The sequence below is a fragment of the Glycine soja genome, chromosome 2 (genome assembly GCF_004193775.1).
Source record: "Glycine soja cultivar W05 chromosome 2, ASM419377v2, whole genome shotgun sequence".
NCBI lineage: Eukaryota > Viridiplantae > Streptophyta > Magnoliopsida > Fabales > Fabaceae > Glycine > Glycine soja.
The window spans coordinates 24,007,735-24,079,823 of NC_041003.1; positions in this window are offsets into that span (position 1 = coordinate 24,007,735).

Consider the following 72,089-nt stretch of genomic DNA (forward strand, 5'->3'; position numbering starts at 1 on the left):
GATAATTGCAGTGAATATGCAAACTACACAACTACAACTTGGGGCCTATTTCCTCGATTCCACCTTTTGAATTCAATGCCTGGATTAAGAATGGTGGATAATGTTCAATGAAATGCAGCTCACAGAATGCAAGCTAAATCAGCTGCTTCTCATATCGGATCTTCAAAAGAGGTACTAATTTGTGTCTATCTTCTTTTCTTTCTTTTTTAGTCATAATTTCACTTCAGGTGTTGCTATCTTTATTTCACCTTTCTTATTCTACAACAAGGTAGAACCCCTTACGGGAAAAAATTTAAGGGATTCCCAGTCTGGCTTTATAGAAGAAAAAGAGATTTTGGATATTCTTGTAAAATCTAACCATGGCATTGACCCATATCAAAGAGGTTGCACTTAACATGATTCTAGTTATGAAAGCCATGTACATGAGAAAACTCTATATGTTGATTATGTACACAAGGTTAAGTCTCAAATAGAAAGACAATTTGATTTGAAATTAGGGAACATTGTTTAGAGAACATAACTATGAAGTACGAAATATGAACCTACAAGGTTTGCAGAACATGAGGATATACTAATATAGTAGCTAAGAAGTTATAAAATATAGCAAATATACCACTAGCTTTTCATGAAGATACCTCTAACTTCTAGCTGCAATTAAAGTGCCTGTCAAATTTGCAAGCCACTGCCAATGAAGAACAAGAAATTCAGTTGATTAGAGGAACATCCAATGCCAATATGAAAATAACCATGAATGGAAGGAAGTACTTGACATAATTTCTGACTTATGTAAATAAAAAATGCAGAGGCTTTAATACTTTGTGAATTTAAAGTTGCTTAAATTCAGCTAGGGTTCACCTAGTATAGAGCAGAATATTATGATTACTCCTACACAATCAGAAACTGCACAATAGAGTATGATATATTTCTACAAAATAGTGGTAACCTTCTGTTATTTAGAACTAATCTAATTAAATGTGTTGTCTATACTTAGAACTATAAACTGTTGGAATCTACAACATCTGAATTAAAAGCCAAGTTAGAGTATATAAGTGAGGGGCAATCCTCACCCCTTGGGCTAGATTTTGGGGTTGAGTTAGGCCTAAACTCACATTCTAAGATTCTAAGCCTAAAAGATAAGAAATTAAGAATGGTGTATAGACTTATATGTTGAAGAGTCATTTCTAGAGCTAGAGTTTAATAAATACACAAGGTTATTCACCAAATTAATAAAAAGGGTTAAAGAGAAAGCCTTTCATTTCTCTCTCAAAAAAAGAGAAAGCCTTTTATTTAAATAATAACATACAATAAGAATTCTTACAATGAGATCAGAGATGATATTATTTTTTTATATAGAAAAACATCATTTGCTTGCTCAAATAAATAACAAAATAACGACTTCATGCATCCTTAACTTTTGCCAAATTAGAGCTAATTCAGCATAAGAGTCGTCACTTTTGAAATCGCATCAGATTACTCTAGCAAGATTGAAGTGGTGATATGATGAATGTGTTGAGTGGTGCAACCCTCTTTTGTAAAATCACTCATGCACCCAACATCTTCATGATTCGTGTACATAGAGACTCATTAGGTAGGTTTGTTCTTATTTTTGGTTTCAATACAAACCTAGGTGCTCATATGGTACACCTTAGGTTTGTCGTACTTTTTTTATAGGAATAATGAACATGAAAATACATAAAGAGTTATGTTTTATTGCATTACTTTCCTTAATATTTTAAATAGTGATCAAGGGGTTCCCACGGACCCTAAGAGAATAAAGGTCATTCCTAAGTGGCCCACCCCACCAAGTATAAGGAAAATTTGGGGCTTCCATGACTTAACAAACTTTCACAAAAGGTTTGTCCCATATTTTTCTATACTCATAGCACCACTTATTGAGTTGGTGAGCAACCATGTTCCCTTGTAGGAAGATGCCCAAGAAAAGGGTTTTCAGACCTTACCCTACTCCAATATGCCAAACACCACTAATATATATGCTTTTATTCTTTTTACAGGTGTTAAGGGAAGAAGCCCAGAGTTTCAAGAATCTTTGGATTTGAGGTCAAATCCTATTCAAGGGGGATGGAATGATTCAATCCTACCCCCCAAGGGCATTTGATAGAAGACTCCAAGAAGATTGGGCCAGAGATGCTAAAGAAGGCCCTAGGGTTCTCATGAACCTCAAGGTAGATTTCTAAGCCCATGGGCTCAGTATGAGCTCACTTATCTTTAAACATATTAGATTAAGGTCTCATTATTTTTAGGCCTTGTATTTAGGGCTCCATAGTGTAGGGAGGGTACCCTTGTAATGTAGGATTTTTCAGCACTTGTATTTTAGGGCACCTAAGCACACTTAGTGTGAATCTTTGATTTGATCTTGGATTGGTGGGCTGAAACATAACTAAAATTCACTAATCATAATGAGTGAAATTTTGGCTCCACCAATTCAAATTTAAATTCAAGTGAAATTTGAATAGAAATTCAAATTTGCCTCCAATTTTGTATGACACTTAGACTATAAATAGAGGCCTTGTGTGTGCAATTTTTTCAACTTTGATCATTTGAGAATTACACTTCAAAGTTTAGACCTCATTTGAGGTACAAAATTTCGTGCTCCTTCTCTCCCTCTCCCTCCACTCATCTTCTCCTACCTTTAAGCTCTTATCCATGGCTTCATATGGTGGTGAGCTTCTTCTTGACTCATCTTCTCCTTGAAGTGGTGTCTCCAATCATCTTTCTTCCTTCTCCATTCCACTTCCATTGAACTTCAAGAAGCAAAGGACTCCATTGATGAAGAAGATCCAAGGCCTACAAGCTCTTCATGGAGCTACATCAAGGAAGAAGAAGAAGAAAAGGAAAAATGGAGCCGAGGCGCTGCAGAGTTGTGATCATGGATCAGATCCTTCGTCATTTCTCTTGTTAGTCTTGTGCTCTACATAATGATCAATTAATTATTATTAAGGATTGGATCTAATATTTGTATCCTTATGTATTCCTTTCGATATTATATACGTATGTCTTTTCTACTCATTATTGGTGATTCCATTCTGCTCATAATGCATGATTCTATTTGATCACTAGTGTCATGAAATTGGATTTTAAGTGACACTGGAAAGTAATCTTAGAATTTGAACTTAATGACTTTACTCTTTATGTTACGTTGCTAGGAATAGAGAATAATGTTTTGATTTTAAAAAACATGAGAATATAATTATAATGTCAGAGCATTTACTTCATATGCGAGAGATCGACATTCGGTAAATATTCTTAGGTCTCAAGTGCGAGGAATCGACTTGGGATAACCGTGTGTGTATCAGCAATGTTAAAAAATGATTTATATGTTAATCTTTCTAGGATACTAAGGATATGAACGATGAAATCCAATCATATGCTTTCTTGAATTAATTAAATTCGTTATTATTGTTTCAGTAATTTTACATATTTCTAACGTACTAAATTATGTTGTTTCCATAATTTTGTTATTTTCGTAAATCCGTTATTTTCACTATTATTTTACTTTAAGTTATCTTTAGTTGCTCAAACCAAAACCAATGACATTCGATTAAATTTGTACATAACTATTGAACCGATAACCTTTATCTAAATGAATTAAGTAACTCCAATCCTTGTGGAGACAAACTCTTTTTATAAATGTGTAACCTGCAACAACAATTGGTACGCTTGACAAAAGTCTAACACTATATCATTGCTGAGATAAACTGCAAGATCTGATGACTAGCTAGGAAACCTATGTATTTACTAATGCCTCGTGATTATTGTTTGTCTTATATTGCTAGTTCTTTGTCTATAGGTGCGGATGAATTATTGAAGGAGTTTGGGGATGTCTTTAAATAGAAATTCATCATGCCTAAAGAATCCATTGTGAGCATTTTTCTGACACAATTTATACAACCTAGTGAAGTCATCATCACAAGCATACAACTCCTTTATGTTATCAAACCCAATCATTTTGGTTTCAAGCATAGAGAATAAAGAGTATCTCCTAGAAAGAGAATCAACAACCACATTAGCCTTGCCTTGCTTATGATTGATCACATATGGAAATTGTTCCAAAAATTACACCCATTTGGAAAGTCTCTTGTTGAGTTTTTCATGGCCTTTTAAATGCTTAAGGGAATTGTGATCACTATGTATCACAAATTCCTTAGGCAAAAGCTAATGTTTCCAAGTTTTCAAAACTCTCACAAGTGCATACAATTCCTTATCTTATGTGGAATAACTCAAATAAGCACACTTCAACTTTTCACTAAAATAAGTAGTGGGATTCCAGATAAACTGGATTTTGATTGCCTTTTTATGTGTAGTATAAGGCCTACTGTGTGCATTTATGATACAATTTGTTGGCAGAACTCACGATTTATGCTTAGTTTTGTTAGACAAATGAATAGGGAGTATTTGAAGAAAAAGGACTCAAAATCCAGCCAAAATCTAATAAAGTTAGAGTGCAACCATTCATCATGGCCTTGATCAACCATTAGGGTCATGATCAACACTACAAGAAAAATGACCTATACCTACAGACAAAAACTGTCACTATAAATAAAAAATCCATAGGTAAATGTATGATAGACTTTGTCCTACGGACGTTTCTTCCGTCAACTTTGAGGGGCGTATAGTGACGACTAATTGTCTGTCACTATAGGTTTCACCTACTATGTATAGTGTGTAGGTAAAAGTCATTAACTTCTACTTACATCTCCTAACTGTAGGTAAAAGTCTTTAATATGTACCTATCATCTTTAACTGTAGGTAAATATGTTTAACATGAACACCTCTAATAAGATGACAATTCTAGGGTGCCAATTTGAGAGCCTAACTAGAAAGGCTATGACCTGTTTGGTAACTAGGGATGCACCTTGGCATTGCAATCTGCCCTCCTCAACCTTGCCTTGCTATAACATGAGTGTTCAAGTACTATTTTTCCTTAAATTATTACTAGTTGGAAGCTTCTGGTGGTTTGATTTGTGAGTCCAAATAATGTTTTGGTTTAGCCTTGAAAAAACTGGAATCGGCAACAGGCTTTGCATTGTTATGTTGAGTTAATCCAGCCATTGCCTGAATTCATGTGATTATCAATGTTTACTCCTGCTGCACTCACTTCCTGACCTTCTGGTTTGTGATTCTTGACATCAAGAAAAATTAAATGCTTGATTACAATCAGCATCCCTGTAATTTAAGTGTGAAAGAACTACTCCTGTTGCACTCACTTCCTGTCTCCTTGTCTGCCTATCATAACATACAAGAAAAAAGGTAAAATTTTGTTTGGAGTTATGATGGATTTGAAGATGCAATAAGCTCTTGAGGACAAATGCAACAAGTGGTCAAGTCAAGTCAACCAGCACCCAACACTCACATGAAGTGTGACATTTTGAACTTGACACAGCAATTGATATGGAAGATTGGGGTAGTTTGGAATCTGTGATGTTGTTGTTCTTCTAGTAGAAGCTGCCACCTGTTCATATTCAAATAAAAGGAAACAATATGCTTCAGCAAACCAAAACAAACAAAGTCATCACCTCAGAATCTTGGCTAAATATTGAAAAGAAACTAATGAGTTAGAGATTAAAAGAAGCAATGTAAGAAAAATTATTACTTTGGAAAGAGAACAAGAGATTCATTCACGTGCTCACTATGTCCCTGAGGGAAGTAAAACACAAGGCTCCCAACCTGAGGTAATGACACAAGAGGCCCTGCACAAGCATGCCATAACTCTGAATTCAAAGTCTTTCTGACCCCTGAAAATTTTTTAGTAGCATCACACAAGCATATCATTAAAATGCAACCAAAAGGGTAAAAAATGATTGTCCAAAACAAAAAAAGAAAGAATAGGGACAACAAGAAGTAGTGTGCATGCTACCAAGTCCTACCCCTTTGCAACTTTAAGCTATTTATATCATTTAAATAATTAAGACCAAAACAAAGAAACTAGCAGTATACTTGTATTAAATGAAAAAAAATGAAATTAAATAACAGATGTAAAAGTTGAAGAGATAAGCATGCTACCAAGTCCTACCCCTTTGCAACTTTAAGCTATTTATATCATTTAAATAATTAAGACCAAAACAAAGAAACTAGCAGTATACTTGTATTAAATGAAAAAAAATGAAATTAAATAACAGATGTAAAAGTTGAAGAGATAAGAAACCAGATATAAGGGATGACTAAGTACCATCAGAGTATTTTGAAAGAATATTAAGGAATACCAATAAATGAATATGAAAAAAAATGAATATGAAAAATCAAATAGTTATAATAACATGATCAAATTTGGAAGGTAGTTATATAAGGAATACCAATAAATGAATATGAAAAAAATGAAATTAAATAACAGATGTAAAAGTTGAAGAGATAAGAAACCAGATATAAGGGATGACTAAGTACCATCACAGTATTTTGAAAGAATATTAAGGAGAAGAGCACCCTGTCCAGCCTATAGGATGCAAAGAATCAAGGATAAAATTAGGTAAATGACCAGTCAGAGTAGAAACGCGTCAGTTTAACATTAATAAATTATAAGGACACATCCCATAAGACAACCTAAAAGTGTTATGTGTGTGTAAGTATGTATGTATTTATATTAAATAACAAGTTGTGCAAGCTACTAATTACCTCTCACAAGACAACACAAGCTTTGCATCAGGATCAGTTTCAGCATTCTGCATGAGATGGCGGCTTAAAGCCCAACCAACTATCTTCTCTGCATCTGCAATATAGCAAAAATGTTATAGGAGATATTTAAGCAGCAAAACCTTAAGCACATACTGGTAGAACATACTTTCAATACTAAGTGTCTAATCCTTAATGCACAAGGTCTCGAGTCCTTCACACTCCACCCCACAACGGCTCAAAACCTATACATAAAATTAAATGAAAACAGTTAAGAACATCATCACAACAATTATAGTCTACACAACTCAAATTATTTAACACCTTTAATTATTTTTTTTCTTTAGTACACCAAGTCATGAACATGTTTAATTCCAACTTAAATTTTAATATATTTTTTTAAAATTATCAATAACCAAAAATAACATCTTAGCACAATATAAGGTTCTAGTATTTGTCATAAATCTAATATATAATGTATATATTTAAAATATTTATTTATTATAAATTTTAGTTATATAAATAAATATTTTTTCTATGTAATATAGAGGTTAAAATACTGTTATGTATATTATTCGAGATCTGGATTGATGTCCGCAAATCAAAATTGGTGGGTAGACCCATGCCCCCGAGAAAAGGGTAGGATGTGGACATTTGATAGTTGGCACTTTCCAGTTACAGGCTATGTGACTCAACAAACATCCAAAATGTAGTTCTAAACGTGCAACATCACACTCACACATACCAATCTTTAATTAAGAAAAACGAAAAGTTTAACATAAGCATAAGCATAACTAATTATTCATCTTTTTTTGTTGAATTAACTAATTATTCATTTGATGCTTAGAAACAGATTGAAAATGTATCATGGGATTTAATTGAATTGTTAAAAAGAGTTGTTAAAAAGAAAAGAAAAGAAAAGAGTCTTGTTTCTCATATTAGCTTAGTCTATATCACAGTATGAAAGAGTTGTTAGGAAGAAAGAAAAGAAAAGAAAGCAACATGAAAAGGTAAAGCTAAAATATTGATTTTGGACCATAGTTGATAAAAGCAGCACCCAAGATATAAAATCCAAGTGCTTATTACAAAATTCAAATACAAAATAATATAAATGAAGCAAGAAGTATAGAAGAAAAGAGAATAAATTATATATGAATGAAGCAACTGCTGCTAAAAGCCACGTGGCATTTTCTCATTTCAATTCACCTAAATATTATTCCAGCTAAATAATTTTTTTTACATATATGGTACAAATTCTTCAACAATCAACTTGTCCCTTCTTCAGATTTCAGCTCATAAAGTAGAGTAACTGACAACTTACCATATATATTTAGTAAATTAATTGGGTGAGTAATAGAAACTGCAAGGTTCTTTGGTTGATGAAGGGTAAACTAAGTTTTGCTTTCAAAACAAAAACATGAGTTTTTTTGGAAGGACCTGTTTGAGAGCATTTTATTATGAGAAATACAAGTTTAGAGGGGAGGAGGGTGTAGGGGTGAGTTAGAATTGAATTTAAAAATTTTCTATCATCCAATTTTTAACAGAATACAATGGTCTCATTTGATTCATGTAGCTGACTTCACATAGAGGGAACATATTCTAATTGTTGTAGTTGTTGTCATTGACATTGTTGTTGGAGCCGAAATATAGGGGTGGATTAGAATTGAATTTGCACAAATTTGCGTGTACCTGCGTGTGCTTGATCTTGCACAAATTTGCACTTATAGTCTGATCCTTCAACACAAAATTGCAACTCCTACTTGAGCCAATAGTAAAGTTGGGTGTGCAAATTAAAACATTCGGATTCTGCAACAACAACAAAATCAAATTCCAAGTAAACAAAAATTTGGACTCTGGAGTGAACTCCAATTTCACTAAGAAACAAAAACAAACAACAATAAATAAATAAATTACCTGCGCAGACTGAGACAAGAGTAACTGTGTTAAATAAATTACCTGTAACAGAAAACAAGTCCGATGAGGGAGACATTTTAGCAGAAGACCAAAGAAGAGCATCATTTCAGTAACTGTGTTAATTTCTTTTTTCCAATGCTTGGACTTATTGCTACAAATTATAATAAATTTCCCTCTACTATGATACCTATAAGGAAAGATGTAATAAACAACTACCATTTTTAAGGAGATGGGTAAAAATATCCCCCATAGTCAAAGCCAGATCATAATTTTCACAGCTCATAGCAGGTATTTATGCATTAATAGGTTATTCAATCAAAGATGTACAAATTTAGTTATTCAATCAAAGATGTACAAATTTAGTTCCATCCCTTCTTGCCAATTGCCATATAAACCCGCTTCGTCTAAATCACTCCCTTCAATCATAATCTTATCTGTTGTCCTAATTCCTAAAACCCGCTACGGTTTCAATAAGCTTTAACCTAGTTCTAATTCTCGCAAATCCAACATAATAACAATCAAAATTTATAGGAGAGTACACAAGTACAGATCAAGATAAAGAGAACATAATTTATCACACATTTCGTCACCAACGACTATAATCCTTTCAACATAAACTCAAAAACCAGATAGGTCCTATAACCTAATCAGTTGTCTAAGTTGGCGGAGTGAGATGAAGATTTTTAGTATTAGAAATTGAATTTAGGCAAGGTATTTAAAAAAAGTAGTGAAAGAAAAAAATTACTGAAAGATGATAGGAATTGATCTTCTTCTCAATTACAGTAGAGTGAAGTGACGAAAGAATCTGTTGCGATTGGAGACCCTCGCATCTCTTCTTCTGCAAACTCTCTTCCCTACGGTTCTTTTGGATCTCCACCATGGTATCCATGGCGACCTTCATCGGCATCCATGGCGACCTTGTAGCGGTTCCGACGAACCTCGGTCCTGGCGTTGGCAGAAGGTCGATACTACTTCGTGTTGGATTTGGATTCAGGTTTGAGATGACAACGGACTGAAGAGGGTTTGGGGGTTTTATTGTTTGGGAGTTTGAAAAGAGAGTGTTTATTGAATTGGGGGCAGAAGTGTGGTTCTATTGCTCTTTCTTCAGTATATTAATAATTGTTTTAATATGTTAAAATAATTATTTTAATATGAGAAAAATAGTGAAAATATTGTATGTTATTGAGTTTGTGATTAACTTTCTTAAAATAATTATTTTAATATATTTTTTTATTGTATTTTACTTACACTATTATTTATAGGTAGAAACTTTTTAAATTTTATTTACACCAATGGACTGTAGGTACAAGTTTGATAGGATTTTACCAACACTAAGTAATCATAGGTATAAGTTTTTTGAAATTTTACCAACACTAAGAATTTGTAAGTAGAAGTTATTTTGAGTTTTACCTACACCAAATAATAGTAAGTACAAACTTTTGAATTTACCTATGACAAACAATTGTAGGTATAAGTATTTTTTGACTTTTACCTACACTAATTTATATGTGTAGGCAAAAGCCTTCGTAGGCATATGTCATTTTTCTTGTAGTGTTGCTTCAACATCATCAAGGCCTTGATGGATTGTTCATGGCTCAACGTAGATTTGTATATGAAAAACCATCACAACCCTAATCAAATCATCAATGAGTTTATTCAAATGATTCATATAAATACGTGCAACATGTCTATACCAAAGCCATGCACCATCATTCATACTGAACAAACATTTTGATTCACTTATAGAGCCTTTTCTAGATTTAGCATGTAGATATTATCAAGTCTATTTCCTATCAACTTCATCTCATTTAAAGGATTGCAAATGATGAAATAACTTGAAGTGAAGGATATATCAAAGCCTTTATCACACAATTGGCTTATACTAAGCAAATTAAGCTTTAGACCTTTCACTTATAAAACATTTTCCATACAAGTAGTTTGTGAAGTACCTACATTAGCATAACCTATAATCTTCCCTTTGTTGTTGTCACCATAGGTAAAAAAATCCTTCTTGTTTTGCCGTCAGGGGGACAAATTTTGACTTGTCTCCGTTCATATGCCTTAAGTAGTTGCTATCTAAATACCACATTGATTGTTTGGCTTTAAGGCATACCTACAAAACAAATTTAGAAAGAAGATTGAGGTACCCATTTAATGTTTGGTCATTTTTTATTAGTAGTATTTTAATTTACTTTGGGAATCGACTTGTATTTCTCAGTTGGAACACCATATGTTTTGATGAAACATGATGAAGAGTTATGACCATTATACATGCAATAGTGACTTGAAATGAAAGGTGAGGTGGAGGGTGTAGAGAAGTTAAAGAAATTCTTATAAGTTTTTTGTTTTCTCTCTAAACCATACCCAAGCCTAGCATTACCCATGACACGTGAGAACTCAACAAATCATCTAAGTGTGCTTTTCCACTTGTGAAATTTGCAAATGTCTTTTCAAGATAATCAATTTTTCATTGAAGATTCTTGTAATTTCACAATTCGAGTTAGAAGCAATATTTCTAGATTTACATTTACAAATGGAATCCTCAATAGATTTTTCTAAATAAACTTTTTTTTCTCTAATCATGGACTTCCTTTTGTAAATAGTAAATTTCTCGATGCGCCATCTAACTTGGTCTTTTAGAGTTTTGTTCACAATGATAAGTCTTTATGTCTCTTCATGTAACTCTTTGAATGCATCGAGTAAACTATCATAGTTTGTATTAGATTTGGAAGAAGAGTCACTTGGATTGCTTTTTGTCTCATCCTCAACAATGTCAACCATGAGACATAGATTTCCTTCTTCCTCTTCACTTGATTCATTTGAGAAACTTGCTTCATTATCATCCTAAGATATATATGTTTTTCTATTCTTAAATGGCTTCTTTTCCTTCTTATCACCTCCTTGTTCTTTCTTAAGGTAGGTTCGACAATTTGTTTTTATGTGACCTTGCTTCTTACACTCAAAGCATGTGTAGGTTGTGGGAGTGGAGTCACTTTTCTGTGTATTCTTCTTTTGAAAGTTCCGTTTGTCTCTTCATTTCTTCTTCATGAACTTGGAGAATTTATTAACAAGAAAATTCAGATTTTTATTTTCCAAATTTTCCAATGGGTCTTCATCACTAGCTTCATGATGTGAAGTTCTTGTCTTTAAGGCTAATCCTTTCTTCTTGTCAACTTCTTCTTCATCCTTTAGTCTCCCAAGCTCTTACTCATACTCCTTTAGCTTGCTAAAAAGTGTAGCTACTGTCATGGTTGTTAAATCCTTTGATTCTGATGTAGTTGTACTTTTAGGTTGCCAAGTTCTATAGAGACTTTTCAGAACTTTGACATTGAGCTCCTTTATTTCAAAAGTCTTGCCAAGAGCCAAAAAATGGTTCACCACATGTGTAAAACACTTCTGGACATCCGAAATGTTTTCTCTCAGCAACATTCTAAGCATTTGATATCATTGAATGAAAGTGTTCTTTCTTGCCCTCTTGACTTTGGTACCTCCTTCATAAGTTTCATCTAAGATTTCCCAAATTAGTCTACTATATTTGCATATAGTCAACTATATTGATGCAAAATTGAAATTTAGAAATTTTAAATTCTCAAAGGCTAATCATCATGAATCAATGCAATGCTAATCAATTAGTGCATGTTTAATTACATATCCTAGTCTAGGATGAATATATGAATGACTTTACACATAATCAAGCATTAAAGCAATAATAATTATCCTAATCAAGACTTGATGGAAGCTTGCTTGAGAAGCTTATATGGAGGCTAGATCTTTGAGCTTCAATGGTGATTTTCAGCCATGGAGTTGCAATGGAAGACAAAGGATAAGAGGTGAGAGGAGGTGCCATCCACTAGGGAATAAGTCATGGAAGAAGAAGCTTCACCACCAAGAGAGTGTCTTTGACAAGAAGCTTAGAGAGGAAGTTTCAATGGAGGAAGAGAATGAGAGAGAGAGAGAGAAAGAGAAAAAGTGTTGTGGGAATGAAGGGAAGATAGGGAGAGAAGTTGAACTTTGAAGTGTGTCCCACAAGACTCTCATTCATCAAAGTTACCACATGTGTTACACATGCTTCTATTTATAGCCTAGGTAATTTCCTTGAGAAGCTTCCTTGGGGAGCAAGTGTTACACCCCTCCAATAGCTAAGCTCACCACATGCCAAAATACATGAAGGAAGAAAGCTTCATTGAGAAGCTTCCTTCGGGAGCAAGTGTTGCACCCCTCCAATAGCTAAGCCCACCCCCATTCCAAAATACGCGAAGGATGAAAACTTCCTTGGGGAGCAAGTATTACACCCCTCCAATAGCTAAGCTTGCCCACATGGGAACACACACCCCTCCAATAGCTAAGCTCACCCCCCTAAAATACATGAAAATACAAAAAAAGTCCCTACTACAAAGACTACTCAAAATGCCCTGAAATACAAGGCTAAAACCCTATACTACTAGGGTACCCTTAACTTCTAGGGTAGGGTGCCCTTAATTTGTAGGCCAAAATGCAATGCCCAAAAAAAGGAAAACCTATTATAATATTTATAAAGAAAAGCGGACTCACACTTAGCCCACGGGCCCAAAATATACCCTAAGGCTTATGAGAACCTTAGGGCCTTCTCCTACATCTCTGGCCCAATCTTCTTGGAGTCTTCTATCCAATGCCCTTGGGGGTAAGGATTGCATTAAGACTAGTATTTATATATTTTACAACTCATCATCAACAAAAACTAAGAGTTACAAAGTCTTCATAAACTTTTCATGTTTACACATCGGGTTTAACTTCGTCATCCAAGATGAGCATCCTCAAGTTATCTCCTTGAGTATTTCTTACAAGGGTCAATATTGGTTCTGTTCAAGAGTATATGGAAGCTTTCAAATTGCTGAGAGGGTAAAGTTATTGGAGAGTTTGAATCATGTTCACAGGGGCAGTGCCAGACCCTAATTTCATTCGGGGAACATCATTCGATATGATATTTTGATCCTTGCTAGTCAAATTATGTTGTTTGGCGCTGGTTACTGCACGAAACAAAGAATTGCTCACTGTTTTGGTCAAGGAAACAAAAAGCTACTAAGCAAGGGGGCAAAAGGGCCATTTTGTGGATTTTTTAGACCCCAACTCGTCCGTGCTAGCATTTGCCTCGCCTAGGCCACCAAAAGCCTTCAGGCCTAAGCAACCAGCTTGCCTGGGCGAGCTGCCCCTGCCCCAAATGGATTTTTTTCTATAAATTGCCATGCAGGGGAAGGTTTGGGTGGTTCATAATTTTGGGATAGAGGAAATAATGTAGGAAGAGGAAAAAAAGAAAAAAGAAGAAGTTGAGGCGCCCCCGAATCGCGACTGTGGGTCATTCCCTACTTCACTTCTCTTGCTAGCCTTGTACCTTGTGCAACATCCAATTAGTTTCTTCTTCATTTTTCTTTTCTTTTCTTAAGAGTTAAATATAATCTATATACCCTTATGGGTCCTCTCTGTTATTTTGTATGTACTCATCTTCTCTCCTTTACGGTTGGCAATTTCATTTTACTTGTAAGGTTTAGTTCTAGCCGATCATTAGTGTCGTGAAGTCATTTCCTCCTTTTGTGGGACTAGAAACAAATAAACAAATAAAGGAAATCAACTCATAACTAATCTTCTTTTCATCAAATATCACTTGAGATCGTTTCAAGGTCCAACACATTAATGATTCTCTCCTCTTTTCAAAATTTAAAACATCTTTTCAAGGTCCAATGCCTTAAATGACTTTTTTTTTCGCAATCAAAATAAATCTTTCAAAAAACTTAAAATCAATTTAATGCACAAACATTCAAACTTAAAGAACTACATAGGTCTGAATTCCTCATCGCACCTAAGGAATACGTAGGAGCAAGGGAACCCCCCTTGTCGACCCCAAAAGATAAAAAAATATATAAAGGGAAAAATAAATAATTTTGAAGTCATGTTGTGCACACTTGATTAAAGGCCGTCATCTCTTGGGATGGGCACGTGGGGTGCTAATACCATTCCCATGCATAAACAACTCTCGAACCCTTATTTTCAAAATTCGCAGACCTCTTTTTGGTTTTTCTAACGTTTCCTTTAAATAAACGTTGGTGGCAACTCCCATGTGTTTTCATTTTGGAAGACGCCTTTTGCTTTTTGCTTGCACGCCCATCGTAGGGTAGGTTGCGATAGATGGTGACTCCACTGGGGACTTGTTAGAGAGTTAAGCCATTCGATCAGTGTGCACTTTTATCGTAACTTCTTCCTTATTTATGTTCCCTTTTCTCCTTTATCTTTTGTTTTGTTCATATTTGTGTATAAACCTTCACTGTGTTATTGTCTTTTGGTGTGTATCTGTTTATCTATTACGTTCGTAGTTAGGAATATTTTTTGTGCCATTGAATCCTATGGTAGATGACATGGGACATACTTGTTGCATCCGTAGCGACAAAGTGGGTCGTCACTCTCCTACCCTTTTAGAAATTTCATCCCCGAAATTTACCTGAGTCAAACAAGGATTGATAGGAGGCTTGCATCTGACTCTCTAATTCCCACGTGGCATCTTCTCTTGATGTACCTCCCCAAATCACCTTGACCAATGGAATCTCCTTCCCTCTTAGGTGCTTCGTTTATCTATCCCCGATCCTCAAAGGCAATGTTTCATGTATCAAGTTCTTTTTTACTTGTATGTCATCCAATTTGACCACATGAGATGGATCATGGATATACTTACGAGTTGAGACACCTGAAAGACATTGTGAAGATTAGAAAGTGATGGGGGTAATGCAATTTGGTATGCCACAGGACTGACTCTTTTAAGAATTTGGAAAGGACCGATAAAACGAGGTGTGAGTTTTTGGGATTTCAATGCTCGACCAACCCCAGTCCACGGAGTGACTCTCAAGAATACATGATCACCAACCTCGAATTCCAGATCTTTCCTACTCTTATCATGATAACTTTTCTGTCTACTCTGAGCATTCCTCATCCTTTCTTGGATCAACTTCACCTTCTCGGTGGTTTGCTTTACCACTTCAGGTCCTAAGGTGAGGTTTTCTCCAGGCTCTAGCCAACATAGAGGTGTCCTACACCTTCTACCATACAAAGCTTCATAGGGAGCCATGCCAATGGTAGAGTGAAAACTGTTGTTGTAAGTGAACTCTATCAATGGCAGGAAACTCTCCCAACTTCCTTTTTGCTCTAAGGCACACACCCTCAAAAGATCCTCCAGGGACTGAATGGTCTGTTCAGTTTGGCCATCAGTCTGAGGACGGTAGGTTGAACTTAGTCAAAGCTTGGTTCCCAACGCTTTGTTCAGGCTCTCCCAAAATCTGGAGGTAAACCTAGGATCTCTATCAGACACTATGCTAGATGGCACACCATGTAATCTGACAATCTCACTAATATACAGGGAGGTCAACTTCTCCAAGGAAAATCTAATATTAATGGGAATGAAGTGAGCAAACTTGGTCAGCCTGTCAACAATAACCCAGATAGAATCAAAACCTTTGGGGGTTCTAGGTAGTCCTACAACAAAATCCATAGAAATACTGTCACACTTCCACTGGGGTATCTCCAAGGGTTGTAACTTCCCTGAAGGTCTCTAGTATTCTATCTTAGCCTTTTGACAGACTAAACATGCACACACAAACTCACTAACCTCTCTCTTCATGTTGGGCCACCAAAACATCATCTTCAAATCCTGATACATCTTGGTAGCACCAAGATGTATGCTCAAGTTACTCCTATGTCCTTCCTTTAGGATCATATTCCTAAGTTCAGGCACATTGGGAACATAAATCCTATCTTGAAGTCTGAAGACTCCATCCGATCTAACCTTGAAACTATTGTCCCTTCCTGACTCCGTAGCCTCTAACTGAGTCCTTAGAAAATGATCAATCTTCTAGCCCTCCTTGATATCACTTAGTAACTCACTAGTGATCCTCAAAGTTCCTAATCTAACACTATTAGGAGTAATCTCACATGCAAGACTAAGGTCTCTAAACTGTTCTAGGAGATTCATCTCTTTAATCATCAAAGCAGATATATGTAGAGATTTCCTACTCAAGGCATCAACCACTACAATGGCTTTGCCGAGATGGTAGCTAAGCTCAAAATCATAATCTTTAAGAAACTCTAACCATCTCCTTTGACACATGTTCAGCTCTTTCTAACTAAACAAGTACTTAAGGCTCTTATGATCACTAAACACCTCAAACTTGGAGCCAAACAGGTAATGCCTCCACATCTTAAGGGCAAAAACTACAGCAGCTAACTCCAGGTCGTGAGTGGGATAATTCCTCTCATGAGTCTTGAGTTGTCTAGAAGCATAGGCCACTACTTGGTCATTTTTCATCAACACTCCTCCTAAACCCATCTTTGATGAATCACAATACACCTCAAATGGTTTGGAAACTATGCTCACACTGGGTGTCCCACACAAAAGCTTGTGACCCTTATGAGTTAGTTTAGTCAAAGATAAAGCTAACTTGGAAAAACCTTCTATGAATCTCCGGTAGTATCCTGCCAAACCCAGAAAACTCCTAATCTCAAAATAAAAATTTAGGACTCTCCCACTCAAGAATGGCTTCTATCTTAGATGGATCTACAGTTATGCCCCCTTGAGACATCACATGCCCTAGGAAACTAACTTTCTCTAACCAAAACTCACACTTGGACAACTTAGCATAGAGTTGTCGGTCCCTAAGGGTATGCAACACAATCCTCAAATGTTCTTCATGTTCCTCTCTAGTCTTGGAGTATACCAAAATATCATCTATGAATACCACCACAAAACCATCAAGGTAAGGGTGAAAGACTCTATTCATGTAGTCCATAAACACACCTGGAGCATTAGTCACACCAAAGGGCATGACTAGATACTCATAGTGACCATAAAGGGTCCTAAAAGCAGTCTTAGGTATGTCCTCAGACTTCACTCGAATCTGATGGTAACCTGACCTAAGGTCTATCTTACTGAACACACAAGCTCCTACCAGTTGGTCCATAAGGTCATCTATTCTAGGAAAAAGGTACTTATTCTTAACCGTTACCTTATTCAACTAGCGGTAGTCTATGCACAACCTCATGGTCCCATCTTTCTTCTTCACTAACAACACTGGTGCTCCCCATGGAGACACACTGGGTCTCACAAACCGCTTCTCCAACAACTCCTCTAACTGTTTCTTAAGCTCAGCTAACTCTATAGGAGACATCCTATAAGGAGCTATGGATATGGGTCCAGCACCAAGTACTAAGTCTATGGAAAACTCTATCTCTCTCTCAGGTGGCAGACCGGTTATATCCTCAGGAAACTCTCTGACAACAAGGAGGTCACACATGGAAACCTTTGTCTCTGTCACTAGGTTAGACAAGATCATGTACACTTGACCATCTTCTTTTAAAGATGTCACAACTTGGTTGATAGAGATAAACATCATATCCTTACTCACTCCAGAATCATCAAATGCCACAGTTTTATCTAAACAGTTTAACAAGACATGGTTGGAAGATAACTAGTCCATACCAAGAATAACATCAATCTGGCTCAAAGGCAAACAAATCAGATCAATCAAGACTGTTCTACCAGAAATTTCCACAGGACAGTCCAAACAAACATCAGAAGTTAATAAAGAACCACTAGTTGGGGTTTCTACAATCAGATTTCTATTCAAAGAAGACACGGGTAGCTTAAATTTCCTTACACATGAATAGGATATAAAAGAATGGGTTGCACCGGAATCAAACAGCACAAGTAAAGGAATTCCATTTATGAAACATTTACCTTGGATTAGATCTTTGGATTTCGAAGCTTCAACACCGTTGAGGGTAAAGACTCTTCTCGTGGCCCTCGGATGCCCAGTTTGACCATTCGGGCCTCCACCATTTTGCTCTTTCTTGAGTCGTGAACAATCTCTTTGAGTGTGTCCCTTTTGCCCACAATTAAAACAAATTATATCTTTATTTGGACAATTCAAGGAGATGTGTCCTGGCTTTCTACGTCTGTAGCAAGTGATTTTTGTAGATGATGTCTTATTGTTCACCATAGCTAAGCCTTCTAGGGTGAGAGTTGTATTCAATATTATTAATCAGTTTTGTAATGATTCTAGTTTAAAAATTAGTTTGGAGAAGTCCAAAGTCGTCACCTCTAAAGGCGTCACTTTGCGCATGAGGAATAAGGTAGTCAATATTTCCCATATTAATTTCAGTAATAATATAGTAAAATACTTGGGTTTTAATATGGTTAATAGAAGAATTACCAATGAGTTGTTCGTGAATTTGTTGGAGAAAATTCAAATTCGTCTTCCAGCATGGAAAGGGAGGCTTTTGAATAGAGTTGGGAGAGTCACATTAGTTAATTCAAATGGGAAGATTCGAGAAATTCTATCCATATGGGAAAGTATAGATGATAGAAGGAGAAGAGAGATATCACGCAAAATTGTTAAGTTTATTGCAAGTAACAAAATTTACAATGAAAAGGTTCAAAGAACTCTGAAGCTCTCTAAACCTAGAATACAAAGCTCCATATAAAGGAGACTATAGATAGTTGTCTAACCGAAAACAATTACAACAGGAAAACAAAAAATAGTTATATTTACAACACAACTTATGTAAATGAACCACTAGGCTGGACGCTCCCTTCTTCGTGATTGGACACTCCCCCAAATTTCAAAAGATTGGATGACCTATATAGAAGATAAAAGTACCGAACCAGATGATCAACATTGTTGTCCACCTTATCTCTATCGTCCAACAATCAATAATCTACACCTTGGTTTAATAACATTTATGAATTACAAGTAACTCAGTTCATTTCCAACTATCTACGTTAAGTAGATTCAGACAATGCATGAACTTTCTCATTGGAACAAGCTTTGTGAACATATTAGTTGGATTCTCCCTCATATAAAATTTTTGGATTCAACCCTCTCCTCCACCTCCCAAAGAAGCCAGAAAACAAATTAACGGCTTCCAACTAAAGAGCCTCACCATTTGTACACCAGTCACTCGAGGGGAGAAATAAACCATGAATTTTATTTCTCATCCTTCAAACAACTATCTGAGTGTGAAAAAAGGTAGTATTCTTACTTCCCAGGTTAATCCATTGATCACGTGACTTTTGAAACCAAAGGGTTCCTCTTTAAAAAGAGCAAGCTCATATTCCTTGGACAAGTCTTGATCACTAAATCATAAAGGGCCCTATTCAACCTTTTATGCATCTCTTAAGAACCTGAACTAGTCCCATTCCAAGTGTATAAACCCCCAACATGATTCATATCAAGTGTCGCAACCTACCCTTCGGCGGGACGGCAACGCGAGGGCTCACAGGTGCATCTTCCATGGGAGGAAAATGCGTAGAGTCGCCACCAACGTTCATTCGAGAAAAACGTCAAAAAACCTAGAAAAGGCATGGTCTACGAACTTTAAGTGTGAAAGGTTCAGGAGTTGTATTTACACACGGGGAAGGTATTAGCACCCCACGCGTCCGTCACAAAGGACAGCAGCCTTTAATCAAGTGTGCAAATATGACTTCAAATTATTTTATTTTCCCTTTTTTACGCTTTTTATGTCTTTTTATGCCTTTTATATTTTTTATCTTTTTGGGGTCGACAAAGGTGTTTCCCTTGCTCCTACATATTCCTTAATTGTGATAAGGAAATCAGACCTACGTAGTTCTTTGAGAACTGAATGTTGGTTAAGTTGTTTTTATCTTTTTTTGCAAGATATATTTTGACTGAACAAAAGTCGTTTAAGGCATTAGACCATTAAACGATCTTTTGATTTTTGGAAAGGAGAGAGACGTTAAGGCGTTGGACCATTAACGATCTCTTTGGGTGGTCGACAAAAACGGGGCTTTTGCTCCTATGTATCCTCAATTGCGATGAGGAAATCAGACCTACATAGTTCTTGCAAAAGCGGTAAATTTATGTGTTGATTTTATTCTTTTAAACGGTCCATGTTAAAAAGGTTTTTAGTGATTTTTTTGCAGACAAAGCTTGATTTGTGAGTTGATTTTAGCCTTAGTTTCACTTTGGTTATTAGTCAATTGATCCAAGGAAACTTCCAAAGAAAAACATCCGATTGATTTTTTTGATTATTTTATTCAAAGATATTTTGATTATTTTATTATTATTTTGCCTTTTTTGGTTTAACCGTGGTTACAACGTGAACGATCGGTTAGATTTTGTTTTAATAGTGATTAAATGAGATTACAACGCAAATGATCAGTTGAAATTCATTTTATCATTTATTAGGTGAGAAAACGGCTTAAACGATCAGTTAAAGCTCGTTAAAAACGGAAAAAAAGAAACCGAAAGTGAACGAAATAAAGATGAAAGCCAAAAAAACAAGAAATGAATTGAAAGTCTTGGATTCGAAAACTTACCCGTTGAAGAACGAAGAACGAACGAAGAACGGATGAAGAATGGTGAAAAACGGTGGAAAACCTTCACAGATTTGCTCACAGAAACATCTCAGAAGCGTTACGGAAGCACCTCGGCTTGGATTTTCTTCACGAAAAGAATTTTTTTCACCCAAAACAGCTGAAATGCATAGCAAGGGGGCTTCGGGATCTTTGGAACAACCCCCTTTCGCCTAATTATAGGAAAAAGGGGGAGGAGGTTGCCGCCTAGCTCGCCCAGGCGAGCTAGGTTGCTTCCACCTTAAGCAAGGAAATGCCCAGAATCCTCTAGAAGGGCCCAGATTTGATAATTGCTATTTGCACCCCCATTTTACTAAATACACCCCCTTTTGCCCCTTTTTTGCTGATTCCTTTTCCGTAACGTTACGGAACTTTACGGATTGCATAACGACACTTATTTTCTTTCAGGAATGTCGTGAAACCTTACGGATTATGCAACAATTCCTTTTTTGACCTCTGGAATGTTGCGGAACTTTACGGATTGCGCAACAATGCTTCCTTTCGACTTTCGGCATGCCGCGGAACATCACGGATTACCTAACAATGGGTGTTAAGTACTTCAAAGTGGTCAAGCAAAGGTTGCAGGCCATCAAACAATGGTCCTCGGATGAAATTAGGGTATGACAGTTGCCCCTCTTTACTTGTCTTTTATTGGAGGTAAAAGGGAAGTAAAGATAAGACACTAATTTCGTTCGTGCGGAACATCATTCGGTCAGTCAATATCCCCGCCTGCGGAACCAGTCGTTCAGAAAGAAAAGAAAAGGCATCAGAAGCGTCAACAAACTTCAGTGTTTTGAAAACGACAAAGTTGGATGACCATCACAGATCCCTTCGCCATTGCACCCGATCGTCTCTGCCCAGCAGAGAAGAATCCCGCGCGTCGTTGGGCTTGAATGTTTCCGGACGACGAGAGTAAAAAAACTTGCAAATATTTTGAAAATGATCAGCACCGAATGACCAACATCATTATGATACTGCCGAATTCATTCCCCTCGGTTGACGAAAGGTGTGGATGACCATAAGGTATTTCCGCCTACCACCTGACTCGCTGTCCCTAGATGACAAAAGGTGCAGAAGCTGATGTCAATCTCTTTGCGTCAACGGGCTCATTTGCCCCCTGGTTGACAAAAGGTGCGGGCAACCATAAGGTAATCCCGCGTGTCACCTGACTTCACTGGTCAGGACGACAAAAGGTGCAGGAGACAATGTTAGCCTCTGCATGCTATCATGCGTTGAGTCTTACAGATAGCAAAAGAATGTTTATACGGATAACCACTTGGGGTATTTCCTCCTGCCCCCTAACCTCACAGGTTAGTGCTTGACAGAGGTAGTCTGCGCGGAAGATGATGTAAATCCCTGCGTGTCAACAGGCTTGTTGGCCGCGATTGACAAAGGGTGCAGAAGACGATGTTAGTCTCTGCATTCTATCAGGCGTTGAGTCTTACAGATAGCAAAAGAAAGTTTATACGAATAACCACTGGGGTATTTCCGCCTGCCCCCTAACCTCACGGGTTAGTGTTTGACAAAGGTAGTCTGCGCGAAAGACGACATAAATCTCCGCGTGTCAATGGGCTCACTTGCCTCTGGTTGACAAAAGGTGCGGATAACCATAAGGTACCCTCACATGTCATCGGACTTGCCGTCTCTGGATTTCAAAGGTGCAGATGACGACGTTAGTCTCTGCGTGTCAACGAGCTCGCTTGCCTCTGGTTGACAAAAGGTGCAAAAGACGTTGTTAGTATCTGCATGCTATCAGGCGTTGAGTCTTACAGATAGCAAAAGAATGTTTATACGGATAACCACTGGGGTATTTTCGCTTGCCCCCTAATCTCACGGGTTAGTGCTTGACAGAGGTAGTCTGCACGGAAGATGACGTAAATCCCCACGTGTCAAGGGGCTTGTTGATGCAAGCTCCATTGGAGCTTGTAGGCCTAGGATCTTCTTCATCAATTGATTCCTTTGCTTCTTGGAAGATAAATGGCAGCGGAATGGAGAAGGAAGAGAGAGAGGAGACGCCACTTCAAGGAGAAGATGAGTCTAGAAGAAGCTCACCACCATAGGAGGCCATGGATAAGAGCTTGGAGGAAGAAGGAGATGAATGAAGGGAGAGGGAGAGAAGAGCACGAAATTTTGTGCTCAAAAGGAGCTCTGAAATCTGAAGTTAATATTCAAATGATCAAAGTTCAAAAAAATACACACACATGACCTCTATTTATAGCCTAAGTGTCACACAAAATTGGAGGGAAATTCAAATTTCACTTGAATTTGAAATTGAATTTGTGGAGCCAAACTTTGGAGCCAAAATTTCACTAATTATGATTAGTGAATTTTAGTTATGGTTCAGCCCACTAATCCAAGATCAATTCCAAGATTCTCCACTAAGTGTGCTTAGGTGTCATGAGGCATGAAAAGCATGAAGGACATGCACAAAGTGTGACTATATGATGTGGCAATGGGGTGTAGTAAGCAAATGCTCACCTCCCCCTCTAAAATTTAATAGGATTGGGCTTCTACCAATTCAATTAAATTTATTTCCAACCACACACATCAAATATCCACTTAGTGTATGTGAAATTACAAAACTACCCCTAATACAAAAACTAGTCTAGGTGCCCAAAAATACAAAGGCTGAAAAATCCTATATTTCTAGGGTACCCTACCTACAATATGGAGCCCTATATACAAGGACCAAATATAATGACATCCTAGTCTAATATGTACAAAGATAATTGGACCCAACCTTGGCCCATGGGCTCAGAAATCTACCCTAAGGTTCATGAGAACCCTAGGGCCTTCTTCAGCAGCTCTAGCCCAATCTTCTTGGAGCCTCTTGCTCATGGTTCTAGTGATTGGTCTCTTCCTAGGGAGGATTGCATCACTTGTTGGCCGCGATTGACAAAAGGGTGCAGAAGACGACGTTAGTCTCTGCATGCTATCAGGCGTTGAGTCTTACAGATAGCAAAAGGGTGCGGATGACCATAATTTGTCTCTGCGTGCCATCAGACTTAATTGTCTCTGGATAGCGAAAAAGGTGCAGATGACCATAATTTGTCTCCGCGTGCTATCAAACTTGATTGTCTCTGGATGGAAAAGGTGTGCGGATGACCATAATTTGTCTCCATGTGCCATCAGACTCGATTGTCTCTGGATAGCAAAGGTGTGCGGATGACCATAATTTGTCTCCGTGTGCTATCGAACTTGATTGTCTCTGGATAGTGAAAAAGGTGCGTGGATGACCATAATTTGTCTCCGCGGGCTATCAGACTTGATTGTCTTAGGATATCAAAGGTGTGCGGATGACCATAATATGTCTTTGCGTGCTATCAGACTTGATTGTCTCTGGATAGCGAAAAAAGTGCAGATGACCATAATTTGTCTCCGCGTGCTATCGAACTTGATTGTCTCTGGATAACAAAGGTGTGCGGATGACAATAATTTGTCTCTATGTGCCATCGAACTCGATTGTCTCTGGATGGCGAAAAGGTGTGCGGATGACCATAATTTGTCTCCGCATGTCACATGACCTCTAGGTCAGTATGACAGAGATTGTGGGGCGGCCAACAAAAGCAAGGCTCTTGCTCCTACGTATCCTCAATTTGTTATGAGGAACTCAGACCTACGTAGTTCTTGATAACTGTGAGACTAAAATAGTCTCGGTGTTGTCTTCCCTAAAATGAGAACATGCTTTAGTAAAGAGACAAAACTTCCAACTGATCAGAGCTACATATGCTTTTCTGGATGAACAACAATGTGCCTATCGGGGAAGGAGAGTATGCTGATGAAATTTTCTGATAACCATAAATGAGATTTTGGATGTTAGCATTTCGTTTCTAAACAACCATTTAGAGGAAACATTGAGTCCAACAAAAATAAAATAAAATCACTCAAAGTGTATCCACCTCACACAGGTTGGTGTTTCATCCTAATTCCGAACCATAGATATGTCATGACTTGATTTTGCAAATCATTTCCTATCAAATCAAAGATTACATGCGTGATCATGGATCAATAGGACTTTTCCTTGGGAGCGATTTGTTTCTTGGTGGGGAATTTGGCTCTGAGTGCTTGGGCCTTTTCCTTATTTTTTGTTTTTGTTTAGTACGGGGCGAGAAAGTTGTTAGCGCACAGGATTTTAGTTGGCAATCAAAGGGAGGGGACCACTTCAAGTCGTGGTTTTCTTTCTTTTCTTGTTTACTTGTGACAATCTTGTATTGTTCAGATATTGTCTGGTCCAAAGACCTTTCTGCATATTTCTTCTGTTTTCATCTGATCTTTGATCCGGAATTTTCTTTCCTTTTTTTGCTTTTTTTGATTGGGAATTTTCTTTCCTTTTGTGCTTTCTCCCACTCTTTTGATGGAGAATTTTCTTTCTTTTTTGCTTTCTCCCACCCTTTGATTGAGAATTTTCCTTTTTTGTTTTCTTCCGAGGGCCAAGATTGACATTCTCACCCTAGGTCAAGGTTTATGGTAAGTTGGGATTTTGGCTCAAGGCTTTTAGAGCGACTGGACATGATATATGTTAGGGTTCGGCCAGCGGTTTGGGGATAAAGGGGATGTCCCACATTTTTTCCATGATACAAATGCAACAACGATGATTAGGAAATTTTATGCAAAACTAGTCATGCATGCACCTATGTGGAAACTTAAGCATCAAGTTTTTATGGTCATGTGACACTAGGGCTCAGGATTCATTTTCTCTATTTAAGTCAACCCAGTGTTTTCAAAATATGTTCCTTTATCAATTCATGCATTCATCTGAGTCTATTTTGGGCGTTCGGGAAAATTTTCACAGCATTCACCCTTCAGGTGTATTACACACATTTTCTTTCAAAAACTGGTTATGATCAGTGAATTTTTTTCCAAAGAAAAGCTGGAAGTTATCTCTTTTCAAAAGCATGTTGGTTTTTTAGCTAGACAACTTATTTTCTTTTCTTGTTTGTTTTTGTTTTTTTTTTGCTACCTAAACATGTGTATATTTTTGTGAGGTTTTTTTTGCTATGTGAGGTATTTGTTTGCTACATACATGCATATCTAAGGTATTTTCACTACCTAAACACACATACATATATTTTGTGAGGTATGACTACCTTCCGAGCTTGTGTTTGTTTTATTTAAATTCCTAGGATCATGAGAAACTAGGTGTGTCCTACTATGACTTGAGAAACAAAAGGTGATCAAATAACAAGCAGAAATTTAAAGGGTACTAGGTTGCCTCCTAGTAGCACTTCTTTAATGTCGTGAGCCGGATGCGTGATGACTTTTCGATCACGGACCTAGTACTTCTACTTACCTTTGGCTTTGGACTTGGTCGCCTATTGGTCGGCCATGTGTTGTAGGAAACACTCTAACCTTTTTGTGGATGAGCTGAGGTGAACTCTAGAGGTGGTGGTCTTGCGTCTGTTGCCCACTACCGGCCATCCCTAGGCTGCTGTGGTGTCTCGCCCTGCGCCTGCCTAGGGTGCAGTACTTCTTGATGAAAGCTCGGTTAGTAGGAAGCCTAATGACCTTGCTGGAGGCAACGGGCACTCCGTAGAACTGACAGAGGCCCGTAATCGGAGCTAGAAACCCCAGGGCCCTGTTCGACTTCTCCGGGTCCACTGGGTGTCTTGCAGGCGCGATCACTGCAAACAATAGATGACATCAGAAATCAGTTGAGAGAAGTGCATACTTACCTATGTCACGGTGGCATGACCTTGCTGGGGGGACGGGCATCCTGTAGGACTAAAAGAGGCCTGTAACCAGAGCTGGAAGCCCCAGGGCCTTGTTGGGCTTCTCCGGGTCCACTGGGTGTCTTGTGGGCGCGATCCCTGCAAATAGTGGATGGCATCAAAAATCAATTGAGCCACGTGCATACTTACCTATGTCATGACGGCATAGATCAATTGATACTTCCGCAGGGGGAGATTGGCATTGTGGTCACTGGGCAGAATGTTGCTAAGTAGCAACGTCATCAATATCTATGTAAGAGTGGTCATGTTGGTGCGCATGATCCGCACTCGTCTCTTTGTAGCGGCACAGGTGAAATCTTGCCCCGGTATGCACAGTAGTTGCGTGATAGCCTCCCTCTGGTTGTGCTCGCACAGTTGGTCGCCCTCCAATATCACGGGGTTGCCCAGGAACTGATAAAAGGAAACTACTGGCCCCTTAATCGGGAGCGCAAGTCTCGGTAAAGCATTTAAGGGCAGTAGACCTTAAATTCTCTTAAGGTGTGGATATGGAGCCCACTGAAAGTGAGGATGCGTAGCCCTCTAAAGGCGAGAGCGTGCAACCCTCTGAAGTTGAGGACGTGTCGCCCTCTGAAGGCAAGGGCGTGCAGCCCTCTAAAGGCGAGGACATGCAGTCCTCTGAAGGTGAGGGCGTGTAGCCCTACGAAGGCAAGGGCGTGCAGCCCTCTGAAGGCGAGAACATGTAGTCTTCTGAAGGCGAAGACGTGTGGTCCTCTGAAGGTGAGGGCGTGTGGCCCTCTGAAGGTGAGGACGTGTAGTCCTCTGAAGCTGAGGACATGTAATCCTCTGATGGCGAGGACATGTAATCCTCTGAAGTTGAGGGCGTGTGGCACTCTGAAGGTGAGGACGTGTAGTCCTCTGAAGCTGAGGACATGTAGTCCTTTGATGGCGAGGACTTGTAGTCCTCTGATGGCGAGGACGTGTAGTCCTCTGAAGACGAGGACGTGTAGTCCACTGAAGGTGAGGGCGTGTAGCCTTACGAAGGCGAAGGCGTGTAGCCCTCTGAAGGCGAGGACGTTTAGTCCTCTGAAGGCGAGGATGTGTAGTCCTCTAAAGGTGAGGACGTGTTGTCCTCGGAAGGTGAGGGCGTGCAGCCCTCTGATGGCAAGGACGTGTAGTCCTCTGAAGGCGAGGACATGTAGCCCTCTGAAGGTGAGGACGTGAAGTTCTCTAAAGGCGAGGGCGTGCAGCCCTCTGAAGGTGAGGACGCGTAGTCCTTTAAAGGTGAGGGCGTGCAACCCTTTGAAGGTGAGGGTACGAGTACCCAAGGTGAGGACGTGCAGCCCTCTGAAGGCGAGGACGTGTAGTCCTCTGAAGGTGAGGGTGTGTAACCCTCTGAAGGTGAGGATGCATAGTCCTCTAAAGGTGAGGACGTGTAGTCCTCTAAAGGTGAGTGCGTGCAGCCCTCTGATGGTGAGGATGTGTAGCCCTCTGATGGTGAGGGCGTGCAGCCCTCTGATGGCGAGGACGTGTAGTCCTTTGATGGTGAGGGCGTGTAGCCCTCTGAAGGCGAGGATGTGTAGTCCTCTAACGGCAATAGGTTCTAGTACCCAAGGGTCCACCCTTATGAGAAAGCATGAGATTGACTCATTGAGAGGGCTGATCATCTCAAATTCAAAAGATTGGACATTAGATGTAGGAAATCTATGCAGGTAACATGATTTTTAGGTATGCAGATGCATGCAACCTTTGTTGTAAAATTTGGTAAATGCGGACTTCATATGAAACAATGCAATGTAAGGAAAGTTGTGCAATGTTCATGACATTCTTTCCCTATTTTATGATTTTGATTTTGATTTAATTTTTTGGAAAACACATATTGACTGTCATTTTGAATGAGGTGATAATTCATGCAACCTTATCCTATTTTTTGCAAATCTCTCCGAGAACTCCCTCAGAGTGTATGTTCTGTTTGATTTAATCACTTTGCCATTTTTGGAGTGACGGCAATGGAGTCGTTTGATGTTTAATCAATCCATTGAAATTTGCCCCCCCCCCTTTTTTTTTGTTTAAAAAACATAGATGGGTGAGAACTTTTGATCTGCCCCTAGGTTTGCTTGAGGCTCATGCACAGTGCCCCTCATTGCCCCTGTATAAGGCTTTGTGGTACCAATCATTGTCTTTCGTCATGACCTTCTAGAAGGGAACCTATTGGGTGAGAACTTCTAATCTGCCCCTAGGTTTGCTTGAGGTTTATGCATGGTGCCCCTCATTGCCCCAATGTAGGGCTTTGAGGTATCAATCGTTGTCTTGTTTTCACAACCTTGTAGCAAGGAAGAATGAAAGAAGCGACTGATTCTCAAAAAGGACTTTCAAGGACAAGAAACAGTTGAAGGATTTTTCAATTGGCAGATTATGTCAAATGACTCCTATTCTTGATAACTCACTTCTCTCTAAAAAAAACAAACTTTCAGGAATGATAAAATGAGATCACATGAATGTCTATATTTTTACTTGAAAACACAGTCAATCAAATACTTTTTCCTTTTTCTTTTTGAACCTTTTTTGCTTTACTCGTCGTTTTATGGCACCCTCACCAAATGTGTAGCACGAGTAATTTTTGATTAAACGGTCTTGGAAGTCCAAACTCAGGAGTGCATGTCGCTTGAGCAAACAAACCAATGGCTTGAACCCACATTCCAGTGGAAGCAAAGATGTAATTACGAGAGGATGAGGGACAAAGATGTCAAATTTATCCATTTTATTTAGCATTGTAACTATGGTTTGCAATAATGGCATAAACTTGAAAATCCTGATGAGCAAACAAGGGATTCTCCTCAAATTTCAGCCAGCCAGCATCAATTAGACCTTGCACCTTACGCTTCGGGGTCATACAGTGCTCAATGGAATGTCCCGGAACTCCTCCATGATATGCACATGTTGTGTTCGAGTCGTATCCTCAGAAAAATGGAGGTTGAGGAAACCAAGCAGAGGTTATGGCTACCATTGCATTATCAAGTAGATATGGGAGCAAGTTAGCATATGACACCGAAATTAGGGTGAATTCTATAGGTTTTTTTCGCTGCAAAATTTCTTCCTTCTTTGGTGTTTTGGTTCATGCTAAAGGTGGTGTTCGTGATTGGAAGTGTGGCAGACAGGCTTTATGCTTGATTTAGGAATGGTCTTTGTGGATAACTGGATGGTAGGTAAGGAGAAGGGCTGTTATTGGCTGAATAATGACATTGTTGGGCTGGTGGGAAGTTTGGCCATGTAGGAATGATAGTCATAGCAAGGGTTTCCCCCTCATTCTCATCCTCTTCATTTGCCCCAGTTTTCTCATTCGTCCAAGCAGGATGATTAAATTTGCCTCTTTTCAGACCCACATTGATCCTTTCGCTGGCGAAGAAAAATTCGTAAAACTTGAAGGTGTGTAACCCACCATTTTTCGTAGTAGAACACTGTTAATGTGTCTTCTATCATTGTTATCATCTCCCTTTCCATCATTGTGGATGCCACTTGGGCTGCCAGGTCTCTCCATCTTTGGGCGTATTCTTTGAAAGATTTGTGCCCCTTTTTGCACATGTTCTGTAGTTGCATCCAATCCGGAGCCATATCAGAATTGTACTGATACTGCCTATCAAAGGCAACCATTAGGTCTTTCCAAGAATGGACTCGGGAAGGTTCCAAGTTAGTGTACCAGGTAAAAGCTACCCCAGTAAGACTTTCTTGGAAGAAATGTATTAGCAGTTTCTCATCTTTTGCATATGCCCCCATCTTCCGACAATACATCTTTAGATGGTTCTTGGGGCAAGTAGTCCCCTTGTACTTTGTCAATGTCCGACACCTTGAACTTGGGAGGGGTGATGATATTGGGTACTAGGAACAAACTCTTCTAGGTTAGCAAGGGCATAATCTTAACCTCCTTCAATGGCCTTGAGACTTTCCTCTAGATGATCCAACTTTCCAATTTCTTCCATAGCATGAGCATTTTTACCCGCTGTGGAATGCAAGGGGTGTGGTTGTGGGTGATATTGAGGGCCCTCCAATGTGTTTTGCAGGGGTATATCACCAATTGCTTGCCCTTTAGTGGCATATCCGAGGCAAGACTCGAAGTCGGCTAGATTGTGGTGGGGCATTTCATGTGTCTCCCCCATGGGTTGAGAGACATGTGCATGATCAGATTTAGGTTGTTGGCTCTATAGAAGTGGAGTTATTGACATTCTCATTGGGAGTGTACGCCACATTGGGTGGTGTATAGTTGGGAGGCAAGCCATATGCGAAAAGGTGTGCTTGTTTTGAACTTGCACACAATGGGGGCCGCCCATACTTGCCAACTCTTTGCCTACCATATCTGAGGTTGGATGATTCATTTGGTTGAGGCCAGATGGGGGCATCGGGTTCACCTTAGCAACAGCGTTGGTAGCGGCAATTGCAACCACATTGGCTTCCATTATCTTCTTCATGCTCGTCATGGCCTCCATCATTGTGGCCATTTGCTCTTTCATGGCCTTCATGTCGGCCTTCATCTGCTCTTGCACCTCCTCTGCTTCTCCCATTACTCTAGCTCTAGCACGAGTTCTGTAAGGGTGCCATAAAGCATGTTCTTTTCTTTTTGATAACAATGATTAAGTTCATTTTTTTTCAAGGAAAGAATGCAATGAGCAATGCAACCAATGAAAAGCATGGATGTATACGAATGATGCACAGTTGAAGTATTGCGAATTTTGATGCAGGACATGGGGTTGAATCAATTTAGATTTTCAACATGGTCCATGACATCTTTGTCAAGGTGAAACTGGAAGTAACAAGGACATCAACAGTCCTAAATGTATTTGGCAGTAGACGAAACAGTGATGTAACTCGATCCATCGTTTGCCCCAATTTTTTGCAAGATGGTTACTTCCATACTTTAACTTGACTTGATGAACCTTTTGTAAATGCGTGAGCTTGGTTCAACCCTATAATCCAAGGAATGGAAATTTTGATCGCCAATACTTCAACAACATTTTATAGAGATGAAAGACTCGGGAATACATACGCTATGCATGGAAAATGTAATTATGAAATTGAGATGTCTGAAGAAACATCTTTTCTTAGTTAACCATGCATTAGGTACCATGTTCAATCATTTTGTTTTGTTGTTTGTTTTTTTTTTTTGGAAATGGGTTTATGATCCCAACATGGTTGGCTCATGGTACCTAACACATGCAACTAAGAATGCATCATGAATTTCCGTGCTTCCTATTTTGTTTTTGTTTTGCAGAGGAAAACGCAAGGATCATGCATGAGTAAACATGAAAACAAAAGGTATGCAGTTGTAGAACAAAAAGTATGTTGAATGCATATGCATGATGATGCAATGACTCATGCAAAATGTGATGCTGGAATATGATAACGGACAAATGCAGGAACGATATGTTCATTACGATGCCATGAAGAGATGCTTATGCGATGCATGATATGAATGCATTTACGGGCACGAGAGACCAAAAAAATCATATCTTCTTACTTGTGCATTTGGGGGCGCAGTGCCTCATGTGTACAGTTAAGAAGGTGATATGGACCTTCCGGCTTCCCATGACAAAAGACGAGACCAACATACAATGCATGCGTGGTGACATGATGCAGACGTGCAAAAGCGTAACACGGGGATGTACACAGTATGGCAATATCCACAAATAATCATACAACAAAGGTGTACATGACATTTAGGCTATATGCATGGCAGTGTTTAAAAAGGCACGCAGCGTGTTCGCTTCGTGCCCCTATTTTAGGGACCTACACGGGAGGAAACTGAAAGGGCTTTTAGTGATAATTCCCAAGGTGGTCACATCTCTCTTGATGGTCTCTAGAGGTATCATCCCCTACAAAGAACATATTGCGGCAATAGAGACTACTAGCAACAATAAGTTATCAAAGAGAAAAACTCTAGATAAGGGTTCACGATAATCATGCAAGTCGGAGACCTAGCATGATCACAGATTCACCTCCACTCCTTATGTTCCCATGGACCCGGGTATATGGCCCCTTTTCAACTCACCGTGTGTGCAAATAGTGTTGGTGTTTGTGTGCATCAAATAAATATATATTTACCTCATGCATACATTTTAAAACACACTAAAAGCATCAAAAGAGTTCATATATACAAGAACATAAGGAAAAAAGACAAAGAAAAAGAACAAAAGGGAAGTCATGGTAAGGGAAGCACACTGATTGATTGGCCTAACTCTCTAACAATGGTCCCCAGTGGAATCGCCAACTATCGCAACCTACCCTTCGGCGGGAGGGCAAAGCGAGGGCTCACGGGTGCGTCTTCCATGGGAGGAAAATGCGCGGAGTCGCCACCAACGTTTATTCAAGGAAAATGTCGGAAAAACCGGAAAAAGCATGGTCTACGAACTTTAAGTGTGAAAGGTTCAAGAGTTGTATTTACGCACGGGGAAGGTATTAGAACCCCCATTCGTCCGTCACAAAGGACGACAACCTTTAATCAAGTGTGCAAATATGACTTCAAATTATTTTATTTTCCCTTTTTTACGCTTTTTATGTCTTTTTATGCCTTTTATATTTTTTATCTTTTTGGGGTCGACAAGGGTGTTTCCCTTGCTTCTACGTATTCCTTAATTGTGATAAGGAAATCAGACCTACGTAGTTCTTTGAGAACTGAACGTTGGTTAAGTTGTTTTTATCTTTTTTTGCAAGATATATTTTGACTGAACAAAAGTCATTTGAGGCATTGGACCATTAAACGATCTTTTGATTTTTGGAAAGGAGAGAAACGTAAAGGCGTTGGACCATTAATGATCTCTTGGTTTTGAAAGGAGACAAACGTTAAGGCGTTGGACCATTAACGATCTCTTCAGGTGGTCGACAAAAGCGGGGCTTTTGCTCCTACGTATCCTCAATTGCAATGAGGAAATCAGAGCGGTAAAGTTATGTGTTGATTTTATGCTTTTAAACGGTCCATGTTAACCGATAAAAGCAAAGAGGACCGTTTAAGGCGTTGGACCTTAAAACGGTTTTTAGTGATTTTTTGCGGACAAAGCTTGATTTGTGAGTTGATTTTAGCCTTAGTTTCACTTTGGTTATTAGTCAATTGATCCAAGGAAACTTCCAAAGAAAAACGTCCGATTGATTTTTTTGATTATTTTATTCAAAGATATTTTGATTATTTTATTACTATTTTTCAAGATATTTTGATTATTTTATTATTATTTTGCCTTTTTTGGTTTAACCGTGGTTATAGTGTGAACGGTCGGTTAGATTTTGTTTTAACAGTAATTAAATGAGATTACAATGCAAATGATCGGTTGAAATTCATTTTATCATTTGTTAGGTGAAAAAACGGCTTAAACGATCGGTTAAAGCTCGTTAAAAACGGAAGAAAAGAAACCGAAAGTGAACGAAAGAAGATGAAAGCCAAAAAAACAAGAAATGAATTGAAAGTCTCGGATTCGAAAACTTACCCGTTGAAGAACAAAGAACGAAGAACGAATGAAGAACGGATGATGAACGGTGAAAAATGACGGAAAACCTCCACGGATTTGCTCACGGAAACATCTCGGAAGCGTTACGAAAGCACCTAGGCTTGGATTTTGTTCACGGAAACAATTTTTTTCACCCAAAAACAGCTGCAATGCATGGCCAAGGTGCTTCGGGATCTTTGGAACAGCCCCTTTTCGCCTATTTATAGGAAAAAGAGGGACGAGGTTGCCGCCCAACTCGCCCAGGCGAGCTAGGTTGCTTCCACCTTAAGCAAGGAAATGCCCAGAATCCTCTAGAAGGGCCCAGATTTGATAATTGCTATTTGCATCCCCCATTTTTCTAAATACACCCCTTTGCCCTTTTTTGGTGATTCCTTTTCCGTAATGTTATGGAACTTTACGGATTGCGTAACGACACTTACGGATTATGCAACAATGCCTTTTTTGACCTCTGGAATGTTGCAGAACTTTACGGATTACGCAACAATGCTTCCTTTCGACTTCTGGCATGCCGCGGTCAAGCAAAGGTTGCAGGCCATCAAACAATGGTCCCTAGACGAAATTAGGGTATGACATCAAGCAAATGACAATCATCAAAATTTTGGGCAAAAACCTCAGCTTTAGAGATATTGAAACCACCTTTTTCTGCTTCAAAGGATAAATGGTATCATTAAAATCCCCTAAAAGAACCTAAGATTTATCACTGCCTACCGCAACCTACCCTATGATGGGCGTGCAAATGAAAATCAAAAAGCGTCTTCCAAAATGAATACACATGGGAGTCGCCACCAACGTTTATTTAAAGGAAACGTTAGAAAAACCAAAAAAGAGGTCTGTGAATTTTGAAAATAAGGGTTCAGGAGTTGTTTATACATGGGGAAGGTATTAGCACCCCAAGCGCCCGTCACAAGGGACGACAGCCTTTAATCGAGTGTGCATAGCATGACTTCAAAATTACTTATTTTTCCTTTTATACATTTTTTTATCTTTTGGGGTCGACAAGGCGAGTGCCCTTAGGTGCGATGAGGAATTCAGACCTACATAGTTCTTTAAGTCTGAATGTGCGTTAAATTGATTTTATGGTTTCTGAAAGATTTATTTTGATTGCGAACTAAGAGCTATTTAAGGCGTTGGACCTTGAAACTATGTTTAAAATTTAGAAAATCGGAGAGAATCGTTAAGGCGTTGGCCCTTGAAATGATCTCAAGTGATATTTGATGAAACAAAGTTTAGTTATGAGTTGGTTTTATCATGGTTTTCTTTATTAACTTCTAATCTCTTTTAAAGACAATTTTATGACACTAGTGATTGGTTGAGTTTAAACTTTACAAAAACACGAGATCACCGACGATAGATGGAGGAGATGAATGTGAACATAATAACAAGGGGGGACCCCTAAGGGTACATAGATCACATTCAACTCTTGAAGAAAAGAAAAGCAAAACCAACCGACTGTTGCACGAAGAACACAGAACAAGAAAATGATGTAGGGAATAATCGCGATGGAGATTCGATAGCGCCTTGGCTTCGTTTCCTCTTCTTTATTCTTCTTCTTTCTCTCTTCTCTCAATTCTCTCCACCTCTGAGCCTTTTAACCCTTAAAACACCCCTAGGATTCATATTTATAGGTAAAGGCCACCTTGGGGCGGTTGTTGTTCACCCAGGCGAGCTAGTCCCGTAGCCTTGAAGTTATTTGGTGGCCCAGGCGAGCCAAATTTTGACTTGGGTGAGCTAAGGCCTAGGAAAACAAGAAAAAGACCCTTTTGCCCTCCTTTCTTGGTATCTTTTGTCTTCTTGATCAAAACACCAAATGGTTCCTTGCTTTGCACTATAACTGGCATTCAACACCGTAAGTTAACTAGCAAGGATCAAAAGATCAATGAATGATAGTCCCTAGACGAAATTAAGGTATGACAGTTGCCCCTCTTTACTTATCTTTTATTGGATATAAAAGGGAAGTAAAGATAAGGACACTAATTTCGTTCGAGCGACCTTGCCATCTAAAACGGACACCAGAGAAAACAAAAGAATTTAAACTGGAAAAAGCAAAAGGACATTGAAGTCCTATAACACCAAACAAAGGACCTTGAAGTTGTAAAAAGGGAGGACATTGAAGTCCTATCGAGCATAAGAGCAGAAGGCATTTGATGTTTTTTCTGAAAAGCAAGAATCATGACTTCAATTTTATTTTATTTTCCCTTTTTATGTTTTTATCTTTTTGGGGTCAACAAAAGCAGGGCTTTTGCTCCTACGTATCCTCAATTGCGATAAGGAACTCAGACCTATGAAGTTCTTTTAAAAAGCAAGAAAGTTATGCGGGGTGTTGATTTTAGACTTTTAAACGGTTCATTTTAACCGATAAAAGTAAAAAAGGAGACCATTAAGGAATTGGACCTTTGAACGGATTCAACTAATTTTCTTATGGACAAAGCTTGATTTGTGAGTTAATTTTAGCCTTGGTTTCACTTGGTTATTTCTCAATTCATTAAAAGCGAACTTTCAACGTAATGACCGGTTAAAGCTTACCTTTTTTATGATTAATCGAGGTTACAGCATAAACGATCGGTTGAATTTAATTTTAAAGGTGATTAAATGAGATTACAACACAAACGATCAGTTGAAATTCATTTTAACATTGATTAAGTGAGATTATGGTTTAAACGATCGGTCAAAACTCGTTTAAAACAAAGAAAAAGAATATCGATGGTAGAAGAATGAAGATGAAGACATACAAAGCAAGAATGGACCCCTAAGGGTGCATAGAATGAATTCAAAGCTTCGAAATCAAAAGCTAACCAGTCGAAGAACAATGAACGATGAAGAACAGATGAAGAATGGTGAAGAAAGTTCATGGAATTGATCACGGAAACGTCACGGAAGCGTTAAGGAAGGGCCTCGACCTTGTTTTTTCTTCTTTTTTCTCCTTCTTCTCACTAATTTAAGTGAAATATGCTTACTAAGGATGCTAAATCCCTTCCCCTCACCCCCCTACGCCTATTCATAGAAAAATAAGGGGAGGAGGTTGCAACACAGCTCACCCAAGCGAGCTGGTTGCTTCGTCTTGAAGCTTTCTAATGGGCCTAGGTGAGCCCAGGGGCTGAGGAATGCCCCCAAATTATCCATTTTGCCCCAATTTTTAGTGTTTTGCTTATTTCCTTTCAAAACGTCACAAAACCCTACAGATTGCGCAACAATTGGTGTTAAGCAGCTCAACTTGGCTAGCGAAAATCCACATGTTGACAAACAATTGTTCCCGGACGAAACTAGGGTATAATAGTTGTCCCTCTTTACTTATCTTTTATTGGAGATAAAAGGGAAGTAAAGATAAGACATTAATTTCGTTCGAGCAATCTCTCCACCCAACTAACCACTAGCCCAATTAGCGAAACCTGTCAAAAGAAAAAGCGTTAGAAGCATCAGGCATGTCAACAAAAGCCTTGAGGCCTTAAAAGTAAAAAAAATGGACGACGATGACGGTCTCTGCATGCCATCGGACTCGATTGCCTCTGGATGGCAGAGGAAACTGTAATAATCTTAGAAATAATTGAAAATGAATGACCATCATCGTCTCCCCATACCATCGACTTTCTTGTCTCTGGATGGTAAAGGAGACTAAAGTAGTCTTAAAACAATGAAAGCAAATGACCATGACGGTCTCCACATGCCATCGGACTCGATCATCTTTGGATAACAAAGGGAGACTAAGAATAGTCTTGGTTGAAAGACATTAAGTCTTCAGCAAAGAGGGGCAAATGACCATATTTGTCTCCGCGTGCCATCAAACTTGATTGTCTCTGGATGACGAAGGGGAGACTTTAATAGTCTTGGTCGAAAGACATTGAGTCTTCGACAAAGGGAGCAGATGACCATATTTGTCTCTGCGTGCCATCGGACTTGCTTGTCTCTGGATGGTAAAGGTGGTGGATGACTATCACAACCTACCCTTCGACAGGAGAGCGACACGAGGCTCATGGGTGCGTCTTCCAAGGAAGGAAAATGCGCAGACTCGCCATAATGTTTATTCGAGGAAAACGTTAGAAAAACCAAAAGCGGGTCTATGAACTTTAATAATAAAAGGTTCGTGAGTTGTTTTTACGCACGGGGAAGGTATTAGCACCCCACGCATCCGTCACAAGGGACGGCAGCCTTTAATCAAATGTGTAAAATCATGACTTCAATTTTATTTTATCATCCCTTTTTTATTTTTTTATCTTTTTGGGGTCGACAAAAGCGGGCTTTTGCTCCTACATATCCTCAATTGCGATGAGGAACTCAGACCTATGTAGTTCTTTGAGAAAGCAAGAAAGTTACGTGAGGTGTTTATTTTAGACTTTTAAATGGTTCATTTTAACTGATAAAAGTAAAATGACCATTTAAGCCGTTGGACATTGAAACGATTCCAAATGACTTTTTTGCGGGCAAAGCTTGATTTGTGAGTTGATTTTAGCTTTAGTTTCCCTTGGTTATTTCTCAACTCATTAAAAGAGAACTTTCAAAGTAAATGTCTGGTTGAAACTTGCCTTTTTGATGATTAACCGAGGTTACAACATAAACAATCGGTTGAATTTTATTTTAAAGGCGATAAAATGAGATTACAACACAAATGATCGGTCGACATTCATTTTAACATTGATTAAGTGAGATTATGACTTAAATGATCGGTCAAAATTCGCTTAAAATGAAGACAAAGAAAACCAAAAGTAGACAAGATGAAGATGAAAACATACAAAGCAAGAATGGACCCTTAAGGGTGCATAGAATGAATTCAAAGCTTCGACATTGAAAACTAACCTGTTGAAGATCGACGAACGATGGAGAACAAACGAAGAACGACAAAGAACATTCACAAAATTGGTGTCTGCATGTCATCGAACTTGATTGTCTCAAGATGACGAGGGGGAGACCAAAGTAGTCATGGTCGACAAACATTGAGTCTTCCACAAAGGGTGCAAACGACCATTTTCGTCTCTGCGTATCGTCAGACTTGATTGTCTTTGGATGACAAGGTGGAGACTAAAGTAGTTTCCGTCGATAGACATTGAGTCTTCAACAAAGGGTGCAGACGACCATGTTGGTCTCTGCATGTCATTGGACCTGATTGTCTTTGGATGACAAGGGGGAGACTAAATTAGTCTCAGACGATAGACATTGAGTCCTTCATAAAGGCTATAGACGAACATGTTGGTCTTTGCGTGTTATCGGACCTGATTGTCTCTGGATGACAAGGGGGAGAACAAAGTAGTCTCAGTCAACAGACATTGAGTCTTTGACAAATGGTGTAGAGGAACATGTTGTTCTCTGCGTGTCATCAGACCTGATTGTGTCTCGATGACAATATGGAGACTATAGTAGTCTCAGTCAATAGACATGGAGTCTTCGATAAAGGGGGCAGATGACTATGTTGGTGTCTGCGTGTCAACAGACTTGGTTATCTCGGGATATCAATATGGAGACTAAAGTAGTCTCAATCGATAGACATTGAGTCTTTGAAAAAGGCTGCAGACGACCATGTTGGTCTCTGCATATCATCGGACCTGATTGTCTCTAGATGACGAGGGGGAGACAAAAGTAGTTTCAGTCTATAGACATTGAGTCTTCGAAAAAGGGTACAAATGACCATGTTGGTCTCTGCGTGTCCTCAGACCTGATGTTCTCTGGATGACAAGGGTGAGACTAAAGTAGTCTTGGTCGATAGACATTAAGTCTTTGACAAAAGGAGCAGACGACCATGTTGGTCTCTGTATGTCATCGGACCTGATTGTCTCTGGATGACGAGGGGAAGACTAAAGTAGTCTGGGTCAATAGACATTGAGTCTTCGAAAAATGGTGCAGACAACCATGTTGGTGTTTGCATGTCATCGGACCTAATTGTCTCTGGATGACGAGGGGGAGACTAAAGTAGTCTCAGTCGATAGACGTTGAGTCTTCGACAAATGGTGCAGACGACCATCTAGGTCTCTGTGTGCCATCAGACGTGATTGTCTATGGATGACGATATTGAGACTAAAGTAGTCTCGATCGACTGACATTGAGTCTTCCACAAATGGTGATGAGGACCATGTTGGTCTCTATGTATTATCGAACTTGATTGTCTTTGGATGACGAGGGGGAGACTAAAGTAGTCTCGATCAATAGACAATGAGTCTTCGACAAAGGCTGCAAACGACCATGTTGGTCTCTATGTTTCAGCACACCTGATTATCTCTTGATGACGAGGGGGAGACTGAAGTAGTCTCGGTAGATAGATATTGAGTCTTCGACAAAGGGTACAGACGACCATGTTGGCCTCTGTGTGTAATCAGACCTGATTATCTCTGGATGATGATATGGAGACTAAAGTAGTCTCGGTCGACACACATTGACTCTTCAACAAAGGGTGCAGATGTCCATGTTGGTCTCTACGTGTCATCAGACCTGATTGTCTTTGGATGATGAGGGGGAGACTAAAGTAGTCTCGGACGATAGACATTGAGTCTTCGACAAAGTCTACAAATGACCATGTTGGTCTCTTCGTGTTATCGGACCTGATTGTCTCTAGATGACAAGGGGGAGACTAAAGTAGTCTCGATCGATAGACGTTGAGTCTTCGAGAAAGGGTGTTGATGACCATGTTGGTCTCTGTGTGTGATCAGACTTGATTATCTCTGGATGACAATATGGAGACTAAAGTAGTCTTGGTCAACAAACATGGAGTCTTCGAAAAAGGGTGCAGACGACGATGTTGGTGTCTGCGTGTAATCGAACTTGATTGTATCAGGATGACAATATGGAGACTAAAGTTGTCTCGGTCAACAGACATGGAGTCTTCGCAAAGGGAGCAGGTGACCACGTTTGTGTTTGTGTCATTGGACTTGATTATCTCTGGATGACAATACGGAGACTAAAGAAGTCTTGATCGATTGACATGGAGTCTTCGACAAAGGCTGCAGACCACCATGTTTGTGTCTGCATGTCATTGGACTTGACTGTCTCGGGATGACAATATGGAGACCAAAGTAGTCTTGGTCGATAGACATTGAGGCTTCGACAAAGGGTGCAGACGACAATGATGGTCTCTGCGTGCCATTGGACCTAATTGTCTCTGGATGACAAGGGAGAGACTAAAGTCGTCTTGGACGATACCCATTGAGTTTTTGACAAAGGCTGTTGACGACCATATTTGTCTCTACGTGTTATCGGACCTGATTGTCTCGGGATGACAATATGGAGACTAAAGTGGTCTTGATCGATAGACATTGAGTCTTCGACAAAGGTTGCAGACGACCATGTTGGTCTCTATGTGTCATCGGACCTGATTGTCTCTGGATGACAAGGGGGAGACCAAAGTAGTTTCAGTCGATAGACATTGAGTCTTCGACACAGGGTGCAGATGACCATGTTGGTCTCTGCGTGTGCTCGAATTTCATTGTCTATGGACAACGAGGGGGAGTCTAAAGTAGTCTCGATCGATAGATATGGAGTCTTAGACAAAGGGTGCAGACGACCATATTGGGTTCTGCGTGTCATTGGAATTGATTGTCTCTGGATGACTAGGGGGAAACAAAAGTAGTCTATGTCGATAGACATTGGGTCATCGACAAAGGGTGCAGACTACCATGTTTGTCTCTGCGTGTCATGGGACCTTATTGTCCCTAGACGATGAGGGGGAGACTAAAGTAGTCTCGAACGATAGACATTGGGTCATCGACAAAGATTGTAGACGACAATGTTGATCTCTGTGTGTCATCAGACCTGATTGTCTTTGGATGACAAGGGGTAGACTAAAGTAGTCTCGGTCGATAGACATGGAGTCTTCAACAAAGGGCGCAGACAACCATGTTGGTGTCTGTGTGTGATCAGACTTGATTGTCTCGGGTTGACAATATGGAGTCTAAAGTAGTCTCAGTCGATAGACATCGAGTCTTAGACAAAGGGTGAAGACGACCATGTTGGTCTCTGCATGTCATCGAACCTGATTGTCTCTGGATGACGAGGGAGAGACTAAAGTAGTCTCGGTCGATACACATTAAGTCTTCGACAAAGGGTGCAGACAACCATGTGGGTCTCTTTGTATCATCACACTTGATTGTCTTTTGATGACGATATGGAGAAAATAGTAGTCTCGGTCGACAAACATTGAGTCTTTAACAAACGGTGCAGATGACCATGTCGGTCTCTGCGTGTCATCGGACCTCATTGTCTTTGGATGAGGAGGGCGATACCCATTGAGTCTTTGACAAAGGCTGTAGATGACCATGTTGGTCTCTGCGTGTTATCGGACCTGGTTGTCTCAGGATGAAAATATGGAGACTAAAGTAGTCTTGATCGATAGACATTAAGTCTTCGACAAAGGGTGCAGACGACAATGCTGGTCTCTATGTGTCATCGGACCTGATTGTCTCTTGATGACGAGGGGGAGACTAAATTAGTTTCAGTCGACAGACATTGGGTCTTCGATAAAGGGTGCAGACGACCATGCTGATCTCTGTGTGTCATCAGACCTGATTGTCTTTGGATAACAAGGGGGAGACTAAAGTAGTCTCGGTCGATAGACATGGAGTTTTCGACAAAGGGCGTAGACGCCCATGTTGGTGTCTGCGTGTGATTGGACTTGATTGTCTCAAGATAACAATATGGAGACTAAAGTAGTCTCGGTCGACAGACATGGAGTCTTAGAGAAAGGGTGCACACGACCATGTTGGCCTCTGCGTGCCATTAGACTTGATGGTCTCTGGATGACTAGGGGGAGACTAAATTAGCCTCGGTCGATAGACATTGGGTCTTCGACAAAGGGTGCAGACGACCATATTGGTCTCTGTGTCATGGGACCTTATTGTCCCTAGACGACGAGGGGGAGACTAAAGTAGTCTTAGTCGATAGACATCGAGTCTTCAACAAAGGGTGCAGACGACCATGATGGTCTCTGCGTGCGCTCGGACCTGATTGTGTCTGGACAATGAGGGGGAGTCTAAAGTATTCTCAGTCAATAGACATTCAGTCCTCCACAAATGGCGCAGACGACCATGCTCATCTCTGTGTGTCATCAGACCTAATTGTCTTTGGATGACAACAGGTAGACTAATGTAGTCTGGGTCGATAGACATGGAGTCTTGGACAAAGGGCGCAGACGACCATGATGGTCTCTGCTTGTGCTCGGACCTGACTATGTCTGGACAACGATTGGGAGTCTAAAGTATTATCGGTCAATAGACATTCAGTCCTCGACAAAGGGTGCAAACGACCATGTTGATCTCTGTGTGTCATCAGACCTGATTGTCTTTGGATGACAAGGGGTAGACTAAAGTAGTCTCGGTCGATAGACACGGAGTCTTCGACAAAGGGCGTAGACGACCATGTTGGTGTCTGCGTGTGATCGGACTTGATTGTCTCGGGATGACAGTATGGAGACTAAAGTAGTCTCAGTCGATAGACATCGAGTCTTCGACAAAGGGTGCAAACGACCATGTTGGTCTATATGTGTCATCGGACCTGATTGTCTCTCGATGACGAGGGGGAGACTAAAGTAGTCTCGGTTGATACACATTCAGTGTTCGACAATGGGTGCATACAACCATGTGGGTCTCTTTGTGTCTCGAGATGACAATATGGAGAAAATAGTAGTCTTGGTCGACAAACATTGAGTCTTCAACAAAGGGTGCAGATGACCATGTTGGTCTCTACGTGTCATCGGACCTGATTGTCTTTGGATGAGGAGGGGGAGACTAAAGTTGTCTCGAACGATACTCATTGAGTCTTTTGCAAAGGCTGCAGACGACCATGTTGGTCTGTGCGTGTTATCGGACTTGAATGTCTCTGGATGACAAGGGGGAGACTAAAGTAGTCTCGGCCGATAGACATGGTGTCTTCGACAAAGGGTGCAGAGGACCATGTTGGTGTGTGCGTTTCATCGGACTTGATTGTCTCTGGACGATGAGGGAGAGACTAAAGTAGTCTCGGTCGATAGACATCCAGTCTTCGACAAAGGGCGTAGACGACCATGTTGGTTTCTGCTTGTCATAGGACCTGATTGTCTTTGGAGGATGGGGGGGAGACTAAAGTTGTCTCGTACGATACCCATTGAGTCTTCAACAAAGGCTGCAGATGACCATGTTAGTCTCTACATGTTATCAGACCTGATTGTGTCGGGATGACAATATGGAGACTAAAGTAGTCTCGATTGATAGACATTGAGTCTTCCAAAAAGGCTGCAGATGACCAAGGTTGTCTCTATGTGTCATCGGACCTAATTGTCTTTGGATGACGAGGGGGAGACTAAAGTAGTTTCAGTCGATAGACATTGAGTCTTTGACAGTGGGTGCAGACGACCATGTTGCTCTCTACGTGTGCTCGGACCTGATTGTCTCTAGACAACGAGGGGGAGTCTGAAGTAGTCTCGATCGATAGACATTCAGTCCTCGAAAAATGGTGCAGATGACCATGTTGGTCTCTGCGTGTCATGGGAACTGATTGTCTCTAGATGACGAGGGGGAGACTAAAGTAGTCTCGGTCGACAGACATGGAGTCTTAGACAAAGTGGGCAAACGACCATGTTAGCCTCTACTTGTTGTGGCGTCCCCAAAATAATGACTGGTTTAATAGTAATGATATAATTAACAAAAACCATGGTAAATCTTTTTTTCTTCTTTTTATTTTTCATTTCTCTCTCTCTTCACAATAATTAGGTTCAGAAGGAAAATCCTCCCTATAGAGTCCTGAATGGCCAGTTCACAACTCTATTCGAAGTCATTTCTTTCTTACCACTCGTAATCTCTAAACTATTTTGTTGTTTCAAAGGAAGAGTATACCAGCCATTACTTTAGGTCGTCACGTGAAAATAATAAAATAAAATACGGTCGGTAACTCTTTTGTAAATAAAGTTTGTAATGCTTTCTTTTCAAATAACAAGGTTAAACATAAGTACATTTATCATTTAAAGCTGTCCAAAATATGGGAGTTTTACAAAATACATAGTGTCATCCAGAGCAAAAGTATCCACTGTAGTAGCTTCAGCCACATGTATACAATCATCAAATTCCTATACAATAGGTCTACCCGTACAAAACAAAAGAGTAAACCTAACAGTCAGTCCTAGATACACCCACCCTCAAAAATTATATAAAACTAGTCCATAGAACTGTTTACTATGATGAAGAGCCTCCACTGATCGCCATCTCTCCAGGGCCACTATCCTCCGTAGAGTCTGCCTCGGATGCCGACATGACATCCTCGGGAGAATCCACCTCAGGGAGTGGGTTCTCATCACCCTCTAGAAAGTCAAGAGCATCCACAGCAGGCTCAGGAGGTAGCTCTTCGAGATCCTCCTCAGGGTCTTCCTCGGATGATGTTACCTCAATCACTTGGACTGGCTCCACTAGACGGTATGGTGTAGGCGTGGGTAGTATCCACTCCACAGTACGCTGAAGCGCGCGCGCGGGTTCATTTGGATGCACCAATGAAGTAGCCGTAAATCGAATCGTGCCCTGAAATCGGCACCTCGTATTGCCTTCGAGGGTCTCCCAAGCTCCCTCTAGGCACTCCATCTCCACTCGATCATGGATTAGCTGCGCCGCCATCACGATCTACAAGAAAGAAAAGAAAGGGGTAGACTCTTTCACGCGATATCTAACTACGTAGCAACACGATGCGTCCCATAACACTACATGCAAGTAAAAGGGGTATCTCTAGGCTTTTCATCTCTGGTAATCGATTACACAGCATTGGTAATCGATTACCAGAGGCCACACTCGAATCACACAGCTTCAGGACATGAACACCTGAAAAAGGCACTGTGTAATCGATTACACATACCTAGTAATCGATTACCAGTGACCCATTCCTCTGTGTAATCGATTACACAGACTGGTAATCAATTACCAGAGGCCTCCACAATCTTCCAGTTCCCTCTTTAAGCCTGGTAATCGATTACACCCCTTGGTAATCGATTACCAGAAGCTCTCCTAGCTTCCTGACCTCGTTTTCAAGCCTGGTAATCGATTACACCCCTTGGTAATCGATTACCAGAGGTCATCTTAGCTTCCTGCCTTCACTTTTGAGCCTTGTAATCAATTACCCACCCTTGGTAATCGATTACCAGAGGCCATAACCCATATATCACACAAGATTCACAGCTGGCCAGCCAGCACACAAGCCTCCTTGCTTTGTGGTCTTTGTTCCTTTTATCTGTTGACTGCCAGGAGCTCGGCTGTTTAGGTACATCACAGGTTCTCACTGACTGACTATGCCCGGGTTGGGTCGGGATTGATCAAGCTTGGTTGTGGGCAATAGCACCCCACCTGACGTCCCCAAGGTCTCTTGACCCCCGCGACATATCTCCAGGTACCACTCTGTGGTCAACGAATAAAAGCAGGAAGTTTCACCCTTCTACACTTCCTCGTTTCAAGCTTGTAGGATTATGGGGTACCCATCACATGTGGTACTAGGTGGCGGTCGGGCGATGGTGCAAAACAAGTTTTCCACATCCACAAATCACGTATAAACCCACCATCCCCTGTTGCCCACCTCCAACTGAGCTCACGTACTCCCACGTAGCCCATATCCTCGTTTCTCTCAACACCGGGTCCCCATCAATTCTCCCAAGCTTCCCCAACATCCTAGTAATTCAACATCCAAATTATCACAAACTAACAAACCAAGCAAAACAGGGCAAAGGCAGAAAACTCTGCCCAAAACTCAAACCAAAATCACAGCTTTTTCTCACTTAAAGACCCCAGTAACATTTCCTTTGTTCCAATTGGTTAACCGTTGGATCGACTCGAAACTTTTCCTGGAAGTCTCTAGTACATAAGTCTACATTTTGACCGTTGGGATCTACTAGCAAACATCCAGAACTCATTCTGTACTACTCTTTCCACAACCAGCAAATACATAGCATTTTTCTGCACTTATGCAAAATTATGCTGCACATTTCAACAGCAAAATTCTGCATAAAGTGCAGATTTCGAAAACCACTCTTTCCCTCATCCAATTTTGCCCAAATTGAATCCTAAAAGTCCCAAATCATGTACCGATCATGTCTAAACCAAGGACAAGCTTCAGACCAAAGCAACTCAAAATCTAGGTATCCAAAACCCCTCAATTTAATGGATTTTCAAGGTTTGAGAATAGGGTAAATTTGAAGCAAACTTTCACCTCACACAAGTCTATAACATCAATTTAAACTTGTTCAAACTGGATTTACACCTAAAATTTCACCGAATCAAAATTTGACTCCTCAACACCCACACTTGGCAACGTATATTGAGATTTGAAATACTATCAAGCTTGCCGGTGTACCTGAAGATGCTATTAGGCTTGCCTGTTTTCATTTTCTTTATCTGGGGAGGCCAAGAGATGGTTGCATTCATTCAAGGGCAACAGTTTAAAGACCTAGGATGAGGTTGTTGAGAAGTTTCTAAAAAACTATTTCCTAGAGTCTAAAACTGTAGAGGGAAAAGCTGTAATTTCTTCATTCCATCAGTTTCCCGATGAATCTTTGAGTGAGGCATTAGAAAGATTCTGTAGCTTGCTGTGGAAAACTGCCACTCATGGTTTTTTAGAGCCTATACAGCAGAACATATTCATTGATGGGTTACGGCCGCAGGCAAAGTAGTTACTCGACGCTTCTGCAGGAGGAAAAATTAAGTTGAAGACACCTGAAGAAGCCATGGACTTAATTGAAAATATGGCTGCCAGTGACCACACAATTTTGCATGATAGAGTTCATATTCCTACCAAGAAGAGTTTATTGGAGCTTTCATCACAAGATGCCTTGTTGGCCCAAAATAAGTTGTTGTCCAAGAAACTTGAAGCTTTGACTGAAACACTAAGTAAGTTGCCAACTTAATTTATGCTAGTCAACCTTTACCTTCATCTGTTTTGCAGGTTATAGGTTGCACATTTTAGTTCAGTTAGATTGCTTGTGATTGTGTATTTTCAGCATGTATAGTATTGAAAAAGGGGGTTTATAAGTTTTGTAAAGAGATGGACAGAAAAAAATAACTTACAAATTTTTTTGTGCTCCACGCGCTAAGCGCAACCCTTCTGCTAAGTGCAATTTCCTTCGCGCGCTAAGCGAGCTGTTGTTCGCACTAAGCGCCTTGACCTCGGATCATTGGCTAGATGGTCCCGCTAAGCAAGTGCTTAGCGCTAAGCCCAAAAACCTCTGTGGATTTTAATTCTTTCGAATTGGGTTTAGCGTGAACGTTTGCTAAGTGCAATTCCTTCTCTGGAATTGCAATTATTGGAATTGCACTAAGCGCGAGTGACACGCTAAGCGTGGGTTACTAATGCATTTAATGAGCATTAATTTACTAAGCACAACCTTTGGCGGCTAAGTGCAAGTTGTAGGACCAATCAAAGTTGTATTTAATGCTAAGCGCGACCTTGCGTGCTAAGCCCGAAAGCTCTTATGGAATTTTAACATTTTGAATTGGGCTTAGCGAGCAGATGTGCTAAGCGCATGTCTTTTAAAACTCTAATGTCATATGGGCACGCTAAGCGCATCTTTGCGCTAAGTGCACCATATGAAATAGCCAAAAAATATGAAGGTACTGCCTTAAGCAGTTACCATTTCACTCTTGTGCATTAAGGCCTCACTACATCTGCCCTCACCTTGCTCATCGCCCTGCATTCTTGCACCTTTGCTCTTCTTTGCATTCATCTACACAATCCAAGTAAGTTTCTTTACTGTACTTCATTTTTGTTCTAAGTTTTCAACCTTAGGATAGATAACTTAGTGATTGTTAGGTAGAATTTCTGTTTATGCTTAGTGTTAGGTTAGTTGTTAGTTAGAATAACTTTTAGGGTTGTACTGTAGTCACAGCGTGCGTGATTTGATTAGGGTTTGATGGCCCAATAGGGGCCTATGAGAAGGGGTGAGAAGCCCCTAGTTTTTTGGAAATCACAATGAACGTGCTGAGTGCCTTGCTACGCTAAGCGAGTTCATTGCTTCTATTGAAGATTCTGGATTTCTAGATGAATGCGCTAAGCCCAGCTGTCGTGCTAAGCGCGTTCATCTTCTTTGTTGAGTTATCTGTTGAACTCGCTAAGCATGACTGTGCGCTAAGCGAGTACTGTGTATCAGACACTTAGGATTTTTGTGTTTTTGTTGGGCTGTAAGCGTGCATGTCACGCTAAGTGCTATTATGTCTCTGTTTTAAAATTCTTAGAATTGGGCTTAGCGAGCCTGCTCGCTAAGCCTGTGCTGTCTTGTTTAGTAGTTGCACTAAGCGTGCCTCGCCGCGCTAAGCTCTAATCTTTCTCTGTCTAAAAATTTTGTGGAATTGCGCTTAGCGAGCCTGCTCGCTAAGCACATTCTGATAAGCGCGTGTCTATCGCACTTAGCTCAGGAGTAAAATTTCATAAAGCGCACTAAGTGTATCTGTCGCGCTAAGCCCCTATCTTTAATTTTAGTTTTATTTTTTGTTTTTCAATTTGAATAATTCCTGTCTAATCTTGTGATTTGATTCTTTTGTTTTGCATATGGCTTCTCGTAAAAGAAAAGCACCAGCTTCAGCGTCCTAGGCTAGGTATGATAGATCAAGATTTGTATCCCAAGATGCCTGGGACCGCTACGCAAACAATGTCCTTGGCCGAAAGATCCTTCTAGAAAGGAATGTGAAGTTGTATATCACAGAATTTGATGAATTCATAAGGGAAATTGAGAGGAGGAATTGGCATAAGGAGCTCACTAACTTCTCAGAGGGAAGCATTGATGTTGCTATTGTTAAAGAGTTTTATGCTAACCTCTATGACCTTGAAGACCAATCGCCTAAGCAGGTGAGGGTGCGAGGGCACCTAATTAAATTTGATGTTGACGCCCTCAACACCTTCTTGAAGACACCAATGGTCATAGAGGAAGGGGAAAGCTTGCCCGCCTACTCCTGGTTTGCTAATCTGAGGCTTGTTCCTCAAGAGCTTGCATCCCGTCTATGTATCTCTGGGAGGGGATTTGAGCTAAATGCAGATGGGCTGCCTTTGAAGATCTTGAGGAAGAACCTGACTACTCTCGCCTAGTCTCGGTGAGTTCTATCTTTTTCTAACTTTGCCCTGACATCTCATACTTCAGATATTACTTTGGATAAGGCTAAGTTAATCTACGAGCTCGTCATGACGATGGATATAAACTTGGGATGCCTTATCTCAGGTCAGATTTCTCTCATCGCACAGCATGACACCTCGAGGCTAGATTTTCCAACCTTGATTACTTCCTTGTGCAAGGCCCGAGGAGTCACATCTAATTCTCTGACCTTTGAATCTCTGAGCCCAGCCATTAATTTGGCTTATATTAAAAAGAATTGTTGGAACCTGAATGACCCTTCGGTCACTTTTCGGGGAACGCAGAAATCCAGGGCTAGGAGATCCGAGGTCCCACCATCTTCTGCTCTTGCCCCTGCTTATGCTTCTACCTCAGCTCCCTCTGCATCTACCCCCATCTACTTCTACAGCTCCAGTTCCTCCAATTCTTACACGTTTTCCCGCTCAGAGTTCAGAGGCTTCCTTGTATATACTACAGAGCCTGCATTAAGGTCAGCTCCTGATCATGCAGAGCTAGCAGAATGTGGTCCACCAGCGGCCGGTTATGACCGTTGAAGAATTTCTGTAGAAGGTGGCCAGGCCAGGAGTCCATCCTTCTCCTTTGGGAGGGGGTGAGGCCTCCGTAGCTCAGGAGCCTCAGCAGGATCAGTAGGAGGACATTCTAGAGGCCACAAAGCCTACACCTCCTGAGCCATTCACTTTAGAGTCTGATCCAGTGGTTGTATAGGTTCAGGAGGATGTTATAGCATCAGAGCCCTCTCCACTAGAGCCCCTTATTTTTTAGGCTGATCCAGCTATATCTCCTCAGCCTGAATCATTTGCACCAGTGCTGGACCTGCCTCTTTCTCAGGATCCATCATCTGCACCAACACTGGACCTGAATGAGCTTGCACAAGATGATTGACAGGATCAAGATTTTTATTTTCTTTCACTTTGAACAATTTATATTATTCTATCTTTAGTACATTTTATGTTTATGTTTCAGTTTTTAAATTTCAGTTCAGTTTTTAAATTTCAGTTCATAGTTATATTTTGTTTGGTAGCTTGTATAAAAGCTTGATTGAACAGTGCACTTATATTATTCAGTGGTTGATGTTTCATTTTGGAAAGCAGTGTTTGTTGATTGATTGGAATGGATCGATTGTATGATGTGAGTGAATTGGAATGCGCAAATCATATGCTTTGAATGAGCATGCAGTCATTAGAAGAGAAAGAACATGGAATTAGGATCAGGCCTGAATATGTTATTTGGTTTGTCAGGTTGATTGTGAAGGAACACGTTAGCCACAACCCGGTGACAGTGTGATCTTTAATTGTGAGAGAACGACTAGCAGTAAGTAATGGTTTTTGCATGAATCTCTGAATATGGAATGAATGCATGAGTTTGAAGATGATGAAGGCCATGTTGTAATAGAAAGTAGCCACTTAGCCAAAAAGCTTACCTTGTGTATGAATGATTTATGCCTTGCACCCAGTTTGAGCTGAAAGTATGATTGTTTGATTGAACCTTGAGCCTGTACAGTTTATCTCCTTCTACCTTGTCTTAGGTTGTAAGAGAGCATCATTCATGAAAGGAAAATTTTGGTTCAAAGCAATTTGCCCCAAATTTAAGGGAGTTTATTGGGTGAAAGCTTCCAACGGTAAGAAATAATAGCACATATAGGAGTTAATAAGCACAAGGAAAAATTTGGTTCAAAGCAATTTGCCCCAAATTTGGGGCAGTTTATTGGGTAAAAGCTTCCAACGTGTCATACCCTAATTTCGTCCGGGGACCTTTGCTTGATGACATGCGACTTTTCTTTGGTCCTTGTGAGGTGCTTGGCACCCATCATTAGGCAATTTGTGAAATTCCGGGACATGCCGAAAAAACAAAAGAAAATATTGATGCACAATCCGTAAGGTTCCGTGACACACCGGAAATCAAATGGAAGCATCGTTGCACAAATAAGTGAGGTTCCGTAACGTTCCGTAAGTCAAAAAGGGGATGATTATGTAATCCATAAGGTTCTGTAACATTACGGAAAGAAAACAAGTATTGTTACGAAATTCGTAAGTTTCCGTAACTTTACGAAAAAAGAATCACCAAAAAAAGCAAAGGGGGTGTACTTAGTAAAAATGGGGGTGCAAATAGCAACTAGGCCCACTTGGGCCCTCCAGAATATTCCTCCAGAAGGTTGTTGCTTCTGGAGGAAGCAACCCTGCTCGCCTGGGCGAGCTGGGCGGCAAGCATCTCCCCTATTTTGCTATAAATAGGGGAGGAAGTGAGAAGGAAAGGGGTTCAGCCCCTTAGGCACTTCTCTCTCTTTCGAATTTGCTTGGAAAAATTGTTTCCGTGAAGAAAATCTAAGCCGAGGCGCTTCCGAAACGTTTCCATAAGGAATTTCGCGAAGGTTTTCGACCGTTCTTCGACGTTCTTCGACGTTCTTCATTCGTTCTTCATCGTTCTTCGATCTTCAACGGGTAAGTAGCTCGAACCAAGCTTTTCGATTCATTCTATGTACCCATGGTGGTCCACATTGTGTTTCGTGTATTTTTATTCTCATTTCATTTACTTTTTTATACCCCCTTTTGACATGCTTAAGCCATTTTACTTAAGTCATTTCTCGCTTAACTTAAAAATAAAATAAATTTCCACCGAACGTTTGAATTGTATTATCCGTTAACTTCGGTTAAAATGAATTCCGACCGTTCGGTCGTGCCGTAACCACGTTGGAAATAAAAAAAGAGGTAAAAAATAATATAATAATCAAAAAACATCTTTTTTAGTAAAATAAAGCGGAAAATCAATCGGACGTTTTCTCTTTGGGATTTCTCATTCTTACTAAGTAAAATGGATCATTTTCAAGGTCCAACGCCTTAAAATGATCACCTCTTAAGTAAAAAAGAATCACTTGATAAAAAAGAACTACGTAGGTCTGATTTCCTCATCGCAATTGAGGAATACGTAGGAGCAAAGGGAAACACCCTTGTCGACCACAAAAAGAAAAAAATATAAAAAGGGTATAAAGGATATAAAGACATAGAAAGGGAACATAAAAATCAAGGTCATGTTTGCACATTCGATTAAAAGGCTGCCGTCCCTTGGGACGGACGTGTGGGGTGCTAACACCTTCTCCGTGCGTAAATACAACTCCCGAACCTTTCACTTAAAAGTTCGTAGATCACGTCTTTTCCGGTTTTTCCGACATTTTCCTCAAATAAACGTTGGTGGCGACTCTGCGCGTATTCCTTTCATGGAACACGCATCCCGCGAGTCTCGCGTCGCCCTCCCGCCGAAGGGTAGGTTGCGACAGTTGGCGACTCCACTGGGGACAGTTTTTAGAGAGTTAGGCCATTTTATCTTGTGCAATGTTTTACCATGACTTACTCCTTTGTTGGTTTTCCTTCATTATGTTCTTGTATATATAATTCTTTGATGCTTTTAGTGCATTTTTGTATGCTTGAGGTAAACATTTATTCATTTGATGCACACAAACACTAACACTATTTGCACACACGGTGAGTTGAAAAAGGGCCCTATACCCGGGTTCGTGGGAACATAAGGAGTGGAGGTGAATCCGTGATCATGCTAGGTCTCCGACTTGCTTGATTACAGTGAACCCTCATCTAGAGTTTTTCTCTTTGAAATCATATTGTTGCTAGTAGTCCCTACTGCTGCAGTATGTTCTTCGAAGGGGATGATACCTCTAGAAGCCATCAAGAGAGATATGACTACCTTGGGGGTTATTACTAAAAGCCTAGTTAGCTCTCTCCCTTATAGGTCCCTTAAATAGGGGCACGGAGCAAACACGCTGCGTGCCATTTTTCACACTGCCATGCATAAGTATCATATACCCTTTTGCTTATATTTGTTTGTGAATATTGTCGTACTATGTACATCCCCGTGTTGTGCCTTTCGCATATGCATCATGCGTGGGTTTCTTCTTTGATCCCCCTCACTTTAGCAAACCGATGGAGGGTCCGTGTTGCCTTCTGAAAAACATACGTTGGGTGCCATGCTGCCCAAACGTTGTATCCAAGAAGGAAACAATTTCTCGGGCTCCCGTATTCGTAAATTGCATCTGTGTCATATGCATTTCTTCATGCATTCATCCATTCCACCCATGATAGATGTCGGAGTTTTGATTCGCACTAGATTTTATTTCACTTTAGTAAAACATGGGATCGAGTCAAAAGCCTTCGCTTAAAAAGAGGTTCTATCAAGTCAAAATCAAGAGCTTAGAGGTCACTAGTTTACGAGAGTTGGGGCAATTAATGGGTCAACTTCAACGGCAAGCCTTCTGCAAAGCCTACGGTAAGATTTGGGACCTAGCTAGGGTAGAAGTCTCCATGGAACCAATTGCATCCCTTTCCCAGTATTATGACCAGCCCCTAAGGTGCTTCACATTCGAGGACTTCCAGCTAGTTCCGACTGTGAAAGAGTTTGAAGAAATCCTGGGATGCCCACTGGGAGGAAGGAAGCTGTCGCAACCTACCCTTCGGCGGGAGGGCGACGCGTGACTTGCGGGATGCGTGTTCCACGAAAGGAATACGCGCGGAGTCGCCACCAACGTTTATTGGAGGAAAACGTCGGAAAAACCGGAAAAGACGAGATCTACGAACTTTTTAGTGAAAGGTTCGGGAGTTGTATTTACGCACGGGGAAGGTATTAGCACCCCACACGCCCGTCCCAAGGGACGGCAGCCTTTAATCGAATGTGCAAACATGACTTTGATTTTTATGTTCCCTTTTATGTTCTTATATCCTTTATACCCTTTTTATATTTTTTTCTTTTTTGTGGTCGACAAGGGTGTTTCCCTTTGCTCCTACGTATTCCTCAATTTGTGATGAGGAAATCAGACCTACGTAGTTCTTTCGGAACAAAGTGTTTGGTTAAGTTGTTTTTGTCTTTTTTTGCAAAATATGTTTTTATTGAACAAAAGGTCATTTAAGGTGTTGAACCATTAAACGGTCTTTTGATTTTGAAAGGGGAGAAACGTTAAGGCTTTGGACCGTTAACGATCTCTTGTTTTTGAAAGGAGAGAAACGTTAAGGCATTGGACCATTAACGATCTCTTGGGGTGGTCGACAAAAGCGGGGCTTTTGCTCCTACGTATCCTCAATGAGGAACTCAGACCTACGTAGTTCTTTCTTATCAAGTGATTCTTTTTTATTTTAAGAGGTGATCATTTTAAGGCGTTGGACCTTAAAAATGATCCATTTTACTTAGTGAGAAATTGAAATGACAAACATCAAAAGCCTTTTTTGTGGACGAGCTTGACTAGGCGAGTTGATTTTAGCCTTAGTTTCACTTTAGTTATTAATCAATTCGATTAAGAATGAGAAATCCCAAAGAGAAAACGTCCGATTGATTTTCCACTTTATTTTACTAAAAGATATTTTTTGATTATTATATTATTTTTTACCTCTTTTTGATTTCCAACGTGGTTACGGCACGACCGAACGGTCGGAATTTATTTTAACCGAAGTTAATGGATAATACAATTCAAACGTTCGGTGGAAATTTATTTTATTTTTAAGTTAAGCGAGAAACGACTTAAGTAAAATGGTTTAAGCACGTCAACAGGGGGTATAAAAAGTAAACAAAACGAGAATAAAAATGCACGAAACACAATGTGGACCACTACGGGTACATAGAATGAATCGAAAAGCTTGGTTCGAGGTACTTACCCGTTGAAGATCGAAGAACGATGAAGAACGAATGAAGAACGGTCGAAGAACGATCGAAACCTTTGCGAGATTCCTCACGGAAAACGTTACGGAAACGTTTCGGAAGCGCCTCGGCTTAGATTTTCTTCACGGAAACAATTTTTCCAAGCAAATTCGAAAGAGAGAGAAGTGCCTAAGGGGCTGGACCCCTTTCTTCTTCACTTCCTCCCCTATTTATAGCAAAATAGGGGAGGTGGTTGCCGCCCAGCTCGCCCAGGCGAGCAGGGTTGCTTCCTCCAGAAGCAACCGCCTTCTGGAGGAATCTTCTGGAGGGCCCAAATGGGCCTGGGTGCTATTTGCACCCCCATTTTTACTAAGTACACCCCCCTCTGCTGTTTTTTGGTGATTCTTTTTTCGTAAAGTTACGGAAACTTACGAATTTCGTAACGATACTTGTTTTCTTTCCGTAATGTTACGGAACCTTGCGGATTACATAATCATCCCCTTTTTGACTTACGGAATGTTACGGAACCTCACTTAATTATGCAACGATGCTTCCATTTGATTTCCGGTGTGTCACGGAAACTTACGGATTGTGCATCAATATCTTTTTGGTTTTTCGGCATCTCCTGGAATTTCACAAATTGCCTAATGATGGGTGCTAAGCACCTCACGAGGACCAAAGAATGGTCGCACGTCATCAAGCAAAGGTCCCCGGACGAAATTAGGGTATGACAGTTGCCCCTCTTTACTTGTCTTTTATTGGAGATAAAAGAAAAGTAAAGATAAGACACTAATTTCGTCCCTCTCGATTTGACGAGAGTCGCGGGTGACCATAAGATCTCCACATGCAAATGACTTGTTGTTCCCAGAATTTCACAAATTGCCTAATGATGGGTGCCAAGCACCTCACAAGGACCAAAGAATGGTCACATGTCATCAAGCAAAGGTCCCCGAAAATCAGTGTATGACACTAATTTCGCTCCTCTCGGTTGACGAGAGTCGCGGGTGACCGTGACTTGTCGTTCCTAGGATTTCACAAATTGCCTAATGATGGGTGCCAAGCACCTCACAAGGACCAAAGAATGGTCACATGTCATCAAGCAAAGGTCCCCGAAAATCAGTGTATGACACTAATTTCGCTCCTCTCGGTTGACGAGAGTCGCGGGCGACCATGAAATTTCCGCATGTAAATGACTTTGTTGTTCCCGGAGGAACAAAAGGTGCAGAAGACTGTGTCAGCCCCTGCATGCTATCAAGCGTTCTGTCTTACAGATAGCAAAAGAATGGGTGCGAATAACCATAAGGTATCTCCGCGTATCATGGGTGCAGAATGACCAAACTTGGTCTCTGCTTGCCATCGGACACGACTGTGTCTGAATGGCAAAGGGGTGCGGATAACCGTAAGGTATCTTCGCGTATCATGGGTGCAGAATGACCAAACTTGGTCTCTGCTTGCCATCGGACACGACTGTGTCTGAATGGCAAAGGGGTGCGGATAACCGTAAGGTATCTCCGCGTATCATGGGTGCAGAATGACCAAACTTGGTCTCTGCTTGTCATCGGGCCCACCGCCTCTGGATGACAAAAGGGGTGCGAATAACCATAAGGTATCTCCGCGTATCATGGATGCAGAATGACCAAACTTGGTCTCTGCGTGCCATCGGACACGACTGTGTCTGAATGGCAAAGGGGTGCGGATAACCGTAAGGTATCTCCGCGTATCATGGGTGCAGAATGACCAAACTTGGTCTCTGCGTGCCATCGGACACGACTGTGTCTGAATGGCAAAGGGGTGCGGATAACCGTAAGGTATCTCCGCGTATCATGGGTGCAGAATGACCAAACTTGGTCTCTGCTTGTCATCGGGCCCGCCGCCTCTGGATGACAAAAGGGGTGCGAATAACCATAAGGTATCTCCGCGTATCATGGATGCAGAATGACCAAACTTGGTCTCTGCGTGCCATCGGACACGACTGTGTCTGAATGGCAAAGGGGTGCGGATAACCGTAAGGTATCTCCGCGTATCATGGGTGCAGAATGACCAAACTTGGTCTCTGCTTGTCATCGGGCCCGCCGCCTCTGGATGACAAAAGGGTGCGAATAGCCATAAGGCATCTCCGCGTATCATGGGTGCAGAATGACCAAACTTGGTCTCTGCTTGTCATCGGGCCCGCCGCCTCTGGATGACAAAAGGGTGCGAATAGCCATAAGGCATCTCCGCGTATCATGGGTGCAGAATGACCAAACTTGGTCTCTGCTTGTCATCGGGCCCGCCGCCTCTGGATGACAAAAGGGTGCGAATAGCCATAAGGCATCTCCGCGTATCATGGGTGCAGAATGACCAAACTTGGTCTCTGCTTGTCATCGGGCCCGCCGCCTCTGGATGACAAAAGGGTGCGAATAGCCATAAGGCATCTCCGCGTATCATGGGTGCAGAATGACCAAACTTGGTCTCTGCTTGTCATCGGGCCCGCCGCCTCTGGATGACAAAAGGGTGCGAATAACCATAAGGTATCTCCGCGTATCATGGGTGCACGTCACATGACCTCAGGGTCAGTATGACAAAGATTATGGGGCGGCCGACAAAAGCAAGGCTCTTGCTCCTACGTATCCTCCAATGAGGAACTCAGACCTACGTAGTTCTGGATAACTTGTGAGACTTGAAAAGTCTCCATCGGAAAATGCTGACATCTCCTGAAAAGGCCAGATGACCACATTGGCCTCTGCTCATCAATCACACTTGGGGTCACTGAATGACGAGGTGCGGATAACCGTAAGGTATCTCCGCGGGCTACCAGCTCTTGAGTTATGGCAACAAAAGGCGGTGTGGTCGACAAAAGCGAGGCTCTTGCTCCTACGTATCCTCCAATGAGGAACTCAGACCTACGTAGTTCTGGATAACTTGTGAGACTTGAAAAAGTCTCGTTGTTTTCTCCACTAAAATGCAAACATGCTTTAGCAAAGAGACAAATATTCCAACTGATTTAGAGCAGCATATGCTTTTTTGAGTGACAAACAATGCGCCTACCAGGGAAGGAGAGTCTGCTGATGGGATCCCCCATAACCATAAATGAGATCTTGGATGTTAGCATTTCGTTTCTAAATGACCATTTAGAGGAAACACTGGGTTCGACAAAAATAGAAGAAATCTACTCAAAGTGTATCAATCTCGCACAGGTAAGTGTTTCATCCTAATTCCGAACCATAGATATGTCATGACTTGACTTTGCAAATTATTTCCTATCAAATCAAAAATTACACGCGTGATCATGGATCAATAGGGCTTCCCTTGGGAATGGGTTCTTTTGGTGGTTTCTTCTTTCGGCTTTTGTGTGTTTTTGGCTTTTGATTTTTCTGGCTTTTTCTTTTTCTGTTTTTTTGTTTAGTGCGGGGCGAGAAAAAAGGTCGCTAGCGCACGGGATTTTGGTTGGTAATCAAAGGGAGAAGACCATTTTAGGTCGTGGTTTCCTTTCCTTCTTTTTTGTTCATTTGGCGACAATTCTGTATTGTTCAGATATTGTCTGGTCAAAAGACCTTTCTGCACATTTCTTCTAGTTTCTTTGATCAAGAACTTTCTTTCCTTCCTTTTTTACTTTCTCCCATTCTTTGGTTGGGAATTTTCTTTCTTTTCTTTTTGCTTTCCCCCACTCTTTGATTGGGAATTTCCTTTCTTTTCTTTTTGCTTTCTCCCACTCTTTGATTGGGAATTTCCTTTCTTTTCTTTTTGCTTTCTCTTTGATTGGAAAATTTCCTTCTTTCCTTTTTTTGCTTCCGAGGGTAAGGATTATAGTGAGTCATGATTTTGGATCAAGGTTTGTAGAATGGCTAGACATGATACATGTCAGGGTTTGGTTTGGTTCAAGGATAAAAGGGATGCCCCACATTATTTCCATGACACAAATGCAAAAATGATGATTTGGAAACTTCATGCAAAACTGGTCATGCATGCACCTATGCGGACACTCAAGTGTCAAAATTTTATGGTCATGTGATGCTAGGGCTCAGGATTTATTTCCTCTATTTTAAATCAACCCAATGTTTCCAAAATATGTTCTTTTATCAATTTGTGCATTCATCCGAGTCCATTTTGGGCGTCCGGGAAAACTTTCACAGCATTCACCCTTCAGGTGTATACACATTTTTTTTCAAAAATAGGTTATGATCAATGAATTTTTTCAAAGAAAAGTTGGAAGTCATCTCTTTTCAAAAGCATGTTGGCTTTTCAGCTAGACAACTTATTTTTCTTTTTTCTCTTTTTTTCATTTGTTCATTTCTTTTTTTTTTTTTTTTTTTTTTTTTCATGAGGTATTTTGCTACCTAAACACCTGCATATTTTGTGAGGTATTTTTGCTATATACATGCATATCCAAGGTATCTTGCCACCTAAACATACATATATATGTTTTGCGAGGTATTTTTTTGCTACATACACGCACATCTAAGGTATCTTTCTACCTAAACATACATATATATATTTTGTGAATTGTTTTTTTGTTTACATACATGCATATCTAAGGTATCTTTCTACCTAAACATACATATATATGTTTTGTAAGGTATGACTACCTTCCGAGCTTGTGCTCGTTTTATTTAAATTCCTAGGATCATGAGCAACTAGGTGTGTCCTACTATGAAAAGTGATCAAATAACAAGCATAGATTCAAAAGGTACTAGGTTGCCTCCTAGTAGCGCTTCTTTAACGTCTTTAGCTGGACGCATGATGGCTTGTAGGTCACGGACCTAGTACTTTGCTTACCTTTGGCTTTGGATTTGGTCGCCTGCTGGTCGGCCATGTGTCGTAGGCAACGCTCTAACCTTTTTGCGGATGAGCTGAGGTTAACTCTAGAGGTGGTGGCGGTGTGTCTATTGCCCGCTACCGGCCATCCCAATGCTGTTGTGGTGTTTCGCCCTGCGCCTGCCTGGGGGCGCAGTACTTCTTGATGAAAGCTCGATTAGTAGGGGGCCTGATGCCCTTGCTGGAGGTTACAGGTACTCCGTAGAACTGACAGAGACCCGTAATTAGAGCTTGACAACTCCAAGACCCTGTTGGACTTCTTCGGGTCCACTGGGTGTCTTGCAGGCGCAATCCCTGCAAACAATAGATGACATCAGAAATCAGTTGAGCGATGTGCATACTTACCTATGATGACATGACCTTGCCGGGGGGGTACGGGCACCCTATAGGACTAATAGAGGCCCGTAACCAGAGCTGGAAACCACAGGGCCCTGTTGGACTTTTCCGGGTCCACTGGGTGTCTTGTGGGTGCGATCCCTGCAAACAATAGATGGTATCAGAAATCAGTTGAACTATATGCATACTTACCCATGTCGGGACGACACAGACCAACTGATACTTTTGCAGGGGAGATTGGCGTTGCGGTCGCTGGGCAGAATGTTGCTAAGTAGCAATGTCATCTATATCCGTGTAAGAGTGGTCATGTTGGTGCGCATGATCCGCACTCGTCTCTTTGCAGCGGCACGGGTGAAATCTTGCCCCGGTATGCATAGTAGTTGTGTGATAGCCTCCCTCTCTGGTTGTGCTCGCACAGTTGGCCCTCCTCCAATATCAGGGGGGGGGGCCCAGGAACCGTTAAAAGGAAACTACTGGTCCCTTAACCGGGAGTGCAAGTCTCGGTTAAGCATTTAAGGGTAGAGGACCTTAAATTCTTTTAAGGTGTGGATGTCGAGCACACTGAAAATGAGGACACGTAGCCCTCTAAAGGTGAGGGCGTGCAGCCCTCTCAAGGCGAGGAGGTGCAGTCCTCTGGAGATGAGGGCGTGCAGTCCTTTCAAGGTGAGGGCGTGTAGTCCTCTGGAGGTGAGGACGTGTAGTCCTCTGAAGGTGAGGGCGTGTAGCCCTACAAAGGTGAAGGCACATGACCCTTTGACGGCGAGGACATGTAGTCCTCTGAAGTTGAAGGTACATGACCCTTTGAAGGCGAGGACGTGTAGTCCTCTGAAGGTGAAGGTAACTAGTACCCAAGGTGAGGGCGTGTAGCCCTCTCAAGGCGAGGACATGTAGTCCTCTGGAGGTGAGGGCGTGCAGCCCTCTGATGATGAGGACGTGTAGTCCTCTCAAGGCGAGGACGTGTAGTCCTCTCAACGGTGAGGGTAACTAGTACCCAAGGTGAGGGCGTGTAGCCCTCTCAAGGCGAGGACATGTAGTCAGTCTGGAGGTAAGGGCGTGCAGCCCTCTGATGGTGAGGACGTGTAGTCCTCTCAAGGCGAGGACGTGTAGTCCTCTCAACGGTGAGGGTAACTAGTACCCAAGGTGAGGGCGTGTAGCCCTCTCAAGGCGAGGACATGTAGTCCTCTGGAGGTGAGGGCGTGCAGCCCTCTGATGATGAGGACGTGTAGTCCTCTCAAGGCGAGGACGTGTAGTCCTCTCAACGGTGAGGGTAACTAGTACCCAAGGTGAGGGCGTGTAGCCCTCTCAAGGCGAGGACATGTAGTCCTCTGAAGGTGAGGGTAACTAGTACCCAAGGTGAGGGCGTGTAGCCCTCTCAAGGCGAGGACATGTAGTCCTCTGGAGGTAAGGGCGTGCAGCCCTCTGATGGTGAGGACGTGTAGTCCTCTCAAGGCGAGGACGTGTAGTCCTCTCAACGGTGAGGGTAACTAGTACCCAAGGTGAGGGCGTGTAGCCCTCTCAAGGCGAGGACATGTAGTCCTCTGGAGGTGAGGGCGTGCAGCCCTCTAATGATGAGGACGTGTAGTCCTCTCAAGGCGAGGACGTGTAGTCCTCTCAACGGTGAGGGTAACTAGTACCCAAGGTGAGGGCGTGTAGCCCTCTCAAGGCGAGGACATGTAGTCCTCTGGAGGTAAGGGCGTGCAGCCCTCTGATGGTCAGGACGTGTAGTCCTCTCAAGGCGAGGACGTGTAGTCCTCTCAACGGTGAGGGTAACTAGTACCCAAGGTGAGGGCGTGTAGCCCTCTCAAGGCGAGGACATGTAGTCCTCTGAAGGTGAGGGTAACTAGTACCCAATGTGGGCGTGTTGTAGTCCTCTGGAGGTAAGGGCGTGCAGCCCTCTGAAGGTGAGGGCGTGTAGCCCTACAAAGGTGAAGGCACATGACCCTTTGACGGCGAGGACATGTAGTCCTCTGAAGTTGAAGGTACATGACCCTTTGAAGGCGAGGACGTGTAGTCCTCTGAAGGTGAAGGTAACTAGTACCCAAGGTGAGGGCGTGTAGCCCTCTCAAGGCGAGGACATGTAGTCCTCTGGAGGTGAGGGCGTGCAGCCCTCTGATGATGAGGACGTGTAGTCCTCTCAAGGCGAGGACGTGTAGTCCTCTCAACGGTGAGGGTAACTAGTACCCAAGGTGAGGGCGTGTAGCCCTCTCAAGGCGAGGACATGTAGTCCTCTGAAGGTGAGGGTAACTAGTACCCAAGGTGAGGGCGTGTAGCCCTCTCAAGGCGAGGACATGTAGTCCTCTGGAGGTAAGGGCGTGCAGCCCTCTGATGGTGAGGACGTGTAGTCCTCTCAAGGCGAGGACGTGTAGTCCTCTCAACGGTGAGGGTAACTAGTACCCAAGGTGAGGGCGTGTAGCCCTCTCAAGGCGAGGACATGTAGTCCTCTGGAGGTGAGGGCGTGCAGCCCTCTAATGATGAAGACGTGTAGTCCTCTCAAGGCGAGGACGTGTAGTCCTCTCAACGGTGAGGGTAACTAGTACCCAAGGTGAGGGCGTGTAGCCCTCTCAAGGCGAGGACATGTAGTCCTCTGAAGGTGAGGGTAACTAGTACCCAAGGTGAGGGCGTGTAGCCCTCTCAAGGCGAGGACATGTAGTCCTCTGGAGGTAAGGGCGTGCAGCCCTCTGATGGTGAGGACGTGTAGCCCTCTCAAGGCGAGGACGTGTAGTCCTCTCAACGGTGAGGGTAACTAGTACCCAAGGTGAGGGCGTGTAGCCCTCTCAAGGCGAGGACATGTAGTCCTCTGGAGGTGAGGGCGTGCAGCCCTCTGATGATGAGGACGTGTAGTCCTCTCAAGGCGAGGACGTGTAGTCCTCTCAACGGTGAGGGTAACTAGTACCCAAGGTGAGGGCGTGTAGCCCTCTCAAGGCGAGGACATGTAGTCCTCTGGAGGTAAGGGCGTGCAGCCCTCTGATGGTGAGGACGTGTAGTCCTCTCAACGGTGAGGGTAACTAGTACCCAAGGTGAGGGCGTGTAGCCCTCTCAAGGCGAGGACATGTAGTCCTCTGAAGGTGAGGGTAACTAGTACCCAAGGTGAGGGCGTGTAGCCCTCTCAAGGCGAGGACATGTAGTCCTCTGGAGGTAAGGGCGTGCAGCCCTCTGAAGGTGAGGGCGTGTAGCCCTACAAAGGTGAAGGCACATGACCCTTTGACGGCGAGGACATGTAGTCCTCTGAAGTTGAAGGTACATGACCCTTTGAAGGCGAGGACGTGTAGCCCTCTCAAGGCGAGGACATGTAGTCCTCTGGAGGTGAGGGCGTGCAGCCCTCTGATGATGAGGACGTGTAGTCCTCTCAAGGCGAGGACGTGTAGTCCTCTCAACGGTGAGGGTAACTAGTACCCAAGGTGAGGGCGTGTAGCCCTCTCAAGGCGAGGACATGTAGTCCTCTGGAGGTAAGGGCGTGCAGCCCTCTGATGGTGAGGACGTGTAGTCCTCTCAAGGCGAGGACGTGTAGTCCTCTCAACGGTGAGGGTAACTAGTACCCAAGGTGAGGGCGTGTAGCCCTCTCAAGGCGAGGACATGTAGTCCTCTGGAGGTGAGGGCGTGCAGCCCTCTGATGATGAGGACGTGTAGTCCTCTCAAGGCGAGGACGTGTAGTCCTCTCAACGGTGAGGGTAACTAGTACCCAAGGTGAGGGCGTGTAGCCCTCTCAAGGCGAGGACATGTAGTCCTCTGAAGGTGAGGGTAACTAGTACCCAAGGTGAGGGCGTGTAGCCCTCTCAAGGCGAGGACATGTAGTCCTCTGGAGGTAAGGGCGTGCAGCCCTCTGATGGTGAGGACGTGTAGTCCTCTCAAGGCGAGGACGTGTAGTCCTCTCAACGGTGAGGGTAACTAGTACCCAAGGTGAGGGCGTGTAGCCCTCTCAAGGCGAGGACATGTAGTCCTCTGGAGGTGAGGGCGTGCAGCCCTCTGATGGTGAGGACGTGTAGTCCTCTCAAGGCGAGGACGTGTAGTCCTCTCAACGGTGAGGGTAACTAGTACCCAAGGTGAGGGCGTGTAGCCCTCTCAAGGCGAGGACATGTAGTCCTCTGAAGGTGAGGGTAACTAGTACCCAAGGTGAGGGCGTGTAGCCCTCTCAAGGCGAGGACATGTAGTCCTCTGGAGGTAAGGGCGTGCAGCCCTCTGATGGTGAGGACGTGTAGTCCTCTCAAGGCGAGGACGTGTAGTCCTCTCAACGGTGAGGGTAACTAGTACCCAAGGTGAGGGCGTGTAGCCCTCTCAAGGCGAGGACATGTAGTCCTCTGGAGGTGAGGGCGTGCAGCCCTCTGATGATGAGGACGTGTAGTCCTCTCAAGGCGAGGACGTGTAGTCCTCTCAACGGTGAGGGTAACTAGTACCCAAGGTGAGGGCGTGTAGCCCTCTCAAGGCGAGGACATGTAGTCCTCTGGAGGTAAGGGCGTGCAGTCCTCTGATGGTGAGGACGTGTAGTCCTCTCAAGGCGAGGACGTGTAGTCCTCTCAACGGTGAGGGTAACTAGTACCCAAGGTGAGGGCGTGTAGCCCTCTCAAGGCGAGGACATGTAGTCCTCTGGAGGTGAGGGCGTGCAGCCCTCTGATGATGAGGACGTGTAGTCCTCTCAAGGCGAGGACGTGTAGTCCTCTCAACGGTGAGGGTAACTAGTACCCAAGGTGAGGGCGTGTAGCCCTCTCAAGGCGAGGACATGTAGTCCTCTGGAGGTGAGGGCGGGCAGCCCTCTCAAGGCGAGGACATGAGGTCCTCTGATGGCGAGGACATGTAGTCCTCTCAAGTTGAGGACATGCAGTCCTCTGATGGCGAGGACATGTAGTCCTCTCAAGGTGATAGGTACAAGTACCCAATGGTCCACCCTTATGAGAAAGCAAGAGATCGACTCATCGAGAGGGCCGATCATCCCAAATCCACAAGATTTGGACATTTAGATGTAGGAAATCTGTGCAGTTAACATGATTTTTAGGGATGCAGATGCATGCAACCTTTGTTGTGAAACTTGGTAAATGCGGACTTCATTTGAAACATTGCAATGTAATGGAAAGTTGTACAATGTTCATGACATTCTTTCCCTATTTTGTGATTTTGATTTAATTTTTTTGGAAAACACAGATTGACTGTCCTTTTGAAAGAGGTGATAATTCATGCGACCTTATCCTATCTTTTTGCAAATCTCTCTGGGAACTCCCTCAGAGTGTATGTTCTGTTTGATTTAGTCACTTGACCATTTTGGAGTGACGGCAATGGAGTCGTTTGATGTTTGATCAATCCATTGAAATCCTAGGGTTTGTCCCCCCTTTTCTTTTTCTTGTTTAAAAACATCGACAGGTGAGAACTTTTGATCTGCCCCTATGTTCACTTGAGGCTCATGCACGATGCCCCTCATTGCCCCAGTGTAAGGCTTTGAGGTACCAATCGTTGTCTTTCGTCATGACCTTGTAGGAGGGAACCTATTGGGTGAGAACTTCTAATCTGCCCCTAGGTTCACTTGAGGCTCATGCACGATGCCCCTCATTGCCCCAGTGTAAGGCTTTGAGGTACCAATCGTTGTCTTTCGTCATGACCTTGTAGGAGGGAACCTATTGGGTGAGAACTTCTAATCTGCCCCTAGGTTCACTTGAGGCTCATGCACGGTGCCCCTCATTGCCCCAGTGTAAGGTTTTGAGGTACCAATCATTGTCTTGTTTTCACGACCTCGTAGTGAGGAAGAATGAAAGAAGCAGTTGATTCTTGCAAAAAGAATTTTCCAAGGAAGAGAAATAGTTGAAGGATCTTTCAGTTGATGGATTAAGTCTAATGACTCCTATGTAGAAGCAAGATGTTTTGATGTTTTGATGATGCCAAAGGATCAAGTGTTTCCAAGTTTTATTCAAGACAAGAATCCAAGAAAATCAAGATATATGATCAAGTTGATCTCTAGAATCTTAGGAAGAAGTTTCCAAATTGAAGAAGCAAAAGGTTTGACCAAGGAATTCTATCCTTTCAAATTGAGATTTGCTCTCTGGTAATCGATTACTAGCAGTTTGAAAATGTTTTAATTCAAATTTTTAAAACCTGTAATCGTTTACATAAGTCTTGTAATTGATTACCAGAGGGGATTTTCAGAAAATAATTTCCAAGAGACATATCTATTCAAATGTTTTATGAATGGCCATTCAAATGTTTTAAAGAGAGTTTTCATTGCCCAAACAGTTTTATCCTCTCGAAAGATCAAGAGTTTTTCTGAACTGAAATGTCTTATCCTCTCAAAAAGATTCCTTGGTCAACCACTTGCTTATTCAATAAGGAATTTTTGATTGATCTTCATTTTACAATCTACCTCTTTTACGAGAGACCTCTTCTTCTCTTCTTCTTTTTTCTGAAAAGGGATTAAGAGACCGTGGATCTCTTGTTGTAGGGGATTCTTGAACACAAGGGAAGGGTTATCCCTGTGTGCATTGTTTAATCCGAAAAGAGAGATTGATAGTTCAATTGGGGAATAATATTCGTATCTTAATTCAATCCCCTCTTCTTCTCAAGGTAACTGAGGCCATTTGTCCAACATTCTATTCTTGATAACTCACTTCTCTCTAAAAAGACAAAATGAGGTCACATGAACGTCTATATTTTTTACTTGAAAACACAGTCAATCAAATGCCTTTTTATTTTTTATTTTGAAACTTATTTGTTTTGAACTTTGCTCGTTGTTTTACGGCACCCCCACCAACGTGCAAGATGAGTAATCTCTGATTGAACGGTCTTGGAAGTCAACACTCAGGAGCGCAGGTTGCTTGAGCAAACAGACCAATGGCTTACACCCACATTCCGGTGAAAGTTGAATAAGCAAACATGCGTTTGTGAGAGGGTGAGGGACAAAGATATCAACTTTATCCATTTCATTTAACATTGTAGCTGTGGTTTACAATAATGGCATAAACTTGGAAACCCTGATGAGTCATTAGGGACACCTAACAACAGCTTTCAAAATTGCCCCATGTGTGGCATCTCTTGTCAATGTCAGGATTTACACGCAATTCTCCTCAAATTTCAGCCAGCCCGCATCAATTAGACCTTGCACCTTACGCTTCAGAGCCCTACCATGCTCAATGGAACGCCCCGGGGCTTCTCCGTGACAAGCACACGTTGCGTTCGAGTCGTATTCTCGGAGAAATGGAGGTTGATGAACCTTGGCTAGGGTTATGGCTACCATTGAATTATCATGTAGATATGGGATCAAGTTTGGCATAGGACACTGGAATTGGGGTGAATTCTACAGGCTTTCTCGCTGCAAAATTCACTTCTTGGTTGATGTTTTTGGTTTGTGCTAAAGGTGGTCTTCGTCATTGGAAGTGCGGTAGACAGGCTTTGTGGTTGATTTAGGGATGGCCTTTGTGGATAACTGGGTGGTGGGTAAGGAGGAGGTTTATTATTGACTGAGTAATGACATTGTTGGGTTGGTGGGAAACTTGGCCGTATAGGAATGGCAGTCACAGCATGGGTTTCTCCCTCTTTCTCACCCTCTTTATTTGCCCCAGTTTTCTCAGTCGTCCTAGTAGGATGATCAAATTTGCCTCTTTTCGGACCCACATTGATCCTTTCACTGGCGAAGACCAAATCTGCAAAGCTTGAGGGTGCGCAGCCCACCATCTTTTCCATAGTAGAACACCGGTCATGTGTCTACTATCATTGTGATAATCTCTTTCTCTGTTTTTGGGGGTGCTACTTGAGTTGCCAAGTCTCTCCATCTTTGGGCGTATTCTTTGAAAGATTCGTGCCCCCTTTTTGCACACTTTTTGTAGTTGCATCCTATCCGGAGCCATATCAGAATTGTACTGACACTGCTTAATGAAGGCAACCATTAGGTCCTTCCAAGAATGGACTCAAGAAAGTTCCTAAGTTAGCATACCAGGCGACAGTTGTCCTAGTAAGACTTTCTCAGGAAAAATGTATCAGCAGTTTCTCATCTTTTGCGTATGCCCCCATCTTCCGACAGTACATCTTTAGATGGTTCTTGGAGCGAGTAGTCCCCTTGTACTTGCCAAAGTCCGGCACCTTGAACTTGGGAATGACCATGTTTGGGTATTAGGAACAACTCTTCTAGGTTAGCAAAGGCATAATCTTCACCTCCTTCAATGGCCCTGAGCCTTTCCTCTAGATAATCCAACTTTCCCATTCCTGCCATAGTCATGAGGGTTTTTAACCGCTGTGGAATGCAAGAGGTGCAGTTGTGGGTGATACTGAGGGCCCTCCAAAGATTTTTGCAGGGGTATACCACCAACTGCTTGCCCTTCAGCAGCATATCCGAGGCAAGGCTCGAAGTTGGCTAGATCGTGGTGGGGAATTTCATGTGTCTCCTCCATGGGTCGAGAGACATGTGCATGATCAGATTGAGGTTGTTGGCTCTTAATGAGTATGGGAGTGGAGTTATTGACATCCTCATTGGGAATGTACACCACATTGGGTGGCGTATAGTTTGGGAGGCAAACCATATGGCGGGAAGGCGTGCTTGTTTTGAATTTGCACATCATGGGGTCATCCGTACTTCCCAAATCTTTGCCTACCATATTTGAGGTTGGATGATTCATTTGCTTGAGGCTAGATGGGAGCATCGGGTTCACCTTAGCGACAGTGCTAGTAGCGGCAACTATAACCGCATTGGCTTCCATTATCTTCTTCATGCTCATCATGGCCTCCATCATTGTGGCCATTTTCTCTTTAATGGCCTCCATGTCGGCCTTCATCTTCTCTTGTATCTCCTCTACTTCACCCATTACTCTAGCTCTAGCACAAGTTCGGTGAGGACGCCGTAAAGCATGTTTTTTTCTTTTTTATAACAATGATTAAGTTCATTTTATTTTATTTTTCAAGGAAAGAATGCAACGAGCAATGCAACCAATGAAAAGCATGGATGCATGCGAATGATGTACAGTTGAAGTATTGCGAATTTTTACGCAAGATATGGGGTTGAATCAATTTAGATTTTCAACATGGTCCATGACATCTTTGTCAAGGTGAAACTGGAAGTAACAAGGACATCAATAATCCTAAATATGTTTGGCAGTAGACGAAGCAGTGATGTGACTCGATTCATCTTTTGCCCCAATTTTGCAAGACGGTTACTTCCATATTTCAACTTGACTTGATGAACCTTTTTGTAAAAGCATGAGCTTGGTTCAACTCTATAATCCAAGGAATGGCAATTCTGATCGCCAATACTTCAACAACATCTCATAGGGATGAATGACTCGGGCATACTTTAAGCTTATGCATGGAAAATGTAATTATGAAATTGAGATGCCCGAAGAAACACCATTTCCTAGTTAACCATGCATTAGGTACCATGTTCAATTATTTTGTTTTTAAGTGAAATGGGTTTATGATCCCAACATGGTTGGCTCGTGGTGCCTAACACATGAAACTAAGAATGTAGTGTGAAGTTTCACGCTTCCCCCTTTTTTGTTTTTGTTTTGTAGAGGAAAACACAAGGATGAGCAAACATGAAAACAAATGGTATGCAATTTTGCAGATCAAAAAGTTTGTTGAACGCATATGCATGATGATGCCATGACTCATGCAAAATGTGAGGCCGGAATATGATAACGGACAAATGCAGGATATGTCCATTATGATGTTATGAAGAGATGCTTATGCGATGCATGATATGAATGCATTTTACGGACACGAGAGCCCGGAAAATTATCTCTTCTTACTTGCGCATTTGGGGGCGCAGTGCCCCATGTGTACAATTAAGAAGGTGATATGGACCTTCCGGCTTCCCATGACAAAGGACGAGACCCACATACAATGCATGCTAGAGATAAAATGCGGGAATGATTTGATTTGCACAAGCTTTTTGGAGTAGAAACATGGGACCAACTCATTTTATTTCAAAAAGGAAGTCGTATCTAGTCAAGTTCTTAGAGACCATACAAGTTTCCTAACGATTTCTAATTATGTGGGCCATTAAGTCTATCATATGCTGACAATAGCCGAGAAGCCCATGAATCTCTTCGGGGGCGGAGTAGGTGTCTGCCATCGCCTTGGCCTTGGCTAACAATCGGGGAAGTTCTTGACTCCCGTTCAAGGTAAGAGCAAACCGATCCATCCACATGGTTGCCTCTTGGTGTAAAGAGTCGATCACCCTTCCTCTAGCCTCTTTTTCCGCGTATACTTGGGCATATTCGTCCGCAATCCTATGCTCGTGGGCCGCGGCTAGACCTAACTCTTCTTGGTACTTGGCGATGATAGCTAGCATGTTGGTCTCCGTCTCGCATAAACGCTGAGACAAGCTTCTTTTGGACCTTGAACAGGCAACTAACTCCTCTTTCAAAACCATGCCATGTGCTCGCGACTGGTCCCTTTCTTCCCTTCGCAACTTGAGTTCACTATTGCTACCCCATAGAGCTCCGCGAAATTTGTTCCGGCCATACTCTTCCTTGCGAGCCCTCTTGGTCTCTTGTTCAAGGGCTCTTGCGATAATTGCATTCTCTTCCCGTAACCCGGCACACTCCTTCCGAACGTGTGTAGCGGCCAACTTGAACTTCTCCTTGGCAAGTTTTGCCTTTCCTAACTCGCTTTTGAGAGCTTGGACTTCTTTGTCTTCTTCCGGTGCTTCAAAATTCTCTTCACTGACGACTTTTAACTTGGCGAGCCAATCTAAACCTCGTATATGAACTTTCAGCCATTCGTGGTACCCACCAATGATGCCATTACGAATGCCTCTAAGCTCTTGATCTTTCCCTAACGGGGTTTCCCATGCCTTATGGATTCTTTGTATAGTCTTGGAATTTTGTGCGCCGAAATCCCTCACAAGGAAAGGAGACATGCTTTCTTCCGTCGGTGCTCCCCTCATGGGGTACCCTAGTTGTCTTATAGCGAGCGCGGGATTGTAGTTAATACAACCCCTCGTTCCTACCAACGGAATGTTTGGGTATCTTCCACATGAGAAAAGGACTCCTTCTTTTCCTTCCTTCCATCGGGGGAACCAACTGATTGTTCTACCTCCTATCCCGGCCAAGAGCTGGTCCCAATCTATTCTCCTCTTTTCAGTACACGAGCGATGGCTCAAGAGCGGACATGGATGTCTTGTGTCTTGTTGGAACAAGTGTGAAACCAACCAAACACAGAGGGCGGGTAAGCAACAGATGATCCGTGCGCTACTCTTTTCGCACCTTCGGTCAAATGTGTCAAATAGATCTGCCAAGACAGCTACCACT